Genomic DNA, 72089 nt, shown 5'->3' with positions numbered 1-72089 from the left:
ACCCTAAGAAACTATGAACCTCTATTGGAGTTATGGGTCTAGGACAGGTCTTCACAGCCTCAATCTTCTGTGTATCAACCATAATACCTGTATCTGATACAATATGACCTAAGAAATCCACAAAGCTTAACCAGTACTCGCACTTAGAGAACTTTGCGTAAAGTTCTTGTTCTTAAAGAACCTGAAGGACTGCTCGCAAATGATCTGCATTCTCGGCTTTTGAATGCGAATACACCAAAATATCATCAATAAATACAATCACAAACATGTCTAGATACATCCTAAATATACTATTCATCAGGTCTATAAACATTGTCGGGGCATTGTTCAATCCAAAAGACATCACCAAAAACTCAAAATGCCCATATCTAGTTCTAAAAGTTGTCTTTAGAATATCTTTCTCCCGAACTCGTACCTGATGGTACCCTAATCTCAAATCAATATTCAAAAAGTACTTATCACCTTGTAGTTGATCAAATAAGTCATCGATCATTGGAAGTGGATACCTATTCTTTATAGTAGCCTTGTTCAACTGTCGATAATCGATACACATCCTCAGTGAGCCATCCTTTTTCCTCACAAATAATACTGGTGCACCCTATGGTAAAGCATTGGGCTTGATAAAGCATTTATCCAGCAAATCTTTCCGCTGATCCTTCAACTCCTTTAGGTCAGCAGGAGCCATTCTATAAGGAGGGATAGATATGGGTTGTGTACCTGGTAGCATATCGATAGCAAAATCAATTTCCGATTCTGGTGGGATACCAGGAAGATCATCTGGAAATACATCTGGAAACTCATTAACCACTGGAATAGATGGGAGAACCAGTGGTTCTACATCCATATCCCGAACTTGAACAAAATGATAAATGCAACCCTTAGTAATCATCCTTCTTGCCTTAAGATACAAAATAAACCTACCTTTCGGCACTGCTGTAATACCTTTCCATTCTCGCACTGCCTCTCCTGGAAAATAAAATCTAACAATCTTTGTCCAACACTTAACATTCGCATAACAAGATATTAGCTAGTACATACCCATAATGTCATCGAAATCCACTATCTCTAACTCAACCAGTTCTACAGAGGTTTTACAGTAAAAAATTTCAACTGTGCAACCTTGGTAAACTTTATTGGCAATAATAGACTTACCAATTTGGGTAGACATAATGAAGGGTCGATGTAATAACTCTGCTTCTATACACAACTTTCCCGCAATAAATGGAGTAACATAGGACAGGGTAGAGCCTGGATCTATCAAAACACAAACACAATAAGAACAAACAATCAGTGTACCTGTCACAACGTCAGGTGATGACTCTCTGTCCTCTCGGTCAACTTGTGCATACACACAGTTCTGGCCACTACCAAAACTAAATGCTCCCCCTCTACCTTTACCTCTACTTACTGAAGTTTGAGGTCCATGCCCCACAAAATGTGCTGAGGAGAAAGAACCTACTACTGACCCAATCGACTGACCCATACCACCCTGACCTATGGTCGGGGAATTCCCCCACACATGCCCCTATCTCCCAAAATGCATCCTACCACATGTAGCACAACACGGGGGCCCCCACATATAGCACAACACGGGGACCCTGGCTTGGCCTGTCTTGAACTCATCTGCTGCTGAGAGCCTGCTGGTCGTGAACCCTCACCTGGACCTGACTGTCCCCGACGATCAAGTCTACTACCTTGGAGCTACGGTAGTGGAGGTCTGGTAGTCTACTAGGATATTGAGGTCTGGGACCACCGTGAAACTCTCCCTGTGAACTAGCAGGCCTATCCCTCTTCTGATGCTCTCTATCAACCCTCTCCCTCATATATTACAAATGTCGACACTCTTCTGTGCTCTGTGCAAAGGCCTGAATTTGTGAGATATCCATATTATCATTTAGGACAACGGTAGTTCAAGCATCGATATAGTCTGAATCAAACCCTCCCATAAATCTTCGCACCGTGTCATGCATCGTATCAACAAAAACTGGTGCATACCTAGCCAATGAATCAAATCTCAGGCAATACTCTCGGACACTCATTCTTCCCTGTCGAAGGTTTAAAAATTGATTTACCCGGGAATCCTAAATCTCTCGAGGCAGATAATGATCTATGAAAGCTTTAGTAAAGCGATCCCAAGAGGGTGGAGGTGCATCTTCCCCCTTGGATCTCTCCCAACTCTCGTACCACAATACTGCAACAACACGCAGTCGAAATGCTGCTAATTCAACAGACTTAGTCGCTGAGGCATGCATGACCCTGAAGATCCTGTGAAGTTGATCAACAAAATGCTAAGGGTCCTCCATATGATCTATCCCTGTAAACTCTGGAGGACTCAAAGCTATAAACTCTCGAACCTCTAGGACCTTCGAAATGTCTGACAACTCTTGGTGCAATTAGCTGGCGCTGTGCAACTACTAATTGTGCTAACGTACACACTGCATTCTTAAAATCATGATTAGAGGAACTAGGAGGAGCTGGAGGTGGTACTTTTGGTGGTGTCGGGGATCCTGTAGCCCTCAGAGGATCCTGAGTTGGTGGAGAATCTATAGCGGGCTGAGAAGATGTCTCCTTCTGGGTCTCACAATGGGCCATGTCTGTCGGTGATACCTTGCCAGTACCCTCACCTACAACTACGTCTAACCCCTTGCTACTTTCGGTTTTTTTGGTGTCACCCATCTCTCTTTGTATACAAACATCAATCATAAGCTCAAAAACTCAACCCATAAAACACAACTCTATAGAACAAGGTGAGAAAAATGAGGATAACCAGTCTAACATTCCATGTAGCTTCCTGCTTATAAAATGTGGTGCACAATACATTTATAAACAAGATTCTACTAGACACAGCTTGCATAGTCTCTAGGACATGACGTTGCTCTGATACCAACTGGCACCTAATACCAAAACAGGGGCCTAAGTCGACCCTACTTAGCCATTTATAATGGCACGCAGAAACGACACATATTTAAGAAAACAAACAAGTATATCTAGGCTAAAAAAATACCCCCTTGGCCGCAAGGCCCCTGCCAACAACCCTATAAAGAATATAACTACTCCCACAATTCAAACAAAAACCTAGCTAGGACATAAATCCTCTTTGGGCCGTCGAGGCCACCATGATATCTAGGAAAATGTAAATGGTATATCGGCTGTAAAAGCCGCCATTATCTCTATACATAAATGAAGAAAGACTGTGTATTAAGACAATAAAACAAATTATCACCAAACTTCGGGCAACAAACAAACAAGGCCAATGTGGATAATAGCGTGGCTATACAACCCAGCACACTAGTCTGCAAGCCTCTAAGAGTAGTAAAGCTTTGTCGGGACAGGTCCCCAACCTACCTAAAACTATATACAACAAAATCCAACAAACCTTTAAACTCTGGCAGTTCCAGAGGAAAGGGGCTAGCCAACCTACTGGAACTCAACTGTGATGCTGGGGAAGTCTATTGAGTCGTCTTTCGGGACCAATAGCCATGAATGTAGCACCCCCTAGGAAATTGGGCGTCAGTACGAAATAATGTACCGAGTATAAAAAATGATAGACTAATTAAGCAAGTATAATAATATACCAAAAACAATCAGGTAAGGAAATCAAAATTTAGATGAGCATGCCAACCCATTACTGAATCGAAGCATACAAAAATAATCAAACATCAACATAACCAAGCCCCCATAAGCTCGACAGGTACAAATAACATACCACATACCTAGGCCCCCATAAGCCCAGAAGGTGCCAAATAATCTACATACCCCTATCGGTAGCCCCTTGTGTTTGTAGGAAGTCACATAACCTTTTTAGGCAACAATATTGCCATGTAGGCAGCACATAGCCCTCTTAGGCAACAACATATCTTTGTAGGCTGTACATAGCCCTCTTTTGCATCCACATAGCCCCGTAGGTAACACATAGCCTTTTTTGGCATCAAAGTATCCCCGTAGGCAACACATAACACTCTTTGACATCAATATAACCCCGTAGGAAACACATAGCCCTTTTAGGCAATAACATAGTCCTTTTAGCCAACATCATAGCCCCCATAGGCAATTCATGGCTCAACAGCTAACCACAATAGCCCCAAGGGCGATAACCAACAATTCAATAGGCTGAAGACGAGCAATTTAGCTATAAACAATATATATGAATAGTGTCCTAGTCATTTCTAACGTAAGGCTGGTCTCAAAGGATTATGAGTCCCTAAAATGAGGGTTTATAACCACTCAATCAGCCAACCACTAACAATTGTATCTACGAGATCACCAACATTAACAACCCTATTATATCACTCTCAAGCTTTAAGGAAACATGCTGAACGAATGGAATAGCCTTAACATACCTTTTCTTTATAGTTTATGTTGAATAATACCCCTGTCCTCACCACTACAACACAAAAAAGGTAAACTCAATCAATAATTAAGGACAAGAATTACTACGACAATTTGACATTCGATAAGGATTCCTATCGTAACTTACTATCCGAGACCTAAGGTATCCATAAATTGATAAAAGATGGTTCCTAACTTTATTTACACGCCCAGAACACCTAAAGAAACTTAAACCACTGAAAAACCCTGCTGCCACAGCCTCCACGGAGCTATACCATACAATTCACCATGAAAACTATACCAAAATGATGAGCTCGCGACGTATGGAAATTTTTGATAAAGAGCCAAGAAGAGATCATGAACACACAAGGATGATTGGAGGAGAAATTCTCTGGTTTTTATGGGTTTCTTACGAGCTGGACTGAAGAAAAATAAAAAAGATCCTATCTTATAAGGTTCCACCGACCTAGGAGACCCACCAGCCGCCTCTGTTGCGCAGTCGGTACGAAAACATGAATATCTCTCTATTATGATGTTGTATGAATCAATCGTTTGATGCGTTGGAAACTAGACTCGTAGTCCTTAGATTTGATATATTGTGGGCCCTCTAACTCTTCTTATATTCGGAGAAAACCTCCGAGACATTTGCACTAAATTTTCAGAGAAATCCTTTAAAGGGAACTTGCCATAACTTTTGCCAACTTTTATTACTAAACTCGCTTAAATTTAAAAATTAAGATGTGATCCTCGAGAACATAAAATATGACCCACATCCTTACTTATATATTAATCACTCTTCGTCTTTCCAAGAAGATACGAGTTAAGTTAGAGTTCCAAAGAGTCGGGGTGTTGCGAATACCTTTCCCGTAATTATTGTGATATCAATTTCATCTTTATTCATTTTGTGTAATGCAAAGAACACAACGTAAAATACGTTGCAAAGAGAATAATATTTTCTATTCAAAACAAAAGAAGAGTTTTTGTTGAATGTGATATAATGGCCTTTAATGTCATTAATATTCACAATGCGTTATCAAAATTAAGTTTTGAATTTTCAATAACTCCTATTGAAATATCCTATATAAGTAGTGCCTTTTGTGAACACCGCAATCCCAACATAAAGAAAGAGAAAAACATTTTTCCTCTGTTCTTCTTAGCTTATTCTTAGAATATATATTGGGTAACCTCCAAACTTTCAATCACAAGTGCACGTGTTTGAGAGTAATTGTGGAACCTTGGGGAGCAACCGGCTACAACTATTTGCACCGGAGTCAGGTCAAAATCACTGTCAAGGCAGTGGCTTGCCACGCCACAGTGTTTGTAATAATTTATTTATTACTTTGTAATTCCAGACCAATATCAATATTGAAGTATTTTTTCCAACAATTTGAAAGTGATATCCTTACATACAATATTGATAAATGGTGATTTCCTTGAACAAAACTTTTTCTGATTTGTTAAAGTTTGAGCCTTTGAATGGAATAAACTTTAAACGTTAGTCACAATTTTTATTTAATTTTCTTTAAACAATTAGACGTTGATTATGTTTTATTTAACGAAATTTCTATGGGTGGTTCTAACACTACTACTGATTTTAGCAGTGTTGTGGTTTTTGATGATGTTGTTAAGAAAAAGTTTGAAAAGGATAATGTAACTGTGAGAGGAGATTTTTTAAGCCATATGACTAACCCTTTGTTTGATTTATTTGCTACTTATAAATCTGCTAAGAAAACATGGGATAGTTTAGAAAAGAAATATGATGTTGATGATGCAGGAAACAAAAAATATGTTGTCGATCAGTGGATTAAATTTCAAATGGCACTTAGTTATCATATTTGTTTGTTAATTTTATATTGCCTTTAACTTTGCTGGTAGATTTTTAATCGTGTTTTTCTTTTAGTTTTTGTTCTTGTTCAATATTGGATTATAAATTTGTGTTCATTCCCAAATATATGTTCATTGAAGTTTGATTTTATCATTTTGTCCAAATCCAATTTTTTAGTTATTAGATTACCACTATTTTGATTTTCCAACAAGTCATGATTATTTGATTTTTGCTTAGTTCCTTAGTATTTATTTAACCTTTTCTCTTTTTTGTTAAAGTAGCTTTTCATTTCTTTATGTCAATTATTGCAATTAATGTTAAATAAATTATTTATTAAAATTATCCAATGAAAAAATCTCTCCGTCGGTTTTGGAGGCCTCCACATTGTAAAAGACGGAAATTTAGTTTATGTTTATATTCTTAATTTGTTAAAATGGCCGATGAAGAAATTACTGTCGATTTCCAAGGCCTTCCATGTTAATAAGACAGATTTTTATTTTTAGTTGTTATTTATTTCATTTATTTTTATTCATATTCATTTATAACTAATACTTTTACTAAGTGTCTTTACAGGTACCCTAGAGTCCCTTCCCATTGAATCTATTCCAATGGAGTTCGAATATGTTTAATTGTGTATATCATTGATGTTAGGCAAACCTTAGGTTGTTTTGATATATTATTGTTGTTTTATTACTTGTGCATATCGTATGTTTGTTATACTTGTATACTATTTTATCTCCTCCTCAATTTGAAAAAAATGAATTCAGTCGGGAACCATATTTGTGGATTTCGAAGGACGCCTAACACCTTCCTTTCGAAATCACTTGAACCCCTTACCTAGAATCTAATGGTTTCGTAGATCATTTAATTAGTTTCCTAGTTTTTCCTAAAATTAGATGGTGACTCTATTAAAATTCGTTTATTCTTAAAATTCTTTTAAAATTGAATTAATTGATTATTTTTTGAGTCACCTCGACGTTTCTTCCTATTTGTATAAAGTAGGGGTGTAAACAGAATGTCGATTCTGCTGGGGATATAGAGGTTCTAACCATTATGAGTTCATTTTTTCAAATTGAGGAAATTTTTCTTTTATTGTATTATATCTTGTATCTTGTGTATTTTGTTGATTGTTTGTATATTGTACTTTTTGTTTATTCATTATTCATTTAATTGTATGTATATTGTCATTGCATTCATGACATTTTCCAACTTGTATGTATAGTATATTAAGAACGATTTCTGCGTAATCGCAATCGAACTTTTGATACTCGACCCTTTTTTCCAGAATGATCGACAATTTATTGGTTCGTCATGCGTCCATGGTTGTCGTGAGTTCCAGCCTATGTTGTCCGCTTGGGTTTCCGGTCTTTCAAAAGCCACTCTTAGTCAACTAGCGTGGAATGAAGTCCAAATCCTTAATTTAGCGCATTTTGAACTAAGTTGACCCAACACCAAGGCGTGTTGGGCCCATTAGAAGCCCACCTTGTGTCTATTTGGCCCATTGGTCAATAACAAACAATCATGCGTATGTGTTTGAATTTGAAGGATGTATACGTCATTTGGCAAAACAATGTCCCTTGGTGTAGTGAGCTTAATAGTTTGTTCTAGTCGAAGAATGATCAAGTTACCATTTTATCCAAAAGTGTGGACATCCGGAGATTACAAGAAATCAAACAAAAGGACCGTCCATGGAGGCATAGTTTATGATGGTACCCCTGCGTGAGACTGATTATTTGTATCCATTTTCCTTATTATGTATCCCCATTCAGTTTGATTCATAAAGTTTGTATAAATTTGGATTTTGAGACAATGTTGTCAAATGACGTAATACTTCCTTCAGATAGATAAGTCATCCTTGACACAAAATGGTCACATATTTGTATAGGACGCGTAATAACTGTCTGTATGTTATGTGATATAATTGAGTTTGTCTTCAATCAAAGCAGTGCTTATGTGTTTAATTAATTCTTTGTGTGATATTTTGCATTATCCATTATTAACACGAACTAACACTTAACTTTTTTAGTTTTTATTTTTTTTAAGCGAGAGTTTGATTTATGTCAGAATCTGGAAGTATTTGTTCGTCCGAAGTTGCAAGGGACAAGAGGACTCGTGAAATTCGAGTCTTTGTATTTCACAAGACATTAATCTCAAGTCAAAAAGATAAATCAGGGGAGTCTTTGACTATGAGGTCGCACTTATTTATTTTTTATTATTTTTACATGTTGGCCCTGCTTTCACACATTTCTCATATTTTTGCAGGAAAACCATGATCATAACAATGTCTGGTTCTCATGGTTAATTGGGAGAAGACACAGTCCAAACAGACATTCAAAAATAAAAATCAGAGACCACATTCAACAAACAATACAAAGATCGACAGTTAAGAGGAAACAATTAATCACTCCGAGTTTATCTAAATCTTGAAATTATTTTAAGTCATATCTACACGAACTACGCAAACCTGATTCTCATTTTGGTGAGATACGTAGGTAGTCCTTCTTGGGTTCGGTATTTATTCTTTCAATTTTTTTTTTTGAAAAAGTAAAATAGTTTGTGCATATTTTTAAAGACATATCTGAACGAACTACACAAACATGATTCTTATCTCGATGAGATACGTAGGCAGCCCTTCTTGGGTTCGGTATTTATTCTTTCGAGTTTCAAAAAAAATAAAAATAAAATAAAAAATTAAAAAAATAATATAGTTTGTGCATATTTTCAAAGTCATATCTGCACGAACTACACGAACCTGATTCTTATCTGAATGAGATACGTAGGCAACCCTTCTTGGGTTCGGTATTATATTTCCAAAAGTAAAAAAAATAGTTTGTGCATATTTTCGAAGACATATCTGCACGAACTACGCGAACCTGATTCTCAGCTCGATGAGATACGTAGGCAGCCCTTCTTGGGTTCAGTATTCATTCTTTTAAATTTTTAAAACAAATATTCAAATAGTTTGTGCATATTTTCAAAGAAATATCTGCATGAATTACGCACACCTGATTCTCATCTTGATTAGATACGTAGGCAACCCTTCTTGGGCTAGGTATTTATTCTTTCAAAAAAAAACATTGTGTACATATTGTAAGAGTCATGTCTTCAGCTCAGTTGGGACCAATGCAGTTAGGAGCATGTAAAAATATTCAATATGATGAAGATGACTGACTTTTTGGTAAACCATAGATTCTTTTGGTACCTCTCATTTGTACTTTTGTGATGCTCGAAAATTCTCTTGCAGGCATTCAAGATAAGAATAAAACCAACCTCATGGTTTCATGTGCATTGTGTGGTGAGCTTTTAGATCAAAATTCAATTGCATCGCACTGTTGATCTAGAACTTGGCTTGAGTGTTTATCGAGGTGAAATCCTGAGTTATGTTTAGTTTGGGAAATGATTGTAGGCCTTCTTTGACCCAATTGTGCCTTTCAAAACCTACAAAATGATATTAATCCCTAGTTTTCCCACTTCGAGCCTGAAGCCTTTTCTTTGGACGACCACATCTTAGCCATTACATTTTTGAGTGCTTACATGCACTACCCCTCTTTTGGCCCAACCTTCTTGAGCGCACCAACGATGTGCAAAATATAAGAGATGATCCAAATTTGAAGATGCCAAAGGCGAGAGAGACAAAGTCTCCCAATATCAAGGAAGCAAAAAAAATGACTTTTAGAAAAAGAAAAAAAAAGAAGGTGGAAAGAAATAAAGAAAGACAAAAACACCCCTACAAGGTCAATGAAAGATGGAAAGGAAAATATTCCAACAAAAGAGGAGAAAAATTCAATAGAAAGGGGTGAAATAAAAGAAAAGCTTCAAAAAATAAGGACTCAAAAGAAGTCGAAACGAATGGGTGAAAAAATGAAAAGCTCTAACAAATGAGAATTCAAAAGAAGTCGAAAAAATGGGGGACAATGAAAAGGATCAGACGCCAAAGGTGTATCAATCATCAAAAGCACAAATTCACTATGATGCTCAAGAAGGAATTAAGTCACTCTTATCCCAAATATATATATCCTACCCATCCCTAAGCCTTTTTTACAAGCCAATGGCAAGCCCTACATGATCTCAGTCCAAATGTTCTCACATTAGTGGAGATTGACATAAGGGCAAGAATATGGTATCAGAGTTGCATGTGTTGAACATTCTTGCGAGTGTGAGTGCACTTTGAAAAATGTCCTCAAATCAAACACTTCAAATATGTGTGAAATAGGACTTTTCTTTTTGTGAGGGCACTTGAAACAGGGAGATTGGTACAATTCAAAACCTTTGTTTGAAGCAAGATGAACAAATTTTTTTAATCCTTAAGTATGTTTGAGGTACCACTTGAAGCTGTAGGAATTACCTTGAATTCAATCTTAGTTAGAATAGGAAAAAAAAAGAAAAAAAGAGAGATTTACGTGCGATCCTAACTCTTGGTACCAATTGTAGTCAAGATTTGACTATCTCTTGACATTCTTTATTTTATAAAAAAAAAAAAAAAGAGGTGAGCAAGCACCCACCCTTTAATATATTTCAAAACATATTTTTTTAGATTCTTTCCTTAAAAAAAAGAATTTTCATTTTCTTTTTGATTTGTTCACAGTAAAATGTGACATTAGGCTAATCATGTTATTGTGAGACCCTTATTTTACTTCATTGGGTCATTCGTCCTAAAAACTGTGACATGTCAAGTCTTTAGACTTTGAATATCGCAAGAAATATCATTTTTTCGATTTCATCATATTCATATTGTACATTTTCTACTGATGATCATGTCTCATATTCTTTGCAGTATTCATCATTTACTGGATTGGATCTACATTTGACCTGATTCCTGGCTTAACAGGATATGTAGGCGCCACGATGACTCGATCATATACCTAGTGTGATTTTCTTTTCTCCTTATATTAAAAATTGGGACAGAATTTTTGAGAATATCTCAAAAATTCACAATAAAGGTGCTATCTCTAGCAAGTCAATATTAGAGATCATTTTGAGATTTGCCAAAAGTTCTAACTGGAACAAATTTTTTGAGGAAGCTCAACAAGTAATGTCAGAAGCTTGATAGTCAACTTCAAATGATCCATCATCACTTGAAGTTCAAAGTCAACTTGCAAATCTCCAGCATTGTCATGGCGAGTCAGCAACTCTTCTTACAAATCCCCAATAAGACATGAGTCAAAACCCAAAATGGTCAAAAGTAAAATGTTGATTGCTCACATGTGTTAAAGAACATGTGAAAGCATTGATGCGATGACACTTTCAAGAGAAATCATCGAACCATCCACTTCGTTACAGTGGACAATCATCGAGTCATCCACCTCGTTACAATGGACAATCATCAAGTTATCCACATCGTTACAGTTGGACAATCATTGGGCAATCCACCTCATTACAGTTGGACAATCATCGGGTTATCCACCTCGTTACAGTTGGACAATCATCAGGCCATCCACCTTGTTATAGTTGGACAATCATCGGGTCATCCACCTCGTTACAGTTGGACAATCAATCGGGCCATCCACCTTGTTACAGTGGACAATCATCGATTCATTCACCATTGCATTTTCATTCACAGAGAAGGCCATTGAATTAAGTCACATCTATTCGGAGGTGAAGGATGTGCACCCTATCTATTCCACGTTCAAGTCAAAGGAGACTTGCGTTGAAAGATATTTGCATTTAAGTCACATCTATTCAGAGGTGAAGGATGTGCACCCTATCTATTCTACGTTCAAGTCGGAGGAAACTTGCGTTGAAAGATATTTGCATTTAAGTCACATCTATTTAGAGGTGAAGGATGTGCACCCTATCTATTCCACGTTCAAGTCAGAGGAGACTTGCGTTAAAAGATATTTGCATTTAAGTCACATCTATTTAGAGGTGAATGATGTGCACCCTATCTATTCCACGTTCAAGTCGGAGGAAACTTGTGTTGAAAGATATTTGTATTTAAGTCGCATCTATTCGTAGGTGAAGGATGTGCACCCTATCTATTCCACGTTCAAGTCGGAGGAGACTTGCGTTGATAGATATTTGCATTTAAGTCGCATCTATTCGGAGGTGAATGATGTGCACCTTATCTATTCCACGTTCAAGTTGGAGGAAACTTGCGTTGAAAGATATTTGCATTTAAGTCGCATCTATTAGGAGGTGAAGGATGTGCACCCTATCTATTCCATTTTCAAGTCGGAGGAGACTTGCGTTGATATTTCATTTAAGTCGCATATCTTCGAAGGTGAAGGGTCTGCACCCTATCATTTTCATTGGTCCTACCGATAGACGTATATTCAGATCCTACCAATAGATCATCCTCATTCGTCCTACCGATGGACATGCATTCATATCCTATCGATGAATCATTTCCATTCGTCCTACCAATGGACATACATTCATATCCTATCGAGGGATCATTTTCATTCGTCCTACCGATGGACATACATACAGATCCTACCGATGGATCATTTTTATTCGTCCTACCGATGGACATATATTCAGATCCTACCAATGGATCATCATCATTCGTCATACCGATGGACATGTATTTATATCCTACCGATGGATCATCATCATTCGTCCTACCAATGGACATGCATTTATATCCTATCGATGAATCATCTTCATTCGCCTATCGATGGAAATGCATTTATATCCTACCGATGGATCATCTTCATTCGTCGTATCGTAAGAGATACTCCCTTTTTTTCTCTAATTTTGTCTCTACTAATGAGTTTTATCTTTCTCTTTTCGAGAATATCCAAGATGATGCATTCTCAATTAATCCATAGGTATGGACTATGTCAACAAGGACGCAACACAACGTGGAACCTTTTGGACATAAGATGAAGATCGATTTCCGCCACATTCCAACCACACTTTTATATGAAGGGCATGTGTTCGGCCAAAATGAATGCACACGACAAGACTCAACTTACTCATGCAAGGATCAATTGTGCACTCAAAGACTCAAGTTTTGACTCACCATTACCAAAGAATCTCAAGCTCACAATACTTGCTTCAAATGCAAGCTCAAGCTCAACAAAAGTACTCAAATGCCCTCATACAAAGAATGATTCCATATTCACACACAATGGTTCAACAATTTATAGTTCCGGAATCACATGCAACTCTCACACTTACAAAGATGAACACTTGTATGACTTCACCCATAGGTTTTCCCTTATTTTCCAATCAACACTTGTTTCGGCTCACTCAAGCTCAAAAAGGTCTTTTCAGGGCTTGTAACGGGGTTGAGTGTAAATGTATGGTCATTTAGGCTCAGTGGCTGCTATCCTCGTGAAATGCGGTATGAACAATACTTTCTTTCCTTTTCTTCATCAGTCTTATTCATGCTCAAAATTCACACCATTATTCACTTTCCATGGAATACCGGACACCCTATTTCTCTTGCACTTTAACAAATTTATTTCAAAACTTTTTCATTCTTTTTCTTTTTCATTTTTCTCTTTTTTTTTTGTATGGAGGGGTTCCATCTTTTTCACAACCATGGATCAAAGAGGACTTCTTTGCTCTTCTTGATTTACCTTCTCTTTTCACCACACCCCCAACTTAGGCTTTTGGCCTAAGTTGGCTATTCCAACAAACCACACCTCATGAGGATTATGGGTGAAGGGATAAAGAAAGGTCACAATTTCATCAAGTTTCAAACAAGAAAAATGGTAAGGCTCAAAGGGTGTTCAAGCAAAGTTCACACACTCACAAGGTATGCCACTAAAAGAGGTATAACGTCAAATTATTTCACTCTTTAAAATTGTTGCCTGAGATCATTTCAAGAGCTTGCATCACTTAGTCAACCGAACAAACGGGGCAAATTCTAGGTGTCATCACACAAGGTTCACGGTAAGCTCATCACACAAGGCATTGACACCAATGCCAAACAAGATTCCACACTTTCTCTAATGTGCAACGTTCATCACAAGAGACTCAATTTGATAATTGACTAGTCACAACGAGATGCAAGGAGTTCACATATTGCCTATGCAACTTCATTTGGCCTCATTGTAGCTGCATATTCATGTCTGTTCGATTGAGAGCACTATTCAAGTCATCAATATTGATCGCAACCGACAGTCAAATTTGCACAAGAACAACCACAATTAAATACACAAGAGGTAGCAAAAAAAGTTTCGGAAGGGTCCAAAAATAATTTACATTTAAATTAAAGAGCCACAAGCTCAAACATCCACAAAAATAGTGTCAAAACATAATATATAACACAAAACCCAATAAATATAGAAAATCTCATCAACACAAGAGGTAGGTATGGAAATACCTCACCCCACCACAAACAAAAAGCAATTTGTCCTCAAATGTAATAAAACATCCTAAAATCAATCAAAGAAGATAGAGAGGGAGATAAAGAAAAGTCCTATGTATATAGTCGCTCCATCTGTCGGGGCATCAATGCCCGGTGCATCACTCTAAACTTGGGCATCAGTTCCCTGAGTCACATCAACAGTACTAGCTCTACTAGGCTCAGCCATGGGTGTGTCTGCTAATGAGATCTATACAGCTGCATCTACCATGGCCTCCTCATTCTGTGCGAGACCCTCATAAGAAGCCTCTTCATCAGCAACAAGTATCTCTTCATCGGTCTCATCCTCAAACTCAGCAGCAGCTACCTCCTCAGTTTGAACCTCATCTCCGGTGGTGACCGGAGGCATAACTGGATCAATTGGCACCTCAGGGATCTCCACTGTCCCAAAAATCATCAACATGTCAGTGGACTTCAGTTTGTCCACATCTCTCTTCAACGCAACAATAACGGCCTTTAGGGCCATCACCTCCTCAGTGGCCCCTTGGCCTTGCTCACACACCGCTATACGTGTCGTAAGGGCATCAATAGTAGAACTCAATGGTGTCACAACATCAGCAACAACCCTCTTGATCATGCCAAGAATGGTATCCTTAAGTCTAGAGGCATGTCTATCAGCAAAATGGGCTAGCTGCCCCATCCGTAGCAATGCAGCCTGGGTGAGCGGGGGTCGGCCAGCAGCAACAGTACCAGATCTAGGAGGTAAAGGAGCAATATAGGAACTCGGAGTAGCAAAAAGGACAACATTAGATGTACCTGAAGGCCTAGGGGCCGGAGTAGGCAATACTGCCTGTGCAGGTAGTGTTTGAATGTCAACAACTGGGAAGGTATCCACCAAGGCTGCCTTCTTCTTCTCTGCCTCATCTTTCAAATATTCCGCCTCAATCCTCTAGATGTCAATAAAAGATGTGGGAATCATTCCACATCCTTCTTCTCATGTCTAGGCACCCGAGCTTGTCTGCACAGCTCGGTAATCAACACTGAGAATATAAGGGAAGTATGTTTCTGCTTGGCCCACATAAGCATCTCATGTGCAATAATCATCCCCAGGTTCAGCCATGTCCCATCAATGATGCAACCAATACAAGCTGCTTTGGCGTGGCAGAGAATCGACTCATTTTGGGATAGCATGATAGTATTGTTGATGAAGCCAAACCAGAATCGTGCTACAATGTTTAGATCTTTTTTCTCAATTGATGCTCCAACCTTGAGCCACTTGGGAGTACCGTCTGATATTAGAGGAGCCAACCACTTCTTTATAGTTTCCAATGTTTTTGTCATGATATTGTATTGACAGTCATCCTCAAGTCTGATTGAACATTCTAGGACTGCATTGAAGGCAGCATAATCACACTGAACCTTTTTACCCATAATGACCACATAGTCAACTGGCTTGAATTTTGCTGTCAACTTATTCCCTTGTGGCACTAGGGCACTATAGGCACTATAGAATTCTCTAACCCAATTTGGAATATACGGGCCACGGGGATTAGTGAATAGCTGGAATTTGGAATCAGGCAGCTCATGATCTCCAGGTACCTTTCTATGACGCCATCAGTAGACAAGATCTTCTCCTCTATGATGGCTCAATCTTCAATCTGTTCATACACCAGGGAGGAGGACCCTTTACTGGTGGTGCTAGGACCACAACCTGTGTGTGGGTAGGAGAAGTAGTGGTGGCCTAGGGAGTCCTGATCCTAGATGAATCATTCATCCTCTTGGATCGCAACTCAGCTTTCTAGGCTACTAATAACTCATCATCCTCAGGCTCAGAAGTGGTAGCCCGAGGATCCTAGTGCTCACCCTCACTCTCAGAAGTGGTGAGGTGAGTGACATAAATCTCGTCAGTATCGGAGCTGACCTCCGGTGACATAGGTGCAGGTGCCTTGCCCTTTCCTTTTACCTTCCTGTTGTGGGAAGTTTGGTAGCTTTAGCCTTAGATGCAGCTGCATCCTCGTTGATTTTTATTCCCTTTGACTTGTTGCGGGGCGGAATGTCTCTACCGACCACTTTTGGTCTAGCCATATCTGTAAAAACATCAAAAAAAGTTAGAAATAGTTCAAACAAAGATGCAGAAAATAGTTACAGACAGACTCGCCGAATCGATCGGTGAGTCTCTGAATCACTTTGGAACCAGATCAGGCTCGCCGAAAGGATTGGCTCAAAATTTCCCAAAAAAATTGGCATTTCGGCGATAGGAAAGGCCTTTCGACGAATCGCCGACAATATTCGTCGAGCAAGAACTAGCCCTCCATAAGTTACAGTGCATTTTAGGGGTTAGGGGCTCAGAAAGGGCGATCAAGAAAGACGACTGGCGAGTCGCTGAGTTCACTCGGTGAACTCAGGCTTCTCGCCAAAAGTTATAGAACCCAAACTCAATTTTGGCATGAGATTAAATGATATCTAGGGGAATTCGGCGAACCACCGAGTGGTTCGATGAGCTCCACCCAGCTCGCCAAACTGCCCAATGTGCCTACTTTCTACCTCGACTTCCAAGTTCAACCCCGCAGCCCCCTGAAAACAAAATCAAAACATGCACTCATTCAATTAGACTTAGAACCATTACACCCATTCCCCCAGAATACTCAGACTTCTCCCGGTTTGGCCAAATTTGATCTTTTGATGACTTTTGCCCTTAAGAATGACGTCAACCGCTCCATCATTGGGCAAAGTACGATATTTGGCACAAATGCGGGTTACTTAGACTTCACTCGGCAAGACCCAACATCAGCACAACACAACCCAACATGATTTTGATCAATTTTAAGCACGACATTTGGGAAATCAACAATATAGGCAATTTAGGCAAGATATTCAAATTAAAACGAGCACACAAACACACAATTACCATTCAGAGAGGCCTAACATACATCACTATTACAAGAATAATTGCAAATGAGTAAAAACTGCTTAATACGAGTTTGGGGTTTAGACAACCAACCTTATATGCCGAATACGAAATTTGAAAAGCTAGGCGACAAAGAATCCAACTCTGAACACACAATCAACGACTAAGAAATGGATATAATGAAAAAATACAACAAACTATAGTGCGGGTGTGAGTTTGGGAAGTTGAAAAGTGAGGGAATGTAAGAGATTTTGAACTTTTGAACTTTTGGACTTTAAAAACCGTCCAGTTCTCACCCATTCGGTGACATTAGTCTTGCTCGGCGACACGCCGAGTGGGCACTTACCTCCCTGAGTTTTACAGGACCTCTAGTTAATGTAGGGGTCCAAACGGCGGACAAAGTCGCGATCGCCGACCTATTCGATGATACGCCGATTTGCTCCTGGAGTCGCCGACCTCTTTGGCGAGTTATTGATGGAACATTTTTGGTGCCAATCTGCCATTTTCAAACACATTCTACACTTCAACCTGCAAAATCAACGCACAATTATTTTTAAAACAAAACAAAAGCAGTAAAACTTAGTTTGCCTCCCAAGAAACACCTTAGTTAACGTCGTGGCATGACACAATTCCTCACTCAAACTTCATTCTTGAGGTTGGCCATAGTGTCACTAAGCCACCCCCCTTGTTGTCTCGAGTTTAAATGAGACGAAATATGACCGATCTGGGTCTCCAACTGTTTGATAGAGACAGAATGACAGGTAACTGTCTGGCTAAGGGTCGACACATCTTCCTTCATTTCTTTCAAAATATTGTTCAACCCCTTAACCTCGTTGAGAATACGAGACAACATATCCTCAGACCAGTCACCCTCGAAATTCTTGGGCTTTTGGCACACGTGGGGAGGAACATATCTATGCTTCTCTCCGTCTCTCTCTTTCTAAGTGGGGTTACGATCCCTCCACTCTCTATCACGATCCTTCCAACCTTCAACCCTACTTCAACCTTGGTTACCACCCTGCCTCAGGTAGATTGAACGATAACCACCTCCTTGGTTGGCTAGGAAGTCCACCTCTTCGTTGTACAACGCTTCAAACTTGGCCTCATCAGGATTAACAAACTCGACATCTACAACATTGACACTTCGACCAGCAGATCCCATGACATTTTTGGACAAAATGTCCAGTTGTTTCATGATCTTTGCCATGTTCTGATCCCTCTCTTGGTCTTTCTAAAGCTGCTCCTTGGTCAATTCAAACTTGAGAGGGGAGACCTGATCTTCGCGGATGTACCAAGACCGATTAATTATGGTCATACCATCCAAAAGTTGGGCTGCTATAATGTAAGGTTGTCGCATCAAACCTCCCGAAGAAAGTGTCACGACCCGATTTCTTAAGTCATGATGACACCTACTATAACCTACTAGTAGGTAAGCCAACCCGTAACCCAGAACATTAAGTAATGAGCGTAAGGGCAGAAACTAGCGAAAACAATAGTCTAAACAAGGACAACAAGGCGAAAACAAACCAAAATAAATATATATACAGAAATCCCTCCCAGAACTTGGAAGTCACTAGTACAGAGCTATCTAATAAAGAGTACAAGTCCCAAAACTGGACTGCAGAAAGCGTGTCTCAAAAGCAACAAGACTAGCTAAGACAAAAGAAGAAGGCGGAACAAACCCAAAATGCCAAGTGCTCACTCTCGTCTTCGAGTCACACTGTAAAAAAAGGCTGGAACTAATCACCGCTGGTAACTGGTACTGGGACCTGCATCACAAAATAGATGCAGAGTGTAGCATGAGTACCAAAATAACAGGTACTCAGTAGGCATCATAGGCCGACTGAGAAAAAAGGGTAAAAACAGTAAGAAATGATAGAATCTAGACAAAAAGAGGTCAAAGCGGATAAGAAAATAAAGTACACGAGCATACAAAAAATAAACTAAGTACAACTAAACTAAACCTAACTGGACTTTCATATGCTCAGAAGGTACACTCGTGCGCAAGTTCAAATAAAACCTGAACGAACCCCCATATGCCCGACAGGTACACAAAATAGCTAAGTCTATTGAGAAAGAAGAAAATTGGGCTCCCAGCCCAAAGTAACTAAGATAATCCATCAGATTCCACCCGACTAGCAGTACACTCCCAGCCCAGCTAGAAAGAGTGACCCTATGGGGCACCCAACCAAACTGTCCACTCCCAGCCCAGCTAGAAAGAGGGACCCATGAGTGAGGTAGATATCACGAGTCATCTTACCATGCAGTCAGCTTCCAGCCCAACTAAAAAGAGCAACTCAAGGATACCCAGCCAGCAGCACACTCCCAGCCCAGCTAGAAAGAGAGGTCCGGGCGTGATCGCCAAAATCACCAAGTCTACCCAGCCAACGATACGATCCCAGCCAAGCTAGAAAGAACGACCTCGGGGGTGATGGTATCTCCAATAAGATCCAATCCAACAACAGCCACCGTGAAATGTCGTCCACTCTAAGAAATCACAGAAAAGGCTCCAAGCCTATAGTATCTCAATCCCACACCTTTAGTGATGCATTGAACTTTCAAGAACGCGTCGAAACTGCGGAACTAGAGGGAGAAGATACAGAAGTGCAGCAAGCAACGATAACGCCTAATATAAGGCTCAAACTATCAGACTCAAGTCTACTACTCCAGTCTACAAGGAGCTAAGTCATCAGAACGACGTCGGCAGAAAGTCAAGGCTATCCAGCCCACACGGGTTATAAGCCTAAGGCAATGCTAGTCTAACCTAGACTAAGGACATCATGCTTACGATTAAGGATGAACAAGGCATGCAACACATAGAATACAAACATACAATAGCATTTAGTACATAAGCATGCAACTCTACTAAACTGGTTAACATGATACTATACCCGAAATATGGCTAATCGATCCTAACATGCGGTATCTAATCAAAGTAAGGTAGGAAACTGGTACCCACCCACAATTCACTCAAATCGACATGCTTTTACACAATTAAGCTCAATCTAAAAGAAAGGAAGTCGTAGCCTACCTGTAGATCGATCACGCGCGCTCCAAAATCACTCATTTGGAGCTTTCACTTTTCGAACGGCCTCAAAACGCTGACACACTATCAAAAATAGAGTTATAACGTTATTACGATCGTTTAGACACTAAAATCGCAAGAAACGGAGACGGACCAATTTTTGGGTCAAAACGGAGAAATTCGGATTGGTGCTAAAAATTCTGAAACTAACCCCAAGAATAAGTTCTTAACAGCTCCCTGAACTTGTGTTCCATGATGGGACACAATTCAGGGCTCGGAAACAACAAATAACCAACATGCAACCAAAACCCAAATTTCCTCAAGAACTAAAGAAATGGGACAACAGTTAATTCAACATATTTACCAGAAATGGGCGGTCTACAGTAAATTCCGACAACACCACAATGCTCTCCTCGAAAACCCCCTCAAAAATGACTCAGGAATCGCTGAAATCAGACCTAAAATGGATGAGAAAACAAGTCTCAAAAATCCCAAAATCAAGCTCACAAAAAGGGGGTTGTGGCAGCAGGTATTTTATAAAATTTACCACGAACGGGGACCCCAAATCAGATTCCGAGCTCACCAACGAGTTGTCCTCGAAAAATCTCACAACTTTGCCTTTTGAATCGCCCAGATTGGAGTTCCAAAGCTCAAGTTATCGCACTTTAAAGAAATGAGGAATAAGGCTAAAGCGGGGTTTTATAAAAGGCGAAACTGGTCGCTAAAAACCTAAAAGCTGGTCGTTAAAGGTCAAAACTCTGGTCGGTAAAGAGCTGCACCTGATCTTAGCTTTGGCTAAATTCTTCAAAGTCTCCGACAGGGTGCTCGAAATTCGTTCGGTACCCGATAAAAATGAAATAGATATGCTACCCTACTAAATTCGACATTCCGGACTCAACGGCGCAGTCGAAATTTCCATCAGAGGTCATCTTGATAAAAAGTGGGTCCCACTTTCAAAAGCCATTTTAAGTTAAAAACCACAAAAGGGATCGAAAAAATATCGAAAATCTCGGGACACAAAAGAAGGGTCAATCTAGACCAAACTAAACATTTCGGAGCTAACCATGCTGACAAAATTCTCATTCGAGCGCATTTACTCAGTATGTTGACTAAAGTCAAACCTAGGCTTAAACTTAAAGTTAAAACGCCTAATCGCACCGACTCACACTGAAAACCTCGGGAGTCATGCTGACCATGCTACTAGCCTAAAATGACCCTTCCGGAGCTGATAGAATCCTCAGAATTGGATTACGATGTCATCTTCTTGAACTTTTGATCAAAAATGATCGTTCAAGGTTCATAAGCTCCAAAAACACTAAAATTCGCACAATAACCAAACGAACGACCAGGTGACCGAACTGTCAGTCCCAGCAAGTCATAAATGACTTGGGGTCGCTATAGGAACGCTCTAAACGACACACAGAAGGCAAGACACAGAAATGACCAAGAGGGTCATTACAATATCCACTACTAAAAAGGACTTTCGTCCGCAAAAGTAAGGGTCAAGAAGTACATGAAAGCTCAAACAAGCCGGGAAACTGCTCTCACATCTCGTGCTCGGTCTCCCAGGTAGCCTCCTCGACTAGATGATGCCTCCAACAGACCTTAACAACCGAAATGGCTCTCGAGCGTAATCTCCTCACATCTCTGGCTAGAATGGCAATTGGCTCCTCTACAAATGTCAAACGGTCATCCAACTGAACTGCATCATACTGGAGCACATGGGACTCATCAGGAACATACCGACGCAACATCGAGACATGGAAGACTAGGTGGATGGCTGAAAATGCTGGAGGTAGGGTTAACTCATAAGCAACCTCCCCAATTGTCCGGAGTATCTCAAAAGGCCCAATGTAACTGGGGCTAAGCTTGCCCCGCCTCCCAAACCTCATCACACCTTTCATGGGCGACACACGGAAGAAAACCCGATCACCAACAGAGAATCTCAAAGGTCGACGCCTCCGATCCGCATAACTTTGGTGCCTACTCTGAGCCGTCCTGAGTCTGTCCTGAATCACTCTCACCTGGTCCAAAGCCTCCTGAATCAAATCTGTACGCCACAGCCTAGGCTTTGTAGACTCATACAAGCCCACCGGAGAGCGACAATGCCTACCATACAAGGCCTCGAATGGGGCCATCTGAATACTAGAATGGTAGCTGTTGTTATAAGCAAACTCCGCCAAAGGCAAGAACTGGTCCCAATGACCACAAACTCCAAAACACAAGCTCGCAGCATGTCCTCAAGGACCTGAATAGTACGCTCCGACTGACCATCAGTCCGCGGGTGGAAAGTTGTGCTAAGGTCAACCCGGGTGCCCAACTCATCCTGAAAGGTCCTTCAAAGGCTAGACGTTAACTGAGAACCCCAATATGATATAATAGAAACTGGCACCCCATGAAGTTGAACCACCTCCCGAATGTAGATACGAGCCAACCTCTCGGCGCTAAATGAAGACTGAACATGAAGGAAATGTGCTGACTTGGTCAATCGATCAACGATGACCCAAATGTTATCAACACCTCTAGAAGTCCGCAGTAAACCAGCCACAAAATCCATAGTAATGCGATCCCACTTCCACTCCGGAATGGGTAGTCTCTGAAACTCACCACCAAGCCTCAAATGCTCGGCCTTTACCTGCTGGCAGCACAAGCAACGGGAAACAAAGTTAGCAATATCTCTCCTCATGCCACTCCACCAGTAATGCTGCCTCAAATCACGATGCATCTTCGTTGTGCCCAAATGGATAGAGTATCTAGACTCATGGCCCTCAGAAAGTATCAACTGTATCAAATCCCCAACTCTCGGAACACATATGTGGCCGGTGAATCTCAACACTCCATTTGGATCTAAGGTAGCCTGACCACCATCACCCGCTAACACTCGATCTCTAAAGGACACTAAGGCCTCATCCTCAAACTGATAACCACGGATCCTATCAAGCAAGGAAGACTGAACTCCCATATGGGCCAAGACACGTCTAGAATCTGAGATATCCAACCGAACCATTCTATTGGCTAAGAACTGAATGTCCAAAACCAAGGGTCGCTCCTCAACAGATAAGAAGGCAAGACTACCCATACTCACCATTTTCCAGCTCAAGGCGTCCGCTACTACATTCGCCTTACCCGAATGATAGAGAATAGAGAGGTCGTAGTCCTTCAGGAGCTCAATCCAACGACGCTGCCTCGAATTAAGGTCCCTCTAGCTCATGATGTACTGAAGACTCCTATTATCGGTATAGAACTCACATCGAACTCCATACAAGTAGTGCCTCCAAATCTTAAGCGCGAAAACTACCGCCGCCAACTCCAAGTCATGAGTGGGGCAGTTGCGCTCATGAATCTTAAGTTTCCTCGACGCATAAGCAATAACCCGACACTGTTGCATCAATACACAACCCAGACCAATGTCGGATGCGTCACAATAAATCATGAAGCGCTCGCCCTCAACTGGAAGAGTCAATATAGGAGCGGTGGTCAATAACTCCAGCCATAAAAAGCTCGCCTCACACTCCTCTGACCAAACAAAGGGAATATTAACACGAGTCAACCGGGTCAGAGGTGCTGCCAAGGTAGAGAAAACCTCCACAAATCGTCTGTAGTAGCCTGCTAGTCTGATGAAGCTCCGAATCACAGTAACTGAGGTGGGCCTAGCCCAATCACGAATAACCTCAATCTTCACCGGATCTACCATAATTCCCTCATTGGACACAACGTGCCCCAAGAACGCTACAGAGTCTAACCAAAACTGGCACTTTGAGAACTTGGCATAAAGTCGCTGATCTCTTAGAGTCTGGAGCACAACTCTCAAATGATGCTCATGATCACCCCTACTTCGCGAGTATATCAAAAAGTCATCAATGAAGACTATGACGAAGGAATCAAGATAAGGCCTGAACACGCGCGTCATCAAGTCCATAAAGGCAGCAGGGGCATTAGTCAACCCAAATGACATCACCAAGAACTCATAATGGTCATAACGGGTCTTAAATGCAGTCTTAGGGATGTCCGCTGCCCTAATCCTTAACTGGTGGCAACTGGACTTCAAATCAATCTTAGAGGAACCTCCCTGTAGCTGGTCAAATAGGTCATCAATCCTAGGCAGAGGATATCGATTATTCACTGTCATCTTATTCAACTGCCTATAGTCAATGCACATGCGCATCGTACCGTCCTTCTTCTTAACAAAAAAAATGGGAGCACCCCAAGGTGAGACATTAGGTCTAATAAATCCCTTACCCAAGATATCCTGAAGTTGAACACTGAGCTCCTTGAGCTCTGCAGGAGCCATCCGATATGGCGGAATAGAAATAGGCCGAGTACCTGGTTGAAGCTCAATCGGAAAATCAATATCACGCTCTGGGGGTAGGCCAGGTAGGTTGGTAGGAAATATATCTAAGAAGTCATGAACAACAGGAACTGACTCAACCGGAGGAACCTCCCTACTCACATCACACACATAGGCCAAATATGATAAGCATCTGCTAGCCACTAGCCTCCTAGCCCGAATAAAAAAGATAACCCCAACTGGTGTGCTACCACGAGATCCCTGCCACACCACTGGAGGAATACCAGGAATGGCTAAGGTAACGGTCTTAGAAAAGCAATCTAAAATAGCGCGATAAGGGGATAACCAGTCCATGCTCAGAATCACATCGAAATCAACCATGTCAAGCAATATAAGGTCAGCTTGGGTGTCACGCCCCTGGATACTAACTAAGCAAGATCAAAATACATGATCAACTACTAAAGACTTACCCACGGGGGTCGACACACGCAACGTCGCTACCAGAGGATCATAAATCATACTCAAGCGAGAGACATAGTAACCAGAAACATACGAAAAAATAGAGCCCATATAAAATAAAGCCAAGGCGGGTTGCTGGCATAAAAGAATCATACATGTGATCACATCGTCTAATGCCTCAGCTTTCGCCCTCGCTGGAGCTGTATATAAATGGCTATGTCAGCCTCTGCCCTGACCATCAAACCTACCATCTGACCTGCCTCTTTGGGGACCATCCTACATACCCTGATGACCACCTCTACGATCCTGAACCTGATCACGACCTCTAGCTGGAGGTGCTGGTAAAGTTAGGGGAGGTGCATGAGGAGCGGGAACAATCTGACTATACTGAGGGCAGTCCCTGGCCCAATGACCCATCTCACCACACTCATAGCAACCCTATTGAGGGCGACTCCTAGAAGAATGACCACCATGGCCTGAAGAACTCGACTGAAACACCTTGCATCCCTGACTCGAACTAGCCTTACTCTGACCACCATCTGATGCCTGAAGAGAGACCTGTGTAGGTCTGCTAGATTGACCCTATCGAAACCGTCTTTCGGCCATGTCATGATAATCCCTAGACCTAGGGCGGGATTCACTGTAGCTGCCCTCATGCCTAGCCCTCTTCTTGCTACCCCCTTGGGCCTCGCAACGAAGATGCTCCATAGTACTAGCATGGTCAACTACGTCTAAAAAAGATTGACTCGCAGAAACTGAGGACTGGGTCTCAAGCCGAAGGTGCAATCTCAACCCACGAACAAAGCACCTAACTCGCTCCTCCTCTGTAGGTAATATCATCTCTGCATGATGAGAGAGCTCGTGGAACCTAGTCTCGTACTCGATCACTAACATAGAACCCTGCTTCAACCTGTAGAACTGATCCCTGAGGCAGTCTCTGATGCTACGAGGGATAAACTTGGCCAAGAATGCCTCAGAAAACTAATCCCATGATACTGGTGGAGATCTAACTAGCCTAGTCTGAATGAATGTGCGCCACCACTGCTTGGCTGGCCCATCTAGTTGGTAAGCAATGAAGTCGGCCCCTCTAGACTCCACTAGACCCAAAGTGCAAAGCCTCTCACAACAAGTAGTAAGAAACTCGTGGGCATCCTCACCCACAACCCCAAAAAACCTCGGTGGTGTCAACCTGAGAAACACAACAAGCATCTTTTGGTCCTCGAGCGGCATAGGTCTATCCGTTTCCAAGGGTTGTACTCCCTCAAGCGGAACCTGGACTTGAGGTGCCCTCACTGTAGGCTGATCCTGCTGTATTGGTGTTGATGTAGCTGGGGAGGGTGGCTACTGCATACCCCCAAGCACACCCAAGAGCTGAGCAACAACGGCCTGGAGATCTGGAGTCAAAACAAGTCAGGGTGGCGACTGGGCTGGAGGGTCCACTACTAGCTCTAGATCCCCCTCTCTCTCTTGGGTTGGTGTTGCGGCCTTCTCTGGACCTCGGGGTCGGTGTCTACCCCAAGATGGGGATCTGTCTGCAGGCCCGGGTGCATCACCCCCAGCCGCGCTACCTCGCGAGCGAGCCATCCTACAAAAGAGTGAAACAAGTGAGATTTCAAAGAACCAATAAGACACACAATGCACGGTAGTGAAACAAAAGAGGAAATCTTCCTAAAGACATCCTGTAGCCTCCCGAAGATAAGTTAGGGACGACTCCCCACCGATCCGCAGGACTCTATTAGACGTTAGCTCTGTACAACTGAGACCGATGAACCTAGGGCTCTGATACCAACTTGTCACGACCAGATTTCTCAAGTCATGATGGCAGCTACTATACCCTACCAGTATGTAAGTCAACCCATAACCCAAAACATCAAGTAATGAGCGTAAGAGCAGAAACTAGCGAAAACAATAGTCTAAACAAGGACAACAAGGCGAAAACAAACCAAAATAAATATATATACAGAAATCCCTCCCAGAACCTGGAAGTCACTAGTACAGAGCTATCTAATAAAGAGTACAAGTCCCAAAAGTGGACCACAGAAAGTGTGTCTCAAAAGCAACAAGACTAGCTAAGACAAAATAAGGAGGCGGAACAAACCCAAAACTCCAAGTGTTCACCCTCGTCTCCGAGTCACAGCGGCAAAAGAAGGCTGGAGCTAATCACCGCTGGTAACTGGTACTGGGACCTGCATCATAAAATAGATGCAGAGTGTAGCATGAGTACCAAAATAACAGGTACTCAGTAGACATCATAGGCCGACTGAGAAAAAAGGGTAAAAACAATAAGAAAGGATAAAATCTAGACAAAAAGAGGTCAAAGCGGATAAGAAAATAAAGCACACGAGCATACCAGAAATAAACTAAGTACAACTAAACTAAACCTAATTGGACCTTTATATGCCCAGAAGGTACACTCGTGCGCAAGTTCAAATAAAACCTGAACGAACCCCCATAACAGAATAGCTAAGTCTATTGAGAAAGAAGAAAACCAGGCTCCCAGCCCAAAGTAGCCAAGATAATCCATCAGACTCCACCCAGCCAACAGTGCACAACCAGCCCAGCTAGAAAGAGTGACCCTAGGGGGCACCCAACCAAATTGTCCACTCCCAACCCAGCTAGAAAGAGGGACCCATGAGTGAGGTAGATATCACGAGTCGTTCTACCATGTAGTCAGCTCCCAGCCCAACAAGAAAGAGCGACCCAGGGACACCCAGCCAGCAGCACACTCCAGCCCAGCTAGAAAGAGAGGCCCGAGGGTGATCGCCGAAATCACCAAGTCTACTTAGCCAGCGATACGTTCCCAGCCCAGCTAGAAAGAACGACCCCGGGGGTGATGGTATCTCCAATAGGATCCAATCCAACAACAGCCACCGTGAAACGCTGTCCACTCTAAGAAATCACAGAAAAGGCTCCAAGCTTATAGTATCTCAATCCCATACCTTTAGTGATGCACTGAGCCTTCGAGAACGCGTCGGAACCGCGGAACTAGAGGGAGAAGATACAGAAGTGCAGCAAGCAGCGATAACGCCTAATATAAGGCTCAAACTATCAGACTCAAGTCTTCTACTCCAGTCTATAAGGAGCTAAGTCATCAGAATGACGTCAGCAGAAAGTCAAGGCTATCCAGCCCACGCGGGTTATAAGCCTAAGGCAATGCAAGCCTAACCTAGACTAAGGACATCATACTTACGATTAAGGATGAACAAGGCATACAACACATAGCATACAACCATAAAATAGCATTTAGCACATAAGCATGCAACTCTACTAAACCGGTTAACATGATACTATACCCGAAATATGGTCAATCGTCCTAACATGAGGTATCTAATCAAAGTAAGGTAAGAAACTGGTACCCACCCCCAATTCACTCAAATCGACATGCTTTTACACAATTAAGCTCAATCTAAAAGAAAGGAAGTGGTATCCTATCTGTAGGCCGATCACGCGCGCTCCAAAATCATTCATCTTGAGGTTTCCCTTTTCGAACTACCTCAAAAAGCTGACACACTATCAAAAAAATGGTCACAACGTTATTACGGTCATTTAGACACTAAAATTGCAAGAAACATAGACAAACAAATTTTGGGGTCAAATTCGGACTAGTGCTGAAAATTCTGGAATTAACCCCAAGAATAAGTTCTTAACAGCTCCCCGAACTTGTGTTCCATGATAGGACACAATTCAGGGCTCGAAAAAAACACATAACCAACATGCAACCAAAACCCAAATTTTCTCAAGAACTAAATAAATGGGATAGCAGTTAATTCAGCATATTTACCAGAAACGGGCGATCTACAGTAAATTTCAAAAACACCACAACGCTCTCCTCGAAAAACCCCTCAAAAATGACTCATGAAACGCTGAAATCGAATCTAAAATAGATGAGAAAACAAATCTTAAAAATCCCAAAATCAAGCTCACAAAAAGGGGGTTGTGGCAGTAGGTTTTTTGTGAAATTTACCTCGAACGGAGACCCCAAATCAGATTCCAAGCTCACCAACTAGTTGTCCTAAAAAAATCTCATAACTTTGCCTTTTGAATTGCCCGGATTAGAGCTCCAGAGCTCAAGTTATCGCACTTTAAAGAAATGAGGAATAAGGCTAAGTTGGGGTTTTATAAAGGGCGAAACTAGTCGCTAAAAACTCAAAAGCTGGTCGTTAAAGGCCAAACCTCTGGTCGGTAAAGAGCTGCACCAGATCTCAGCTTTGGCTAAATTCTTCAAAGTCTCCGATGGGGTGCTCGAAATTCGTTCGGTACCCGATAAAAATAAAAAAGATATGCTACCCTATTAGATTCAACATTCCGAACTCAATAGCGCAGTCGAAATTTCCATCAGAGGTCATCTCGATAAAAAGTGGGTCCCACTTTCAAAAGTCATTTTAAGTCAAAAACCACAAAAGAGATCAGAAAATATCGAAAACCTCGGGATACAAAAGATGGGTCAATCTAGACCAAACTCAACATTCCGGAGCTAACCATGCTGACGAAATTCTCATCCGAGCGCATTTACTTGAAATATTGACTAAAGTAAAGCTTAGGCTTAAACTTAAAGTTAAAACGCCCAATCGCACCTACTCACACTGAAAACCTCGGGAGTCATGCCGACCATGTTACTAGCCTAAATTGACCCTTACCAAGCTGATGGAATCGTTAGAATTGGATTACGATGTCATTTTCTTGAACTTTTGATCAAAAATGATCGTTCAAGGTTCATAAGCTCCAAAAATACTAAAACACGCACAATAACCAAACGAACGACAAGGTGACCGAACTGTCAATCCCAGCAAGTCATAAATGACTTGGGGTCGCTATAGGAATGCTCTAAACGACACACAGAAGGCAAAACACAGAAATGACCAGGAGGGTCATTACATAAAGTTGATCAGCTACACCCTTATTCACTGAATCAAGGCTTCGGTAAAAATATTGCCGCAAAATATTGTCGGGCAAACCATGAGTTGGGCATTGCAACACCAGCTTCTTGAATCATAGCCAAGTCTCATGAATTGGCTCATCCTCCAAACGCTTGAAGCTTTTGATGTTATCCCGAAGGGTGGTCATCATCTTTAAAGGAGGGAAAAATCGCACTTGAAATGCGGTGACAAGCTCTTCCCATGAAGTGATTGATTTTCGTGGCAATTCAGCCAGCCACTTACATGCTTCTCCCATTAAAGGAAACGGGAACAACCTCAACCGGACCGACTCTTGGGATATGTTCTTGAAGGAGAACGGCCCGCAAACATCAACAAAGTTTCTAATATGCTCATGGGGATCCTCACGAGCCAGCCCACCAAATAACCCTTTCAATTGCAAGAGCTACAACATAGTACTTGTAATATGGAACACAACGTTCCCTTCAGCCAGAGGCAAGTGAATGGAACCAATTCCACCCATTAGATGAGGGTCATTAACATTAGGCTCATTGACATCATTGAGGTTGTCGATGTCATCTTGATGTCCCAGTTGGCTACCATTACTTCCGTTCACACTCATTTCCTCTGTTCAAAACAGCAACACATAAACCAAAACTAAAATTAAGTAGATTCAACTATAACTAACAAGAACAAAATTTAACTTAACTAAAAAATGTTAACCAACACGACTCTACGACAGTGGTGCCATTTTGATTAAGGTTTCAAGGACACTTAATCCAGTTCTAAGAATCAACGATCGTTAGTCAGTATAATAACCCAACTAAATGAGTTAGGGTCGAATCCCACAGGGAGTGGTACGTGTTTAAGATTCAAGAGTAAAGTGTGAATATGCTCAAATCAACCATAGGAATAGACATTTACGAATAAAAACATAATTCAAATTAAGGGGTGACACAAATGTCAAATAACAGGGGGTTTTGGTTTTAGTTATCAACTACAACAGCAACAATTAGCACAAAATTAACAGTAATGAGATAGGTTCTTGGGATACGATTCGATTATAGCCTAATGTAGACAAATGAGTAATTGCAATTATTAGGAAATAGCTATAAATTAATGAATAAGCTAGACTATAGAAGAGGTAAATTTTCTCTCAAATAATTTACCCCGAATCAAGTTGATTTCTCTTGAACATCGACAAGCATGCAAAATAAGAACATCCTACGCCTTTGCCCATTCACTCTCTAGAGTTGAATGTGTGGAAAAAGGGTTTAGGATTCACTCTCTCGAGCTGAACCCATGACAACCCAATACCCATAGACCATCAATCAATAATCTTGGTTTCAAAACCTCTCTCTCGAGCAAGCCAAAAACACGAAGGTAGAACTGCATTTACAACTACAATTCTTTAAATTAAACCACAATTACTGATTGAAATCACTTCTAAACAGTATTTAGACAAAAAATTAGCAATACCCATAAACTAAATCAGCCTATAATAACATAATCACACCCTAAGAATTGGGGTTTTAGCTAGACATCATAAAAGATAAAAATCATTACCAAATTGTGTTTGCATCAACTGGTATAATTAATTTCGTCTTTACAAAGGTCCAAATTGAAGAATCTCAAAGACCCACTTCCAATTTCTAAAAAATGGAAAACTTCAATTCTTCAAAGCTAAGGAAAACTTGTCTCAATACTCAGAGTTCAAATTGAAAAATTACTCTAATGAATAATATGATGTCCCAAAAACTCTTAAACTAAATGGTCAAAGACGTATTTATAATAGCCAAAAAGCAAAAGACCATTCAGTGCAGTAAATCAGGCTCGCTGATCAACTCGCCGATCCACCCTTTGGTCAATGTCCTCGCCTGTTTTCCTTGGCCTTCAGCTTCCTCAAGTTCTGTAACTTTGGGCGATCCAAAACTGCATCGCGGAACCACTCGGCGATCCACCAACAGCTTATTTCTCTCGCCAACTTGATTTTCTCCTTCAGGGTTTGGCACACTGGAACGTTAGGCGGTCTAATGGCCACTCGACGACTCACCAAATGGACTTGGCGATCACTAGGCTTTTTTTTGTTCCTTCTTTCAGCTCGCTTCGTTCCTTTTGCAAATTAGTGTCATGCTTTGTTCCTCAATCAATATACCTGAAAATTAAGGGTTTTTCATCAGTTATTGGCATAAAATAAGCATTTGAGGACTGTAAATCTATCCAAATAAATCCCTAAATGAGTCCAAATTTTGGACTCATCAAGTAGTACATTTTCTCCTGGAGTGAAAGTGTGAGGAACTATGTGCTTGTCATGCCACCTTTTTGACTTTTCTTTGTAGAGCTTGGCACTATCAGACACATGGAGCCTAAACTCCTCAAGTTCATATAATTGACCTACTAGCGTCCTACCTGCCACGTCAAGGTGCAGATTTAACTTCTTAATTGCCCAATACGCTTGGTTCTCTAATTTCGCCGAAAGATGACATGATTTTCTGAACACTATGTGATAGAGGGAAGTCCCTATAGGTGTTTTATATGCAGTTCTATATGCCCATAGTGCATCATCAAGCTACACAGAGCAATTTATTCTTTGTGCATTCACTGTCTTCTGTAAAATCTATTTCACCTCTAAATTCGATACCTCCACTTGACCACTTGTTTAAGTTTGGTAAGTTGTAGCAACTTTATGCTGAATACCATACTTATCAAGAAGATTATTCACTAAATGGTTAATAAAGCTCTTACCTCCATCACTTATGATTGCCCTCGGAGGGCCAAAACGAGTGAATATGTGCTTCTTGATGAATTTAATCACCACTCTTAAGTCATTCATGGGAAGAGCTACCGCCTCCACCCATTTGGATACATAATCAACTGCCACCAGAATATATTGGTTTCCACTGGATGGTGGGAATGGACCCATGAAGTCAATACCCCACACATCAAAGATTTCCACCTCAAGAATGTTATTTAGTGGCATCATGTATTCTGAATATAGTACCCAACCTTTGGCTTTGATCACATCCCTTCACATAAGCAATATAAGCTTTAAACAATGAGGGCCAAAAGAAACCAAATTGTAGTACCTTGTGCGTTGTGTGCTCTCCTCCATGGTGTCCTCCACATGGGCTTGCATGACAACTTTTGAGTACTTTCTTTACCTCATATTCTGGAATGCATCTTCTTACCACCCATTTCACTCATTACTTGAAAAAAGAATGGTTCATCCCAAATGTAGAACTTAGCATCATGAGTTAGCTTCTTCTTTTGGTGGGTGGTTCCATCTGGAGGGTACTCTCCGCTTATTAACAGATTCACTATATCAGCATACAAAGGCACTTGAGAGATATCTAGTGCCATCAATTGTTCATCCGGAAACTGTTCCCAGATTTGTTCCCCTTCATGTACATGAGAAAAGTCTTTTAACCTAGATATATGATCGGCTATTTGATTCTCAATACCTTTTCGATCTTTGATCTCAAGGTCAAATTCTTGGAGAAGCAACATCCACCGAATCAGCCTTGGTTTATCATCCTTCTTATTGAATAGGTACTCAATAGATGCATGGTCAATATAAACAATTACCTTGGTACCTGCCAAATACGATCTGAACTTGTCGAAGGCGAACACTAGAACCAGCATCTCCTTCTCAGTCACTGTGTAATTATCTTGAGCAGAATCAAGGGTCTTGCTCGCATAGTAGATTGAATGGAACACTTTGTCTTTTCTTTGTCCCAATACTGCACCCACTACTATATCGCTTGCATCACACATGAGTTCAAATGGTAACTCCAAGTTAGGATCAATCAAGATTAGAGATTCAATACCTCAAAAGCCTTCAAACACGTCTCATCAAACTCAAATTTCACCTCCTTCTCCAAGAAACTGCACATCGATCTTGCAATCTTGGAAAAATCCTTAATGAATCTCTGGTAGAAACCTGTGTGTCCAAGGAAACTTCACACCCCTTATACAAAGACAAGAGGGGGCAATTTTTCAATAACTTCCACCTTGGCTTTATCTACTTCTAGTCCAGACTTTGACACCTTATGACCCAATATTATGCCCTCTCAAACTAAGAAGTGACACTTCTCCCAGGTGAGAACTAAATTTCTATCTTCACATTTAGCAATTACTTTATAAAGATTCCAGAGACATACCTCAAAAGACTTCCCAAATACTGAGAAATCATCCATGAACACCTCTACAAAGTCCTCAACCATATCATGAAAAATGTCCATCATGCACCTTTGAAAAGTCATCGGCGCATTGCAAAGTCCAAATGACATGCGTTAGAAAGCATATGTACCATAAGGACAAGTGAATGTGGTCTTCTCCATATCTTCAGGCGCAATAAAAATATGATTATATCCGAAATACCCATATAAGAAGCAATAGTACTCCTGCCCTGCTAAATGGTCCATCATATGATCAATGAACGGGACATGATAGTGATCTTTTCGTATAACCTCATTAAGATTTTGGTAATCCATGCAAATTATCCATCTGGTGACAGTTCTAGTGGGAATCAACTCATTTTTGTCGTTCTTCACAACTGTCATACCTCCCTTCTTTGGGACATGATGAGTCCAAGATTTGGACTCATCCAGGTCTATGTTTTGATAGTTTTAGTGTCCTTAATTGCCTAATTTATGTTATAAACTGATGTTAAAGCCTTGATTTACAAGTATGTGGACTAAGGAGCAAAGTAAGGACACTAACAGGCAAAAAGGAACAAAACAAGCTAAAGAGGTTAAGAAGAGCACTCTTATTAATCGCGAAGACCACTCAGTAAACCGCCGAGTGGATCTTCAGACCGCCTAAAGTTCCAGCATGCCAGCCCTGAAGGAAGAAACCAAGTGAAACGGCGATGGAAGAGAGCAAAAGGCGGATCGCTGAACCACTCGACGATCCCGACTTACCTCGCCTAATGGCTTTTCAGGCCAAATTTTGTGAAACTATAAATTAGATTTTAAATGTAATTTTGAGGAGTTCTCTCCTAGATATTACATTTCCCATTCTAGACTTTGAGTTTTCTTTGAATTTTTGAGTTCGAATTGTACAATTTTGGAGGATTTGCAAGTGGTTTTTTGAATTTCATTCTTAGAAATCATTGTAAAGGCTTGAAGACTCTTATCCAGATCATGGCTAATGCATTTGGTAATCGTTTCTCCATTTTTATGTTGTATGGCCAAAACCCCAATTCTTGGGGTATGATTATGTGATTATGGTTTGAATTAGCTTATGGGTATTGTTTATTACTAATTTAAATGCTATATTGAAGTGGATTTAATCATTATCTATGTTTTTATTTATGAATTGTAGTTGCAAATGCAGTTCTAATTTTGAGTACTTAGCTTGCTTGAGAAAGAGGTTTTTGAACCAAAGCTTTTGATTAATCATTTGTAGGTATTGGGTTGATGTGGGTTCAGCTCGAAAGAGTGAATCGCAAACCCAAATACTATCCAACTTTCTCTAGAGAGAGGATGTATTAAGGTTGTAGTATGTTCTTATATGTTAAGCTTGTTGAGGTTCGAGAGAAATCACTTGAATCGAAGTAGTTGTTCGAGAGAAAGTTTTTTCACTCATAGCCCAACCTACCCAGTTACCTATTTATTAGTAGTTTCAATTACCCATATAGCGAAATTTACCTATAATCGATCACATCCCAAAAATTCCTCTTTATATTGTTATTTCATCATTGTTTGACTATGTTATAGCTGATAATTGCAAGCCAAAACCCCCATCTGACATTTGTTGTCAACCTTTTTTTTATTTTTTTACTTGTATTTTTTGATAATTTCTATTCCTATAGCTATTTCGATCACATTTGTACTTCATAACTGAATTTGAACATGTACCGCTTCCTGTGGGTTTGACCCCAACTCTTCGTTGGGTTTTATTTTATTTAACGATCGTTTGCACCTATAATTGGATGAGGTGTGCTTGAAACGTTAATCTAAATGGCACCACTGCCGGGGAGTGGTGTTGTTTAGAAATTCTTTTATTGAAGTTGAATTGTGATCTTTTTTGCTGTAGTTAAATCGACTTACTTTAGTTTTTGTTTTGTGTTGCTTGTGTTAAACAGAGGAAGAAATTAGCATAAACGGGAGTAGTGGTAGCCAAGTGGGCCACCAAGACGATATTGGGAACCTCAATGATGTAAATGACCCAATCCAATCGGGTGGTGTTGGTGTCATTCGTCTACCTCCGGCTGAAGGAAACATTGTGTTTCACATCACCAGCACAATGCTTCAGCTCCTACAATTGAAAGGACTATTTGGGGGGATGGCTCATGAGGATCCCCATGAGCATATTCGAAACTTTATGGACATTTGTGGTCCGTTCTCATTTAAGAGCATATCACAAGAATCAGTTTGTCTCAAGTTGTTCCCATTCTCTTTGATGGGTGAAGCCACCAAATGGTTATCTGAGTTACCAAGGAACTCCATCACCTCTTGGGATGAACTGATCACAACATTCCAAGTAAGATTCTTCCCCCCATCGAAGATGATAACACTCAGATATTTCATCCAACGTTTTAAACGCTTGGAAGGTGAGCCAATCCATGAGATGCTGCTGAGATTTAAGATGTTAGTGTTGTAATGCCCAACTCATGGACTTCCAAATTATGTGCAGCTGCAATACTTCTATAGGAGCCTCGACTCGATGAACAAAGGAGTTGTTGATCAACTTGTTCCTAGTGGTATAATGCAACAACCCTATGAAGTAGCGTCTCAACTCATTGATTGCACGACCAAGATCAATAGGGCATTGTACACTCGTGAAGACCAAGTCTCTCCTCTCACTTTTAGAATGACAAAAGAGCAGATAAAAAATGATCAAGAGAGAGACCAAAACATGGCCAAAATGATGACCCAACTGGATATCTTAGTTAAAAATGTCATGGGTGTTGGTACAAAGAGTGTTAATATTGTAGGTGTTGGTGGAGTAAACCCCGATGAAACATAATTTGAAGTGTTGTACAATGAGGAAGTGAACTTCCTAGACAATCAAGGAGGAGGTTATCGTGCAAACTACCTAAGATCGGGTGGAAATCAAGGTTGGAATAGAGATGAGGGTTGGAGAGACCGAGACAGAGATTGGTATGATCATAATGCTACTTGGAAGGAAAGAGAGGGGGACAAGGATAGGTACATCCCTCCCCATGAGCATCAAAAGCCTAAGGAATCTAAAGGTGGCCGTACAGAAAATATGCTCTCACGCATTCTCAACAAAGTTGAAGGGTCAGACAAAGTGTTGAAAGAGATGATAGAGGATATCTCAACTCACAATCAGTCGGTGACCTCTCACTCAGTCTCTATTAAGCAGTTGGAGACCCAAATGGGTCAAATTTCTTCTCATTTGAATCAAGACAACAAGGGGGGTTGCCTAGTGACACAATGTCAAACCCCAAAAAAAAAGCTTGATTTGGTATCCCCGTCGTGCCACAACGTTAACTAAGGCACTTCTTGGGAGGCAACCCAAGTTTTTAATGCTTTAATATTTGATTTTGAATAATGGGTGTTGAGTGTGCAAGTTGAAAAGTGAAGAGTGTTGGAAAATAGGTAGTTTGGCGAGTCAAAGTCCAATCGGCGTGCCTCGACTTGGACCGCCGTTGGAACCACCAAGCCTTAAAGGGAACTCTGTAAAACTCAATGGGCTAAATGCTTAATCGGTGACTCGCCAAACAGGTCGGCGAGCCCAACTTTGTCCATCGTTTGAACCCCCAAAATTGCTGAGAATCCTGTAAAACTTGGCGAGGAAAAATACCACTCGGCGATGGTGAGCACGACTTACGTCGCCGAAGGTGCCACAAACTGAACAATTTTAAAGGCCAAATGGTTTAAAATTTCAAAATCCTTCATCTTCTCTCATTTCTTACTCTCGTACTTTCTCACCCAAACTTTAAATTTTGCATATTTTATTGTTGTAACTATTTTTTGTGTGAAATCAACCTTCGGAATTGTGGAACTCTTCCACCTAGCTATTCAAATTCAAAATTCGGCATTCAGGTTGGTTTTTCGAAACCCATACTTTAATTTTGTGGTTGAAATCAAATGCAATAGATAAATTTGTTGTTGTTTCGTGTTGGGTAATTGGTATAATTGTCTTTAATGTGTAAGATTGCCCAAAATTTGTTTAAATATGCGCCTAAATTCTTTAAATTGATCGATTCCCGTGTTCTTGCTTGTTAAATCGAGTCTAATTGTTGTGTTGCGGTGTAATTGTAATGGATCTAGTGGGGTGAAGTCTAAATAACCCCAAATTATGCCAATTGACGTAGTTTGCCCAATGATGGAGCGTTTGACATCATTCTTAAGGGCAAAAGTCGTCAAACGGCCAATTTTGGCCAGATCGAGGGAAGTTTGAGTACCCCGAGGGCATGGATAGTATGGGTCTAGTGTTAATTAACTGGTGTATGCGTTTGATTTTGAATTCGGGGGCTGTGGGATTGATTTTGGGACATAGGGTTGAAAACTGGCACGTTTGACCGTTTGGCGAGCTACGTCGAGCTCGCTGAGTGGTTCGGTGGTTCGACGAAGTCCCCCTTAGATCACCCTTAATTTCAATTTTTGGTTGAGTTTGTTCTGTAACATTTGGCGGGAAGCCTGAGCTCATCGAGTTCACTTAGTGACTCGCCGAAATGTTTTCTTGATCGCCCTTTCTGTGCCCTTAACCACTAAAATACACTGTAACTATTGGCGAGCTACTTCTAGCTCGCTGAATGTCCCTGAACATCGCCGGCCTTTCTTGATTTCTGAAATTTTTTGCATTGGTACTTCGGCGAGCCCGATCTGGCTCGCCTAAGTGTCTCGGCGACTCACCGAATGGTTCGGCAAGTCTTTTTGCAACTGAATTTCTGCATTTTTTGTGAACTATTTCTAACATTTTTCTATGTGTTTTGAAGAAATGGCTAGAACAAACTTAAATGATAGTGGCATGCCGCCCTGAAAGCAGGCACGAGGGATCGTGATAAATGAACAAGAAGTTACTCCAAAGGGACGAAAGGGAAAGGGAAAAGCGCCCATAGCTGAGACACTAGAGTATAACTTCGACAGTGAGGGAGAGTTATTTGATTCTCAGGCTTCATTCTATGAGCCTGCGGATAATTAGTTACTACAGGTCCGGCGAGCAGAGCTTCGTTCCAAAGCTCATTATGATCCATCTAGAATTCCTGAGCCGACCCCTCCTGCTTTAGATTCAGTGTCAGCTCGAGCACAGATGGTGGTTCCAGCACCACCTGTTCAGGGTCCTCCTCCCCGGCTACTTAACCAACTAAAGGCCGAGAGATTAAGGACCATCTTAGAGGAGAAAAGATTGTCCACAAATGGTGTAGGGGACAGGCATCCAACAATGTGGGACACTCTCCGGTTCCACAGGTTCGAGGTCTTCACCAGGCCTCGTGTCCCATACATTTCTACATGGGTCTGGGAGTTTTATGCTGCTTACAGTGATCTGGTACCTCAGGGAAAGAAGAAGGCCAGTTCCTTCAGACCAGTGGAGTTTGTGATGGTCAGAGGGAGGAAAGTGAGATGCAGCAGCAATGATATAAACATTGTGTTTGAGAGGGCTACAGACTTTGAGCACGAGTACCAGAGTATGATTACTACAAACACTCAAGATGACCTGAAGGGTTGGCTAGCCCCCATGATTTCTGACACCACCCCAAGGTGGATTGAGGCCGGAGCGCCAATAAAGAAGAAGGATCTAAACATAGCAGGTTGTTACTGGTTTGGCTTCATTAGCAAAACAGTCATGCCATCACAAAATGATTCCATTCTCCGCCATCCAAATGCGGCCTACCTTGGGTCTATCATAACCAGGAAGAGAATAAATTTAGGGTTGATTATTGAGCAAGAGATGACCATGAGGTCCAAACAGAGACAGACATCACTGCCATTTCTGGTGTTAATCACCGAGCTATGTCGTCGGGTCGGTGTTCCTCGAGATGAGAATAAGGATGTTGAGATCACACCCACATCTTCTACAGACATTCGGCATATTGAAGCCGAGTACACACGGGATGAGGCCGACAGAAGGAGTGCAACTCCGGTAGACACATCTCCGGAGATTAATGTTGATGCGATACCTGCAGAGGCAGCCTTGCCTATTCCGACCTCTAGAACTTCATGTACCTCTAGCACCGTTTCTTCTAGCACTTCGAGTACTTCCTTTGCTCCCCCTTCCGCTAGGTCTGCTACTGGCACTTCCACTTATAGGCCTCCGATCACTCAGGCCATGCTTCTCAAGATGGGGCACCTAGCCCATTTTGCCGATGTACGTGCTTTCCGGCTAGAGGCCAAGGTCCCCTAGATGATTGAAAGAGCTATTAATGATGCATTGACACCTCTCAGGGCTTCTATTAATTCCCTCACAATGAGAGTAGAGGTTTGTGAGAGAGGGTTGGGTGTTACTGATGCAGTTACGGCTTTGAAATCTGATGTTTCTAAGTTGAGGAAGGGTGTGGACCATCTGAAGTCCACATACTTCACTTTGTTATTTGGGACGGTGGAGATCCCAGATGATTCGAGTGTTGATGTTCCAGCCTGTGCTGAGGTACCTCCGGCTACTACCAGAGATGATACTAGGGCTGATGTTGTTATTGTTAAGTCCGAGGCCGAGACTGATGAGGAGCAGCTTGAGGTGAGAGATGAAGTTGTTTATGAGGACCTTGCCGATCTAGAGGGTGCCATGTTCGAGACAGCTAGATAGGCCTTCTTCAGAGATATTTCTGTGGCAGGCTCCAGTGGAGACAAGGCTGACGAGACACCAGGCACTGATTGCCAACCTCAGAGTGTGACCCTAGGCTCTGATGCCCAGAAAAACGGAGTGACTGAGATGCAGACTTCACCCAGGCTTAGCCTAGCAGAATGATTCTTCCCCTCCCTCTCTATTATCTTGTTATACTTTGTTTTGTTTTAGCTGCATTGGAGGACAACTGCTTATTTTGTTGGGTGGGGTGAGGTATTTCCATACCTACCTCTTGTCTTGGGACTGTTTTGTGAATATTGGTTTATTGATATGTATTTCTTAGTTGTTGAATTTTGATATTGCGGATGTTTGAGCTTGTGGCCCATTGTTTTAAATGAAAATGGTTTTAAGCCTAACTTAATTTTGTCACCTCTTTTGTGTGTAATTGTGGTTGTTCTTGTGCGAATTTGAGTGTCGATTGTGGTCAATATCGATGACTTAAACAGTGCTCCTAATTGAACAAAATGAATGTACGGCTACGATAAGGCAAACAAAGTTACATAGGCAATATATGAACTTTTAGCATCTCATTGTGACTAGCCGGTTGTTGAATGAGTCTCTCGTGATGAACATTGCACGCTAGCTAGAAAATGTGGAGTCTTGTTTGATATTGGTACCAATGGCTTGTGTGATGAGTTTACTTGGAACATTGTGTGTGATGATACCTAGAATTTGTCTTGTTGGTCCAGTTGATTGAGTGATGCAAGCGCTTGAAATGATCTTAGGCAAGGATTTTGAAGAGTGAACCAATTTGACAATATACTTCTTTTGTGGCCAACCTTATGAGATGTGTGAACCTTGTTTGGCACCTTTTGAGCCTTACCCTTTTCCTGGGACCCCTTCATGTAAAAAGAGAAAAATAAAAGGAAATGAAAAACAAGAAAGAAAAGAAAAAAGACCAAAAAAGTTGTGAAATAAAGTAGTGATTATTGCTAAAGAAATGGGGTATAATGTGGTTCATATGAATTTGAATGATGGGGTGGATTTTGAACATGTTTGAAATGATAAATAAAAGGAAGAAAGTGATGTTCATGCCATACTTCATGAAGGTAGAAGCCACTACGCCTAAATGACCATACATTTACACTTAGCCATGTTACATGCCTTGAAAATACCTTTGTAATATTTAGTGAGCTGAAACGAATGTTGATTGGAAAATAAGGGCAAACCCATTGGTGAAGTCATGCATACGTTCATCTTTGAGAGTGTGAGAGTTGTATGTGATTCCGGGACTTTAAATTGTTAAGAAATTTTGTGTGAATGTGGAATCATCTTTGTTGTGAGGGCATTTGAGCACCTTTGTTGAGCTTAAACTTGCATTTGAAGCAAGTATTGTGAACTTGAGCATCTTTGATAATGGTGAGTCACAATTTGAATCTTTGAGTGCACAATTGATCATTGTATGAGTAATTTGAACCTTGTTTTGTGCATTTATGTTGAGTCTTATGCAACACTATTTGTAGACATCCTTATTGAACTGTTGATCTTGAATTTTACTTGAGGACAAACAAAAGTTTAAGTTGGGGGTGTTGATGAGTATGAGATTTGAACTAATTTAGGGCTTTGTTTTGATAGTTTGTGTCCTCAAATGCCTAATTTATGCTATAAACGGATGTTACAGCCTTGATTTTTAGTATGTGGACTAAGGAGCAAATTAAGGACACTAACAGTAAAAAAAAGAAACAAACAAGCTGAAGAAGTGAAGAAGAGCACTCCTGGTAATCGATAAGACCACTCGGCGAACTGCTGAGTGGCTCTTCAGACTGCCTAAAGTTCCAGTGTCTCAACCCTTAAGGAAGAAACCAAGTCGGCGATAGAAATGGGAAGTCAGTGAATTGCCGATCGGTTCCGCGATATAAAAATGGATCGCCCAAAGTTACAGGACTTGAGGATGCTGAGAACCAATGTGAAAAGGCGATGGAAGAGAGAAAAGGGAAGATCACTTAACCACTCGGCGATCCCGACTTACCTCACCTAATGGATTTTCAGGCCAAATTTTGTGAAACTATAAATTGGATTTTAAATGTAATTTTGAGGAGTTCTCTCCCAGATATTACAGTTCCCATTCTAGACTTAGAGTTTTCTCTGAATTTTTGAGTTCGAATGGTACAATTTTGGAGGATTTGCAAGTGAGTTTTTGAATTTCATTCTTAGAAATCATTGTAAAGGCTTGGAGAATCTTACCCAATTCATGGCTAATGCATTTGGTAATCGTTTCTCCATTTTTATGTTGTGTGGCTAAAACCACAATTCTTGGGGTGTGATTATGTGATTATGGTTTAAATTAGCTTATGGGTATTGTTTATTACTAATTTAAATATTATATTGAAGTGGATTTAATCATTAGCTGTGTTTTTATTTATGAATTGTAGTTGCAAATGCAGTTCTAACTTTGAGTTCTTAGCTTGCTTGAGAAAGAGGTTTTTGAACCAAAGCTTTTGATTAATAATTTATAGGTATTGGGTTGATGTGGGTTCAGCTCGAAAGAGTGAATCCCAGACCCAAATACTATCCATCTTGCGAGAGAGAGAAGATGTATTAAGGTTGTGGGTTGTTCTTATCTGTTAAGGTTGTTGATGTTCGAGAGAAATCACTTGAATCGAAGTAGTTGTTCGAGAGAAAGCTATTTCACTCATAGCACAGCCTACCCACTGATAGTTAGCTATTTATTAGTAGTTTAAATTACCCATATAGCGAAATTTGCCTATAATCGATCACATCCCGAGAATTCCTCACTATATTGTTATTTCATCATTCTTTGACAGCGTTATAACTGAAAATTGCAAGCCAAAACCCCCATCTGACATTTGTTTTCACCCCCTTTTTACTTTGTAATTTTTTATAATTTCTATTCCAATAGCTATTTAGATCACATTTGTACTTCATAACTGAATGTGAACACATGCCTCTCCATGTGGGTTTGACCCCAACTCTTTGTTGGGTTTTATACCACTTAACGATTGTTTGCACCTAGAATTGGATGAGGTGTGCTTGAAACGTTAGTCAGGACACACTGCACAAGACATACCCATTTGCTACTAGAAATTGGGTACACAATTCCAACATCTAACCACGTTATTACTTCCTTTCTCGCCACTTCTTTCATCAAGGGATTTAGTCTACATTTATGTTGTGCACTTGGTTTGTGATCCTCATCCATATATATGTTGTGCATACATAACGCCGGACTAATCCCATGGATATCTGCCATCTTCCACCCAATAGCCCTCTTCCTTCGCTTTAAGACTCTCAATGTCGCATCAACCTGTGTTTCAGACAATTCTGCAGAAAGTATTATGGGTAAGGTTTCATTAATACCCAAATACGCATACCTTAGGTGAGTAGGCAAAGATTTCAACTCTAATTTAGGTGTTTCTTCAATTGAGGGTTTGGGCAGAGGCCCCAATTCACGATCCAATGATTCTACTCTACCTATGTGTGTTCCAATATTGAGCTTCAGTATCTTTCTCTATGTCATGTCTTATCAGGACTCTTTCCAAGGGATCCACAGAAGCAATGAATTGTGATTCTACTACAAGGTCTATAACAGTAATGGCAGACAACTATTCATAGACAGAAGGCAATTTCAAGGAACGATAGACATCAAATACTTCAACCTTATCGTGTTCCCTCATAGTCAACTGCCCAGCTACTACATCAATCAATGCTCGCCCAGTGGCCAAGAAAGGATGCCCCAAAATAAATGGGACCTCTGGATCAGTCTCAAAGTTCAAAACCACAAAGTCCACAGGAAAGATCAATGATCCCACTTACAAACCAACACATCTTCTACTACACCTTCTGGCCTAGAATGGATCTATCAGCTAGTTGGATAATAACAGTGGTTGGTTTCGGACTCCCCAACCCAAGTTTCTTGTGTAAGGATGTCGGCATAAGATTAATGCTCGCACCCAAATCACATAAAACCCGCGCATGGACACTTTGCCCAATTTTTATTTGAACTATGAAGTTACCCGAATCCTTCAACTTCTTGGGTAGTCTTTTCTGAATTCGAGAGTTGCACTCCTCAGTAAGTGCTACCGTTTCATACTCCGTGAGCCTCCTCTTGTTTGCCACTATCTCATTTACATACTTGGCATGCTTAGGAATTCTCTGCAAAATATCAACCAAAGGCAGGTTAATCTTAACCTGTTTAAGGAGAGACAGAAACTTACCGAAGCATTCATCTTCATTCTTCTTTCTGAACTTTTATGGAAACGGAGGGGTGGTTTCATTAGAGGAACATTCTTCTCAACATTGGAGTTCTTTACCACCTCTTCTTGTTTATTTTCTTTATTGACCACTTCAACATCTCTCTTTTTTAGAGCTAGTTCCTCTTGTTGTAGCCCACTTCTGGTACTCACAACATTCAATTGCTTAGGGTTGGGTTCAGTGTCACCAGGCAAATCTCCTTGAGGACGCAAGTTTAGTGAATTAGCCACTTGCGCAATTTATTTTCCCAGACTCATTTGGGAAATTTAGATGTTCCTTATGTTTTCATCCTGCTTATCTATCCTTGCGTTTATCTTCGTACCGATTTCTGTCATTAGCTTTTGGAGTAACTCTTCATTAGTCATCCCCCTTTTTGGTGCACTCGAATTTCCACCTTGGCTAGTATTTTGATATTGCTGCCCCATTCCTTGTGATCGTTATTGGTTAGACCCTTGCGCTTGGTTTTGGTTTCCACCTATGAGAAGTTAGGATGGTTTCTCCAACTAGAGTTATAAGTATTGCCAAAACTTTGACCTCCACCTCTTTGTGCATTGCCTACATAATTAACTGAATCTGAATTTGCTTCACATGATTCTGTGTCATGTCATGTGCTCCACTACCACATACTCTGCACCAAATTGTTGATTGTTGTACATCATTCACTGGGGCTTGATTTAGGGAAATTTATTTGAACTGCATGGTTATGTTGTGGTTCATTGCATCTAGTTTTGTGTTTATTGCGGTAGCTTGATCCATATCTAAAATTCCTGCAGCCCTTTGTGTTGTGGTCCTTGGCACTTCCCCATCCCAAACGGGGTTTCCTTCTGAGAGTCTATCTAGGAGTTCAAATAGCTCCTCATGGTTTTTAGCTAAAACTTATCCACTTATTGCACTATTACTAAGTACTCGTGCATTATAATCCAGACCCTCAAAGAAAGTGTGAGCAAGTCTCATTAGCCTGGTAGTGATGGGGACAAGCATTCACCAATTGTTTGAAATGAGCACATGCTTGATACATATCCTCCCAATTTTTCCGCTTGAAGCTCAATATTTCACTCCTCAACCGTGCAGTTATGCCTGATGGAAAGAATCGACTCAAAAACTTCTTTGATAGAAAATCCCATGTAGTGATGGAATTTGGTGGCTCTAAATCTAACCACTACCTGGTGGCTCCCAATAATGAGTGTGTAAAAAGAGTCAACCTCACATTGTCCAATGAAATGCCATTTGGGATATATGTGTCGCTTATCTCCAAAAAGTTCCGAATGTGGATTTGAGGATCCTTGTGAGGGAGACCGGTGAATTGTCCCATTTCATGGATAAGTTGTACCATATTCTATTTCAGCTCAAATCTGCCAGTAGGTGGTGGTTTCCATATACTAGACACCATATTGGCTGTGAGTGGGACTACCACATCACGAACTGGTCTTGCCGATATAATCGGGGGTACTTCTTGAACTTCGTTGTTCATGTTTCCTCCGTGGTCACCCTCAATATCTTTCGGGAGACCTAGTCCAATTCTTGCTGATGTTCTTGATTCGCCAACTTTCTTCGTAGTCGAAAGGCTCTTTCAGGTTCGTCGTCTGGTTCGACAAGATCCCCTTTTCGAGCCAGACTTGAGAATATAGTGCCTGCAATATACAAGAGCTAAGATCAAGTTATTAAAACTTGAACAATCTCATTGTAGACGTAAGAAAATCAAATATAAATCAATTCCTAAGTCCCCGACAGCGACGCCAAAAACTTGTTGCTCCCAATTGCACAAACAAGTGTACGCGGTCGTGCAAGTAATATAGTTTCTTTAGAAATGAGTTTTCATTTTGAAGGGACTTATGATCAACTTATATTCACTATCTTAATTCCACAATTAGATAAAAGTAACTTCTAAAAGAGTTTGAACGTTGTTGATTACTATTACAACTTATGCAATAAATAAAACAACTAATGTGAACGACTTCAAGGTGATGTTTTAAGTAAGTAAAAGACAATTCCAGGGTTGCAGCAAGCATTGGATTTCGTGCATCATATCACAGACAATGAACTAATTTACGTTATCAAGTTACTGATTCATAGGGTTAATTATATGATTATGGTCTCCCGACCTCTAATCGCCTACTCCAATTAGCTATCTAACTACATTGTTGAGCGGGGATAGGTAGTTCTAATTGGCGAGCATTTACTTTTCATCTTGTTTTATAACCAAGCTAGGTGTTCGTCCGGGTGTCACTCCTAAACACAAATCAACTCAACTTAATGGAGGATCAAGATTTCTATATTCTTTGGTCTATCTACCTTAGCCTCTCCCGATTTTAAGAGTAGACAAGATATTTATCTCTATGATGGCCAATCAAGAAATACTAAAACAAGAAGATAAAAGTAACTTAAAAATGATAACCATGAATTAATTCAAAAACCATTAATACTCAACAATCAATTCGTAGCTACAGCCCCATAACAAGGGTGTTTAGCCACTCATAATATTCGAAAACCGCAAAATAATATTGTTCAAGCGATTTCCAAAATAAAGAAGAGTTGGAGAATCGAAACCTATTACAAAACTTTAATCCTTGCTTTTGCAAACCAAAAAGAAGTCGAACCCTAACAAAAATAGCCTTAGAGTCCTATTTATAGAGTTTAGTAAAATTATTTTCTAAATCTGCTCTAACTAGGAGTCCTAATTCAGTCAACTTTCGTTAGACACGTCGGACACATGTTGGGGTGTCGTGCCAGACAGTGCGCCAACAAAAGCCTTCAGTAGTTTAGGCAATGGCACACTGCGCCAAGCAGTGTGTCTGAGCATTGCTTCAGTAATCGAGGCCTTGGCGCCTCACGACAGGCAGTGCGCTTGAGAAGGTTGACTGTAATTCTGGCCTTGGCGCCTCGCGCCACTCAATGTTGCTTTTCTCCCTAGTTTATTTTCGTGCTTAATTGCTTCTCCTTTCCTCAAATCGACTCCATTCACCTTGAAAGTTCCTGCAACACCTAATCACATGTTTTAGTACACAATCATAGCAAATTAAACAAAATCAAGTCAATAGTCTCAAGATTATTCTTAAATTCAATCCCAATATGAGCATTTATTGGAAACTTTGGCATATAAATACGTCTAAGATCACTATGTGTTTACTTTGGGTGCATGTCCTAGCATACACTTGAGAAAGAATAAAGAATCTAGTGTCTCTCAAGATGAATATACAAAAATAATTGAGAATGTAAAGTCTACACTCGTCCTGATATAGCTTATGTAGTTAGTAGATTGAGTAGATGTACTCATAATCTCAGTAGTGAACATTGTAATGCTCTTTATCGCTTGCTAAGGTATTTGAGAGGTACTATGGTTTGGTGTTAGCATTTTAATAAATTTATTGTTGTTTTAAAAGGTTTTTGTGATGTAAACATGGTAACTGACAATGATGAAGTTAGCTCTACTAGTGGTTATGTGTTTACTTTGGATGCATGTGCTATTTCTTGAAAGTCTTTCAAACAGATTTATATAGCACGTTTTACCATGAAATCAGAACATATTACTCTCGAGTTGGCAGGGCAAGAAGATGAGTGGCTAAGAAATCTTTTGGTGGATGTGTTTGTCACGCCCCAAGGCTATCCCTTGACGTAAACACGGGACCTAGAATCACGAGTGACCCCAAGCTAACCCTGAAGCTAGCATATCATAAGCATACTAAAAACTAAATAAAGAGATACTATGCGGAAGCTAAAACATGAGATAACTAAAAGATGGGAAATACCCAATATTGATCTGAATATATATAAAACATACTAAGAGTTTAGAGATACTGAACAATCACTCAAATGTTAAAGTTGAATCTAATACTATGTTTGAAAAGCCTCTACTGACTAGAGTTGTTAGGACATCCCCCCAGCTAACTCTAGCAAAACTGAAACTGAAATAAAAGACTGAACATGAAAAACATATCTATTGTCCTCGAAGTATGAGGACTCATCATTGAAGCTGCTGAGTACGGATCGGGAACCGATCTATGCGTAATCTGGATGCTGAGGACCTGAACCTACATCATGAAAGGATGTAGCACAGAGTATGTGTCAGTACTTGGAATGTACTGAGCATGCATGATATAGATAATAGCTGAACAAACATACAAGATGAACAAAGCATAATTGAGCGATGATATAATTTGAACAAAATATAAATATTGAATTATAACCAAAAAGAACTGAACTGAATGCAATGACCAAGTACTAATTATTAACATAACATATTGAGACTGACTACCTAAGTATAACTGAAAACCTGGTCAAATGCACTAGAGTCTGGCTGTGGGAGCTACTATTAACTGACATAAAACCACGTGAGCTAAATGCGAAGTCTGATGTATACGCCCATTGAGAGGACCCAATATACCTTGCCATGGGTATAAAGGCATGACTAGCGTGATCACTAAATCTGATGCCCACAGAGGGAACTTACAAACCTACAGGGGCGCGTAGTTCTGGGACTATGAGGGTACGTTGAACCCTAGTCTAACTCGATGCTAAGCCTACTTCCAACTGGAAATGTATATGACACAACATAACTGAAATACTGGATAGATCAATGTTCTGACATGCAAATCTAAGAATGCAATATTTAGGAACTGACAATGTAATATTCGAAAACAGGAGCATGTTTATCTGTTTAACTGAGCTAGCAAGTGTAATTCATGAACTAAGAGAATCTACACTACTAGGGTTCTGAGTTTCATGCCAAGAACTAAGTAAACTTTCCAATAAAACATGATAATTCGATTACGAATACTACAACAGATAAATCACAACAAATGTCTAAGGTTTTAGAAACCCTAGGTCTAAACAAGATATAAAGAATCAAGAATCTGACTGAATTCTAGAGACCTAGTGGATGAAAGGAACCCACTAGTGAAATCTCACATACCTGGTGACGAATTTCACGGATAAATCTTTCAATTTTGGGGCAGGAACTGAAGAAACTATTATGTTAGTTCTTGAGAGGTTGTCACTTCTTTCTTCTCCTTTTTGCTCTAAGTTTGTTGATTTTTGGGAGAATAATCGTTCTGGGTAAGTTCTGACTAAGTTACTAGGCTTGAACTGGTTAAAACGACGTATTTTTGGGTTTAAATGACGTAGTTTAAGTGTCCTACACATAGAGGAAAAGACCAAATCCCAACTTAAAATCTGATGGAGGCCTTCCACGGACCCTATGACGGACCGTCAAACGGACCACAGCCCGTTAAGTGGGTCATGGTCTGCGGGCCAGTGACTACTGGTTCAGGACCCTTCCCTCTACGGTCCACTTCACGAACCGTGAAGGCCACCGTGTTCCTTCACTTGGGATAGGGGCCTGCTGGCTCAAGACAACACACGCCACCATGACCCTTCATCAAGACCACGCCCTGTAGAGGGCTCCGTGGTCTGATGCCTAGGCCTGGCTGGTTCTTCCTGGCTTACACAAGCCTCCCCACGGCTCGTGGGGTGGTCCACGACCCGTGAAGGGTCATGTGGTCCACCTCTTCTAGATGGGCATGAGCCATGGGCAGGTCGATGGACCCTGGTTCCTTTCACGATCCGTGAACCATGTCGTGGTTCACCAAATTTTGTTGTTTTTTGCTGCAAAGTCCAAGTTTGATTTTTGAGGTGTTACAGTGTCATTGTAGGGAAGACAAGCTTCATCAATCTTTCTTCTTTGTGACTCAAAGGAAACAATTGAAATTACCAAAAAATAGTGTGTACAATAAAAAAAAAACATATTCACATCAGACATGATGTAGTTAAATAATTATTAAAACTGGTGTTATTTTCTTGGAGTATGTAAGGTCTGAGAGAAATTTGATGGATCCTATGACCAAGGGCTTGTCAAGAAAAATAATCCTTGAAACGTTGAGGGGAAATGGGAAGCCCATTGATTGACGTAGTGTGGTGGACCCGTTAGGCCTCAATATGCACCATATTTTTTATCCATATGGCGTGAGGCAGTGTCTTATAAAGTTGATCTTATTTTTATTTTAATAATTCTATAGTCTTAAGGTGGTCTATTTGAGATAGACTTGATGGAATCACCTACGTGAGTGTAAAGGTGTGGTCGCTTTTTCTGAAAGACTTGGATCGTCTTTCTAGAGCACTCATAAGACCCAAGGTGTGTGTGCATACCATAAAAACACTTTGTTTGTACTGTGGAGGTTGATTAAATTTTAAAAATACAGTATGTGCTATGGGTTTCAATATATAACCATTCAGTTTAAGAGTACTTAACTGTGTGGATACTAAGTTATTGCCTCATTTCACTGTTCAAATCGAAAGATATTAACACTTAAGTACATGTTCCTTCCTTTTGTCCAAATTCTATTCTTACTCTTTATCTTTGCATTTATGGGGGATTGTGATATTAATTTCACAATTATTCATTTTGTGCAATGCAAAGAACACAACGTAAAATACACTACAAAGAGAACAATATTTTAATTTCAAAACAAAAGAAGAGTTCTTGTAGAATGTGATGCAGTGACTTTTAACGCCATTAAGATTCACAATGCGTTGTCAAGATTAACTCTTGAATTTTCAATACCTCCTACTGAAATATCATATATAATAATGTCTTTTGTGCACACCACAAGCCCAACAAAAAGAAGAGAAAAAAAATCCTTTCTTCTTAGCTTATTCTTAGAATATTTTTTGGGCAATTGATTTTGTGCAACCTCCAAACTTTCACTCACGAGTGCATGTGTTTGAGAGTAACTGTGGAACCTTAGGGAGCGACCGGATACAACGATTTGCACCGGAGTCGGATCGAAATCGCTTTCAAGGCAGTGACTTGCCACGACACAGTGTTTACCTAGTGTTTATAATAAGTTATTACTACTTTGTAATTCCAGTCCAATATCAATATAGTAGTATTTTTTTTCCAACAATTATTGCTTCCGACTTGCTTGATTGGCAAGTAGAGGCATTTGTGTCAATTTTGAGAAAAATTATAGAATTCATTGGTTGGACAATTACCTATAAATCTATGGCATATTGAACCACAAGTTCTAAAAAGTCTACCTTTTATTCTTAAACTATGTGTACAATCAAACACTTTTATATAAATTGAGATGAATACAGGATAAGATTTTTCTTTTATTTCCATTACTTCTTTTTGTAGATGTTTTATCTTAAGTTGGGGTCTATCAAAAACAATTACTCTACCTCTGAGATAAAAGACAGATTTGCGTATACTCTATCCTTCTCAAATCTCACTTTATGGGACTATGGTAAAACCTCACCAAATTAATATATGTGGGACCATGAAATATTATTATTTTGTAGAGGTATTATTTAATAATTTAAAGAGCCTTTTGAGATTCAATAAAGGTTAATTTTGATTATATCATTGCATCTTACTAATTTATATATCATATTTATTGAATTCATATAAAAAGTAAACTTATTATATATAAGTACAATAAATACATCAAATCATTGTATCTTACTAAACTATGTATCATATGTATTGAATTCACATAAAAATAAATTCATTATACATAAAGTACAATTATGTGTATGAATCATTGTAATATATTTTTTTTGTTAAATGATTCATGGTAAAATAAATTCAATGTTAATGATGAAGTTGAAGATGATACAATACCTTTGAAATCAGTTACACGTAAGGAAATACTTATCTCATCTAGAACTCTTCACAATTTTATGGTGCAGTTCAAAAAGATAACACCGAAACTTTTGGATGCAATAAGAAAAGTAAGAGATGAACTTCAACTAGATTTAAATTTTAACAAAAACCAAAACACAATAAAATCATATGTCATTAAATTGTTTTAGATATATTTGTACTTTTAAAGAATTATTAATTTATAATATTAATGGGACAACATATTTATATAAGGGTCTTCTGAAAATATATTATCTTATTATTTTATCAAAATAAGTTATTTTTTTCCATTGAACCAACCAGGACCAAAGAAATATATTATCTTAGAGAGATTATTAATTACCGAATATTAATTTAGTGAGATTTTACTGTACACTAAATATGTTGTTATGTTGTAGACATAGTATAAGATTTTAAACATGAACCAATGTAGAAAATAGCTTCACACAAAATCAAAGAGAAGTATTTCACAATTTTAAAAGAGAATATTTGTTCGGCACGTTTTCTTGTTTTTATCATTCTGCTTAAGGCAAGAGTGAACTATTCTGCTTGTGTTTGCTGTTTGATACGAAGAACATTTTTAATTAAAAATGTGGAAAATATTCACTTAAGAAATGAGTTGATTTCTTACTTATTTTCTAATGTTTGATAAATAGGCAAGAAAATGTTAATTCAAAAACATTTAAATGTAATCTAATAAAAAAAAGTATAAAGCCGGGAAGGAGTGGCAGTGGGATGATCAAGGCATTGAATGAGTGGGTGAATAGAATAAACATAGAATACCATTTCTGAAACTTATTTCTTCCACTTTCATTAAAGAAATTATTTTCCTCATTTTTAAGTTCATTTTCCCAAAGAAAATATTTTCCAAAAATTTTGTTTAACCAAACATAGAAAAATAAGAAAACATTTTCCAAAAATTGTTTTCCTCCATCCCAAACACTACGCAAAGTCGCCGGTAGTACTTCAAATATGAAGTTAAAATCTCATCAAGATTGACAATTCCAAGTTTGCAACAGTTACTATATCCTAACCCATGAAATACGGATAAAAATGAACGGATGCAGGTAAAATTCTTTATAATGTAGAATTTAAATTCCAAAGACATTGAGGGGTCGTTTGGTAGAGTGTAAAAGAATAATGCAAAATAAGATGCATTAGTAATGCTTGCATTAGTAGTGCTTGCATTAGTAATACTTGCATTAGTTATGCAAGCATTATTTTTTATACAGTGTTTGGTTTGATGTATTAGAAATAACAAATCTTGCATAATTTCTATTAAAAAATATATGTTTACAAATATACCCTTCACACTTTATTTATTTGTACACTTCCTTTGCAACAAAGTTCTTTGCTAAAACATCAAAAAAAATTCTCTGCTAAATCATCATTAACTCTTCTTCTTCTTCTTCTTTTTTAAATAATATTAAATAGTTGTACTATTGCATCAAAATATTTTTGTGAAAAGTTGGCAAATATTTTTTTTTAATCAAATTTATCGTCACAATAGTAAATTTTTTGATTAAATTATATTGAAATTGAATTTTTTTTTAAAAAAAAAGATACTCCTACTTAAGAGGTCATAAAGCCTATTAAGACACCAAAAAATTAAAAGACACCAAAAAACAAATCAAAATAAAAACAAAAACTTACGACAACAAAAAAAATGAAAAGGCTTTAAGGGTAGTTTTGTAATTATTTAATTTAATGCAAGTTTTAAAATGTTATGTATTACTAATATCTAGAATTCCTTGGTATTAGTAATACACAAGTTAATACACAATAGAGTGTATAAATAATGCTTACATTAGTTATACATGGCATGAAAAAGTGTACCAAACAAGGTACTACTAATACACATACCTAATGCATGCATTATATTTTCTAATACACTCTATCAAACGACCCCTGAGTGTAAAGAGATTTATCTCGTCTGTCTATATCTTCATAGACAGAGTTACCTCATACCTACCTGATACCGTGTGAAATGGATAGTCAATATGGATACAAACCGATAAAAAACACATTTTTTTTAAGAAAAAAAAAATACAAAAAGGCAACTGTATCTGCAAATAATAACCAGCTCTCTCCAGCCACTCAAACCAAACTAACCCCAATAGAAGAAAAATGGCATAAATAGTAAAAGGCTCATATCAATATACAGTATTTCAATCATACGCAATATCACAGGCCAATACACAACATAGCATTTCAATGGTTTAAGATTATATCAATTTCCACATTAGTAATTTGGAGACCATTTAGCTACACCTACTCTCCCCTGTCATCTTCCTCGGACATGCCATCCCCTCCATGCCTGCGAACAAATTTAGTATAAAGTTGAGGCACAACCATACGTTCAAGATAATATGATCAAATTTAGCAGAAAGCATGATACTACATTTTTTACCACGATACTTCAACAAAGAGACAACACATCATGAATAACTAGATGTACATAAGTTTTTCAGAATAACACAACAGCTCATCAGCTGTCCTAGGTCATTACTACTTGCTGCATTCTTGAATAGTTTTACCTAGTCTTTGTGTAATACAAACTTAAACTTGATCTAATAGAGTGGAAGCACTTCCTAAAGTGGGGTGATGTCAGTTATATCAAATCACAATCTATTATTACCCTCAAAGTAATAGTAAGAAAAGGAAGGTGTTGGAAATATGTCTCACGATATTGCAAAAATAAATCAGCTAGTTGTATTATCTCTAAAAGATTTCTTTTGCAGAAATTCAGTTCATCAATAGCTAAGTTTTAAGGATATTAATTTATTTTTATAAGAGTCCTATGTGGCTTGAATTTAGGAGTTAGTTTCCTCTTTCTTTGTTATTTGAATTTGCGGATAAGTTAGTAGCATAATTTTGTATTTTAGTTAGAAACTAAAGCTATAAATGTATGTCTCTGAGTTATGAATAAAATAATTCCCTTTGACAGCATTGCAGTATTTTATTTTATTTTCTAAGCCTTCCTATGTTGTTTCCCTAATTTTTGCTAACAACAAACAATTGGTATCTAGAGACATCAAATGGTGTATGCCGAGAGACACCTTAAAACTTCTACTTGCATGAAAAAGGGAGCCATTGCTAAATCACTTCTCAGAACAGGTGTTTCGGGTTGTTTGGAAAGAAAGAAATGAGAATTTCTTTGGATAAGATAGATATTGTTCTCAAACACAATTGAAATGTTTTGCTTAGGTTTTGGTGCAACACTGCTATGGGAATTGAATAGAGCCTGAAGCCATGTTAGATTTACTCTATTCATTACATGACTTGTAATGCACGTACTCTTTTGAATGTTCATCTAACCAACATTTTGCTGGCTCACATCAATAAATTTTACTTTATCAAAAAGATATCACAGTAGACTGCTGGAAACATAAAAGGTACATAATCTATTGTTTTGTCAAAAAGGATTGATAATTTTTGTTATTCATAATGCATTTTTAACAATTTGTTTTTGATAAGGTATCCAAAAAAATTAATGTATTTTAACAATTAAATAACTTCAAAATTTAAAACTTAATAAACGTGTATTAATGATCATTTCAATTAAAACTTTACAAAGTAGCTTTCTCTACCTAAACGGATCTTAAAGTACACTAGATTAAACCTATTTTAGTCATCACACAAACTTTTCATGCATACCATTACACTATATTCCCCAGATTTTGTCAAACATCAGAGAGAGTCTCTATTCCTTATTCATAGTTAAGTTTTTATCACATTCAGTACTACAAAATAAATGTAGCACCTGCCTTGGCACAATCTGAAACGTTGCTCTTATGCAGAGAATTCAATACATTTAAAAAAAGAATTCACTAGCAGTAAGTAGCACAAAATCCATATACTTGGATTGAAAGCATGGGTAATATTTCTCAGCAAGCCAGCCCAAAAGTACTATCTGGTCTAGTTATGCTGCATAATGGCATCTATGGACATAACAGCTGCATAGCAGAACAAATAAGGTTGTCATCTTTAACCTTACTGACCAGCCACAAGTGATGTATGTTATAACAGCCACAGCCAAAATCAAACAAATCATCCATGACTAACATTCACCAAATCTCTAACTCCCATACCCATCCAACAGAAGTAACATAAAAATCAAACTTGAATAAGCAATCCAGTTTTCAAACACTTACCGCCAGGAAGTGGTAAGATTCCGAGCTTTTCTGTCCAGCTGAAGGTTTTCTAAGGCAGATGAAGCACGACTTACATCTTCTGCAAGTTCATCATTGTCATAACTCCAGTTGTATTCATCCTTCCTGTATCCAGATACCGACGAACCTCCTCTTCTATCTAAAATTGCAACCATATGAACAAGATTAAACATTTATCCAGGAATTAATACAAATAAAGCAAGTACACTACCTACCAGATGACTGGGCTGCAGGACCTGGCCTGTGGAATGAAGATGGTCTCAAGTCAAAATCTCAAATCCAAAAAGAAAAATAAATAAATACAAAAAAAAAAAGATGACATAATAGTGTCTTATGTGAAAACCTTCCCAATGGAGGTAAGCCCCCGGCAACTGAAGATGAAGAAGGCCTCCTCATGTTCCTTGTTTCTAAAGTGGGAAGAGAGTCAGCATCTGGTGTTGTCAATCTCCTCCCAGCACCCCTTCCTTGAGATAAGTTCTGTGACACAGATTTTTTTTTGAAACTGGTAACTTCTGTGACAGAGATTTTAAAAGCTTGCCATAATGCTAATTCCTACTAGATAGACTTGTATATTCACCATAGTCAATTCGAATGCAGGAAAAAGTGAACTGCAAATGATATAACTATCATTCAATGAAACTACTTAAACATTTTAAAGACTCTAACCACACCTGGAACAGGAGACTGTCAAACCATCACAAAATGCAAGTTTCATATACTAACATACTTGTGTACACTTAAAAAAATTTAAACCAGCATCTGCAGAATAGGGATGCTCTTTAGTCTTTACTAAGTCAATCACATCTGAGCAAGGTTAATGGTTCAAACACAAACCATTGATTGCACGAAGCAGATATACCTCACAGAACAAAGAAAAGAAAGAAGTGTTTGAAGTAGAACCAAGAAACAAATTTTGTTGAATAAAATTAAGCTTAATGGTCTTTTTTCTCTTTTGATAAAACAAGCTTAGTGATATTTATTGTCCTATTGGCCAGTATCACTAGTAAATCAAGAGAGCTGCTCCTAATTATGCCTTGATGCTTTCAACTTATTTACTTTCATCTTCCTCTGTGATTTGTTTCTTGGGACCTCTAGCAACATGTTTTCCCCCCTAGGACCACATTTGGTCATAGCATTTGTAAGCAATTTATCGATCTATAGAAGAAAAAAAAAAACGAGGAGAATTTGGATACCATATGGAGAGAGGGACACAACTGCATGAGGATGTCGAGACAACCACTCTTAACAAACTGAACTATTTATATATTTAACATATTTCCTACATTATTGAATTCATCCTTCTCAACTTTTATTCTTTTCAAGGATGATAAAATTGTATCCCCAACAAACAAGTTCCATACGATTATCAATGATAATCTCCCCGCCTTTCTTCTTTTAATTTTCTTCTTGTAATACTAATAGAAACATAAACAATACCATAAGCAACTGACAGATAGATGTCTAGAAGTTATCTAATATAAGAAGTTTATCGAACCTCATACTTCAAGAATCCTTCGAGAACATCCAAAAGCAATGGGCCACTATCCCCATTCCTGTTAAGATCGTATCCATTTTTGCTGCTAAATTCTTTTAGCTCTGATTTCCAAGAATCCTTTTGCTGCAAACAAGAAATCTCTTGTAAATTGAAATAATAATTGACAATTTATGCAAATTGGTTTGATTTCATTAATTATAGCTGTACAATATTACCAAATTACACTCTGGTAAATAAACTTTAAGTGAGTGGTTTAACTGAGCCCAGTCAAAATATTCACATATCAGTGCCGTTAGCAGCCTTCCTGCATTCAGCAAGGGAAAAAAAAAAAGTTACAAGGAATCAATATGGGAGGATATATGAAATGTTAAACTCTTCTTTAACTACTAAAACACCTATCTTTATGCATTGATTATAAAATTAAAGGGCCATGGTAAGAGATATTTTACCATAAAAGTAATATTTGGTGTTCAATGTGTAAACATCAGTGTGTTTTGTAAGAATCCTAAAGCAACTATATGTGTTATTCACTGTAAGATGATTATGCAAGGAAAACAGAAAGCACATGTGCACAATCTACAACGCTTCAATAATCAAAACAAATAAAAAATAAGCATGACCGTAAAACATAAAGGGGTAAAAGCCCAAAATAAACCTGAAGGGGAATTATGGAGTTGCTTCGCACGCTCATTGCAGCTACCCAATAGTGCAGGAGGCAAGCCTTCGTCCTTTTCAATGGTCCTATCCTCCTCTTCTATCGCCTCAAAAACGCTTGCTCTAAGCTCAGCCTAAGAAATGTAGCCAAGAAAAATGTGTAAATATCTTGTGGATCAACCAGAGTTCCAATTATATCAACAAGGGAGAATTCTGAAGAAGATCTGCATGTGACAGAAATCTTGTTTCAATAAACAAGATCATCAGGTTTCTTTTACCAATAAATAATTTCTTAATCAAAAAGCTACAAAAATTTCACTATTATTACAAATCCAACATAGAATAGGAAACATTTGTTTTCAGCTTTTTCTAATTGCACTTCCTCTGTAAAGGTAGTAACAAGCAGCTCTCATGAGTGAAAAAAAAGTCAAAACTTTTTTATGGGCCAAGTTAATCAGACATACATTGACACCACTGGCTTCAGTTTAATATTTCTATAATCTGCTCATATGACTGTTTGAAGATTCTACTTCAGATCCAGTAAACTCTAACTAGCCATTTCGCAATTTACTTTTTCCGTGACCAATAAATGAGTCACAAATTAGATTGTTAACCTCTTTTGATTATTACTTTTGTTTCATTCATCTACCAGTCGCACTGTAGAAATTTCTTTATTTATTTTGTAATTAGTATTAGAAAAGCAAGCTGCATACAAGTAGATTGTTAACCTCTTTTGATTATTACTTTTGTGTCATTCATCTACCAGTCACACTGTAGAAATTTCTTTATTTATTTGTAATTAGTATTAGAAAAGCAAGCTGCATACAAGTACCTATATGGCTTTCTAATTAATAGAGAAACACATTTATACATTCAGTTTCCTGGAAGCCTATACAATTTCTTGGTGCTTCACACAATCTTATCTTATGGTTTTTATTGATAGAATCCTAGACGGGATTCCCAAATTTTATCATCCATTGGTATTTCTTTTTTATGCTCTCTGTATATATCTTGATTTTTTACAATTCACCACCATAAGTTTCTCATTTCATGGCCCAAAATGTTTCAAAGTTTTAACCCCATAAGTCACCCTCAAATCTTTGTTTTCATATTAATTTTCAAAGCATGGAACAATTCTAAGTTCCCAACTTTTCTCTACTATTCTTGTTTTTTTCTTGGATTACGGATTGGAGGTCCATAGTGTGGGTACCACAAAGGGGAATGCATGAAGGGAATGAATCTTATACTTCCAGGATACAAGGTAGCAATTCAACTGGCAGGTTACAACTTAATCCTCCTTATTCTGTATATGACAATCTTTTCTCTAAGGAGTCATTTAGTATAGATACAAGTTATGCAGGAATAATCATGTAGGGATTATAAACTTAGGAATTGTTATGTAGGGATTAGTAATTCAAAGATTGTAATTTGATGATTATTTGTTGTTGGATGCTTAGTTTGGTTCTATTACAAATTAGTGTGTGTGTGTGTATATACACACATATTAAAAAAAAAAAATTGACAACCGTGGTGTCCGGGCCAGCTTGCACAAATTATGAGGGCAAAATATTACAAATTAGTATATTTTTTGAGATAGGGGCAACTGAAATAGTACCAATTAGTATATAGTGTAAAATTAAAAATATTTGTGTACTTTTTAGCCCAAAAAAAAAAAGTTTGTTGACTATTATGAGGCCAAGCTTTGTCATTTTAATGTTTTAATTCAAGTATTATTTTAATACATGTATTCTTATTCCACACTCTAACCCACATAACATAGAACACAAATTTCCACATTAACTTATGTAGGTACTATGTAAGAACAAAAGAAAAAATAAAAACATTATATCAACTATGCTGGATTTTATACCAATACTACTATATGCTGATTTTTATACATTGATTAACTCTATTAAAAGACCAACTAAATGGCACCTAAAGGTTGAACCCTTCAAAGTCACTAACTCACACTTTCTCAAGCAAAGGTCAATTTAATTGAGCCCAATAGAATATTATTCTTCTGTGCCAACTGTGGGCTTAAGATCCCTCAGTGACTCCTTGTCTCCTGACTATCCCCAAATAGTTAAGGTTCATGATTCTTAAACCTTAACTACGTTAATTGTGAGGCTAATGATGTGATTAAGGCATTCTAAAGGTATTACCGACATCAATAAAGGTGGTATGCTTGGGACATGAATATGAATGTTGAAAGTGGGTAGATGTTTGGCATGTGCATGAGGCCAGGACAACTGCAGAAGTTTGGAATAAGTTGGCATGCTGTCAAAGAGGCCATAGGACGGAGGCCAAGACAACTACAAAAGTTTGGTGTGAGGTTAGTGTGTTGTTGAAGAGGCCACGTCAGTGTTGCCAAAGGTTCGCTTAAGCCCTGAAAGCAAGGTTCAAAACGTGTTGCGCGCTTCGCATTGCTTAATGTGCGATTTTGTGTCGTCATCAAGGTTCTAAGGCATATTTTTCCTTGCCATTGAGCCTCTTTTGAAGAGGTGACACTCAACAATTGATATTTCACATTATTGTATATTTTTTTTTTGAGAATGGTAACTTTTTCTTCTATTTATCCACAGATATACTACATCAAAGTAGCCCCCCTCCAAAAGTATTACAAACTAGACCGACTCCATCTGTGCTTTTTGTTACAAATAGTCTAAAACATCAAAAAAATCTTCTGTCTGTACTAAGACTTTCCGTTTACACCAAAAATAATAAAGAGCTATACAATTCATCTTGAAATTCTGCAAATCGTTCTTCTTGCCCTCAAAACATCTTTGATCCCTTTCTTTCCACACTGTCCACCATGTACAAGCTGGGACAATCCTCCATCTCTCCTCCTTAATTGTAGTGGTGCCAATATTGATCCAACAATTTAGGAGTTGTACTATGTTTCTTGGTTTCACCCAAGTGATCTTTCTAAGGCTGCTGAAAATTCTCCATAATTGATCTGTCCATTTGCAATGCAAGAAGAGATGGTTGACTGTCTCTGCCTGTTCCTCACACAAATAGCATCTTGAGCATAGTTGGAACTTCCTCTTCTTTATATTCTCTTGTGTCAGCACTGCTTACTTTGCTAGTAACCATGTGAAACAGTTTACCTTGTATGGGATTTAAGGTCTCCATATCATCTGCCATGGCCAGAGCTCCATCCTATCATTTGAATTTGATTGATTAAGATCTTTGTAAGCTGACTTGACACTGAAAACCCCTTTGCTACCAATCTTCCACACAACCTTGTCTTCTTCCCTAGTCAGATTGCTCAATTGTACCATTGTATCATGGAAGGCCACTATGTTCCCCATCTCCCAATCATTTAGACTCCTCCTAAGATGTAAGTTCCACCCCTGTCCTGTCCACATTTCAGCCGCAGTTGCATTTTGTTGAAGGCTTAGTGTATATAAGTCTGGGAATAATTGTTTCAGGGTTCTTTGGGCTATTCATTTGTCCTCCCAAAATGACACCTTCATTCCATTACCCACTTGGAATCTGATTCAAGAAAGAAACAGAGGCCAAAGATTTCTTATTGATCTCCAGATACCACATCCATATGGTGTAGTTACCATCTTTGTCATCCACTTATTCTCCATTTCATATTTTTCCCTGATCACCTCTCTCCATAGCATATTCTCTCCTGTCATAAACTTCCAAAGCCATTTTAACATTAGGCTTTTGTTTTGTTTCTTCATGTTCCTGATCCCCAGTCCACCCTCCTTCTTATTTTTTATGACCTCTTCCCACTTGACCAGATGAAACTTCTTTTTATCTTCATTTCCCTACCAAAAAAAATTTCTTCTCAAAGCATCTATCCTCTGTATGACATTGTCTGGTGCTGGGAACATAGACATCATATAAGCAGGTATTGCATCTAGCACACTATTAACAATGGTTAATCTACCTCCCCTAGACAGATATTGGCTCTTCCAGTTGGTAAGCTTCTTTTCGCATTTTTCTATCACTCTATTCCATATCCCTATTGATTTGCTCTTTCCCCCCAATGGCATACCTAGGTATATGGTTGGTAGTTCCCCTACCCTACCACCCAAAACCCCTGCCAGACTCTCCACCTGAGCCACTTCATTTATGGGATAAATGAAACTCTTCCCCCAATTGATATGTAATCTAGAGACTACTTCAAAGATGATGAATATTACTCTGAGGATCAACATTTGCTCTGTCATTGCTTCACAAAAAATAAGGGTATCATCTGCATATTGCAGATGTGTAATCTCCAAGCCATTTTGTGCACTGCTGTCCACCCTAAAGCCCCTTACCCAACCCTTCATCTGTGATGTGTGAATTAGGTTACTCAAACCTTCCATGGCTAAGATGAATAAAAAGGGTGACAGGGGGTCACCTTGTCTCAGTCCCCTTTGGGATGAAAAGAAACCACTAGGAGTTCTATTAACTAAAATAGAAAACTTGTCTGTGCTTATGCAGAATTTCACCCATCTAATCCATTTGGCTCCAAAACCCATCCTTTGCATCATAAGTAGTAAGAAATTTCAGTTTAAATGATCATAGGCCTTCTGTATATCAAGCTTGCATATTGTATATTTTTTTTCAATTTCTTTGTTCATATATTTGACATTCATGCTTATAATTATTAGTCATAGACTAGACATATATGTTTGTTTGTTTTTTCTCCCTTTGTGCATTTTTTCATTAAAGTCCACGCTTTATTTGCGCTTAGTGCTTAAAGCCCTAATGAACCTTAGAGCATTTTTGCATTTTTTGCTCTTGATAACACTGGCCATGCTAGCTGCAAAACTATTTAGTTCCCAAAACGTAGATTTTGATTCTCACAAAATAGGTGGGACCTAGGGCACAACTTCAAGAGTATTTTCTTGTCATTTCTCCCTTTGCGCATTTTTTCATTAAAGTCCACGCTTTATTTGCGCTTGGTGCTTAAAGCCCTAATGAACCTTAGATCATTTTTGCATTTTTTGCTCTTGATAACACTGGCCATGCTAGCTGCAAAACTATTTAGTTCCCAAAACGTAGATTTTGATTCTCACAAAATAGGTGGGACCTAGGGCACAACTTCAAGAGTATTTTCTTGTCATTCTACTTCATCCAACTACCAATATAAGATTTTTATGAATTATTTATGTTAGATAACACTCCATACCATGAATTTTAACATCAAAATCTTTTGATTTTGGTTAGTCAAGAAAACCCATCAAGAACCCAAAAGGCAAGAGCTTTCAGCTACGAAGGGCTTTGCAAGATGCTAGAAAAAGCCCGACAATGCAACTGGATTCAGGGGTTCAGTGTTGGTTCAATCACTTGTAATCCAGTCATAACCTTCCACCTATTGTATGCTGGTGATACTTAGATTTTTTGTGAGGCAGATAGATCTCAAACTCTATACCTAAATCTCACTCTCTTTCTTTCTGAAGCCCTAAATGGTTTGCATATCAACAAGCAGAAGAGCATTGTGTACCCAGTGAATGCTGGTTCGCAATATTGATAAGTTGGCTGGAATCCTGAGGTGCAACATTGGAACACTGCCTTGTTCTTATTTGGTTCTTCCTTTGGGAGCCAAATCCAGAAGTTGTGATATTTAGAATGGAGTAGTGGGGAAATTGAACAAAAGACTTGCTTCATGGCAGCTGCAATATTTATCAATTGGGGGTAGACTCACTCTCATTAACAATGTGCTCGACAGCATACCCACCTATTTCATGTCATTATTCCCTATCCCCCAAAGTGTGCTTGATATACTGGAGAGAATTAGGAGAGACTTCATGTGGGAAGGTAATAGAAGCTCACACAAATTTCATCCCGTTGAATGGGGCAAGGTTATAATGCATAAATCCAAAGGAGGACCGGGGATCAGAGACCTACCCTTGCATAACAAAGCTTTGCTTATGAAGTAGCTCTAGCGATACGGAACAGGGGAACACAGTTTATGGAAGGATGTAATCAAGGCTAAACAATGAAGCAAACTGAATTTCTTCCGAATGTTCAATTCAAGCCAGGTAATGCAGCACACATCAAGTTTTGGAAGGACTATTGGCTGAGTAACACACATCTGATGGTAGACTTTCCTAACCTTTTCAACATCGCCCTGGACAAGAACTCATCTATTGCTCAAAACAGAACTAAAAGTTATTGGGATGTGCACCTACGAAGAGCCGTTCAAGACTGGGAGATGGGAAGTTTGATGGAGTTGCTAGCAACAATTGAGTCTTTTAACAGTAATGAAGATGCCCCTGACAGTATGAATTAGGGTAAAGAGGGCACTTCCACTGTTAAAGAATGCTACATGCTACTAAGCTCTCAAAACCAAGTCATTGACACTTGACCGTGGAAGTTGATTTGGAGGATCAAACTCCCTGTTAAGGTTATATGTTTCAACTGATCTGTGGTCTGCTCTCTGGTATGCATGCCTCATTCTGGACAACCTTAATGGAGAGGATTTGAGCTGGTCAACAGGTGTTACTTCTGTAGGTGCTCCCATGAATCTGTCAATCACCTATTTCTGCATTGTCCTGTAGCCAGAGACCTTTGGAGTGTGCTTTTTTCAGTTTCTTTGGTTTAAGCTGGTTGCCTCTGGGATTGAGAGAGGCACAACTGTGCTGGAGCTTGCGGAATGTGGATACAGCCATCAAGAAAATCTGGCTTATGATTTCTTCAGCTATTTTGTGGTGTCTACGGATGAGAGAAATAGAAGATGCTCTGATGGCATATCAACTCTAGTTCCTCTCTCAAAGCCATTTGTTCAATTAATCTTTTCAGCTGGACAAGATGTCCACAGTAAATAGCACTGGACAGTTTAAAGAATTTGTTAGTTCTCTTGTGCTCTCTAGCTGGCAGACTGAGATATTATTGAGGCAAGCAATACTCTCTCATACTTATGTCTTTTAAAATTCTCTCACTGTAAATTAACATCTACTTGATGCTTTCTAATGAATCCTTTACTTCATCAGAAAAATAAAAAAGATTTAAACCTCTTAAGGTAAACCCACCTACTCTACTTTAACTTTTATGTTTATTTATGGAGATTAAGGATGCTTATTGTATTGTTAGGTGGTTGGAAAGTTAAATTTAATGGTACTTACTACTTAGTTTCCACCATTAATGGAGATCGTTGGGTGGATGTGGAAAATGATGAAATATATTTTGAGAAAGAAAAGCTGATGGAATATTTAATGTGTGTTCGATATTGTGATTTAGGATGATGTTATTGATGATTTTAACCAGTTACATTGTAGAATAGGGATGGTGAGCTTAGTTCTCATGGAAAGAGGTAGAATTAACTAGGTTAGCATGAGCTAATTGTTACTTGATAATTGGATTATATAAAATCTTGTGAGCTTGTAACAATGGAGTTGAACTCAATTATTTGTAGATTGAGAATTTAGATGGCTTGAAAGACGGGAGAAGCCAAATGATCTTCGAAGGTGTTTGGTGAGAGGTTTCAAAGGTTTTGTGGATTAAAACTGGTGAGGACGAGCTAGTATCCAATTCACCATGTTCAAAAGTTTGATCTGAAAAATTAATTTTGCCTAATTATGGATTTTTTTATGGAAGCCAAGCAATGCTTACTATCTTGTTTATTGTTCGACTTAAAAATCATTCTTAGTCATGAACATATCTTGATTCATGCTATGCTTCTATGAACAAGCTTGTGATATACATGTTGGAGTGAGAATGACACTCTTAAGTAGATCATGTCTATTTCAAATAGCCACGGTCAACTTGGTTAGTATGGGATGAGGGAAACATCCCATAGTAGAACAAGTCTACTTGAAATAGCCACAGTTACCCCAGTTTTTTGGAGTGAGGGTGACACTACCATATAGAGCAAGTCTACATGAAATAGCCACAGTTGTACACAACTTTCTGGAGTGAGGGTGACCCTGCCAAGTAGAACAAGTCTACTTGCAACAAGCCACAATTATGATTGACTTCAGTGTCATTAAGTGCTTGCCTGTATTGCAGATTATACAGTTTTCAGTTATCAATTTCTCTCAGCTTTCAGTTAACAATTTTCGGTTCGAGATGTATCTATGCTATTTGTGCATTTCTGTTGTATTTATCTTGTCCCACCACTTAGTAGGTCATCTATTAGACTTAATGTGTATTATAATGGTGTACTAAGCGCTCACGGGCCTCTTTCTCTCAAAAATGGGTAACACCGAGCCTAGTAACTCCAATTAAATGTTGCATTGTCCTCAACATCCTTCACTTTTCTTTCCGTGGGAGTTTCACCCTTCATTCAATTATTCTGCTGTATGCCCCAAGAACATATGTAGTTCCTCTTCTGACTCTAGATGGATAATAACTAGTTTCAGACCAAGCGAGTATCAGTTATGATTGGGAGATTTTCATTTTTTTTATACAGTATGGCTGGGGGATTTTTGATAGCTGCTTTAAGCTTATTCAGTTGAGACTAAGTTGCTCGGACTCTCCAAAAATGTTGCCGCACCCGTGTCGGATCCTTCAAAAATACACTATTTTTGGAGGATCTAACACGCACCCGTCGACATTTTTGAAGAGTCCGAGGAACATAGGTTGAGACATATGTTTAACTATTTCAGTGCAGTTTATTTGACTGTAGTTGCTAGATCTTAAGATATTTCATTGGTATATAAAGTTACTCAATTTCAATCCAATGGTTCGCTCAACGGGGTAGTTAGTTGGGTGTTGATTACACGTACATATTTTTGGATCGTGACACAAATAAGCTAAAAGATAGGTTGAGCATCAAAGGACATGCACTTTCAAGGTAAGTAATGCATAAATATCGGAATTTCATGTTTGTTTGATGAGAATGAAGCAGATGAAGATAAAAGGCATACATGTAGCAACCCCCGCAAGTCTAATATTTAGCTCCTTAGAGATAACTAAAACAGTTGAAGCACTCATGTCTAACACAAGATATTCATTTCAATATATTAATCTCTAATCACTTAAACTATGTTTTGCATTGCCCAGAGCTTTCTAGTATACGTTGGTGACACCTCCTCATCAAAATTATTTTTATTACTCTCCTACTAACTTATTCTATCTTATTCTTTAATTTTATTGTCTCCTTGGCTTCGATTATCATATTATTTGTTGTTGCTATTGTTCTCTTCTCCATTGTTTTCAGTATGGATTCTTCACTATTGTATTTGCTTTACATACTTAATTTTTTAAATATTTTACTTGACCCGAGGGCCTATAGGAAACAGCCTATTACCTTCTCAAGATAGGGGTAAGGCTGTGTACGCACCACCCCGCAAACTCCACTTGTGGGATTACACTAGGTATGTTGTTGTAAAAGAAGCTCAAAGTCAGCCAAGGCAAATACCCAACAAAATCTTAATTTAGGTACAATCTAATCATTAGAAGTGCTAAAGGAATATCCATGATACATAGGCCTTTAAACCCATCGGCTAACCATTGTAGCGTATGGAATTTTCAATGTCTGTGCTTAGAGTAAAACCTCACCGGTGGAGCTGAAAACGACAAAGAAACAGGAGCTCCAAAAGACCCTATTTTTCCAGTTTTCTAACCAAGAAACTTAGGAAATTAGCTATTCATGACACCAATTTCCACTCCAACAAAATAAAAACCAAAAATTATCAAATTACAGCTTTATCGGTTATTCTAAGCCATACCCAGAAAAGAAAAAACGTATAAACTTGCAAGCAGATACCTAATCGGTGAACATTTGACGTCAAATTGAGAAGAGAATTCAGAAAAGAATGAAAATGCATATAAGAGAAGAAAGGAGAAGGGGATTGATTCATACTCTGATCTTGGCGAGGACGCCTTTCTTCTCTAGGGTTCGAGTGACGAGGGTTTTGAGGTCCATCATTTCTCTTGTATAATCATCCATTTCTATTTCCTGGGGGTTCTTCTGCTGCTGCTCTCTGCCGAAGCTAGAAATGTCTGATTTTTTTTTTCAGGGCTCTCTTCTTCGTTGTGATATTTTTTGTATCCTTGCATTGTTGTCGAAATCTTAAAAAGTTCAACAAAGTGATGGGGGTGGGGCCTTAGGAAAGTAAAGATAACAACGGTTGGTATAGTATTGCAATTTGACACTTGAATTTTATTGAATGATTCAATTTAGAGAAAAACTACCCAACAAGCAAATATGTGTTATATGATACACAATTATAGTGTGGATCTAACCCATCAATGGTCCCCTAAAGTTGGTATAAATTTTCACTTAGACATTTTAACTAAATTTTGTTTATTTTAGATACCTCATGTTGCGTCTTGTTGGATCATTTTGACACTTTTCGTTGACTAAGCATGGTACTGCTACACGAATTTTAAGCACGTTAGAGACTTTTTTTGTAAATATTTTCTTCTCTTTCTTCTTCCTTGCTTTCTCCCTTCCATCTTCTCCACCTTCTACCATCCTTCATCACCACACAACTTTTTAAAAAAAATTCTACAATACTTTATCGGTTACACTCTTTGATTCTTCCATCTTCTTTGAAAATCAAATTTATATCTTGATTCATATTAAAAAACAAACCTCCAATGAAAAAAAGAAGAAATATATTTTACATATTCTTCATTGTAAATCCCAATCGTAGTAGCACAAGAAATCATCTTCTTTTAAATGTCATACAAAAAATTTTCGATTTGATATGATTTTTCTTATTCTCCCAACGTATTTTACTTTGTGAACTAACCTTTGCTCTTGCCTTTTTTATGGAGAAGAACAGATGAAAAGGGAAAGGAGGCACAAGAAGAAGAAGAAAAGAGGTGGGGGCATGGGGTTTGGGATCTGGAAGAAAGAAAAAAAGAAAGTAAAACTAAGTTTTTAAAAAATAAAATAAAATTTCCACGTGTCACATACCGATTTGTTTATTTTTCTACATAAGAGGCGTCTGGATGTACCCACTTAAAAGGTGGTTTTGAAAATATAAAAAGTGTCAAGATGACAAAATGAGGTTTGACATGAGGTGCTTAAAATAAACAAAGTCTAGTTAAGGTGTCCAAGTGAAATTTGATGCCAACTTTCAGGGGCCACTGATGGGTTTGGCCTTATAGTGTGTGTGGGTGTGTGAGAGAGATCTTTCTAAGCTCGGTCAGCCTATGATTTCTACTGAGTAACCCATGTTTTGGTACTCATGCTACACTTCTGCATCATTTTCTGATAGAGCTCTTAGTGCAAGCTATTCTCATTGAGTTTGGATCTCCTGTGGCCGTCACAGATTTAGATCGGGGTGATCTCTTATCGTCTAGAGATTTGTTCGTTTTACTTTATCTATTTTGTATTTTGATAATATATATATATATATATATATATATATATATATATCATTTCCGTACTTAGGCACTCTTGTACCGCTGACACCAAGTCTAGGATTTGGTTCTTTTATGTAGTTTTGTCTTTCTTGGACAGTTATGTGCCTGTTTTGTATATTTTGTATCGTGTATACATATCAATGCCATGGGCCCTATTCTATGTCTCTATTTTTCTTCCGTATTTTTATTTTTCTAGTACTTTATTGCCTTCCATTTTAGATTTTGACTTGCCTATTGGGGGTTATGATAGGCGTCATCATGGTTCAATTTTGAAGTCGTGACATGGTGAAAATGTAAACCCCCTACCAATCTCAAAAGTAAAGGAGTAAAAGATTTTTGTGAGCCTACAATGAGATTTACCATTCTATGTTTGTGCTATCTCAAATAAGGGTCGAGATGATATGAGTACCCTTTAGCATTGCATATGAGTTGTATCAGTTGGTGTTCAAGTAGGAGAGATTGATTGAAGCCCCAAATTTGAAATGATGAGCTCGAGCCTCTCGTTGGGTTCACAAATCTCAATGATCTGGTATGATATTGATTCTTTCTTGAATCATAACGAATATAGAGAGTTGACAACGCACATCTTGCACATCATTCTGGAGTGCTTTAAATTTTGGTGATGAAGCCATTGAAGGTAGTCGAAGAGTGATCATAGGCTCTAATATCATTTGTAACAAGAGTATTGCTCTTGTTATTATTGTGTAGCATACGAAAATGAAATAGAAAAAACAAACTACAAAAATAGAGAATTTTTTTGTGATATTCAATAATAATTTCTGTTGTAGTATGATGAGTATATAATACTTTGTCGTAAGAACATTCCTTTAGAGTTTAGATAGGTGTCCCAATCACTAACAAAATTAAGGAGTAGACAATAATTAAACTTAACGAACTTTAGAGAACAAAAAAAATATTAAAAGAGCAACTAATAAACATAAGGGAATAAGGTTGACATATTTAAAAACTTAAAATAAAAGTCACAATAGACATTTGTGACATATTTTTCGCCTTCTTCATCAGCAATAAATTATATTATCACATCAGAGTTGTATAGTTCAGAAAATGGATGTTATATTTTTTCTCTTTCATTTTGATCTTCATATGATTCGTTTGTTTCTCCCTCCTCTTCTTCCTTTGTTTCTCCATTTTCATCTCCTTCTTCATTGGTGTTTCCTTGATTTCCACCCTCTTTTTCTTCTTCATTTAGTTTAGATTCTTGATTTTCATTTTGTTCTTTGTGGCCTTCTTGCCTTTCTTTTTCATGAATTCTACTTAATTTATTTATATTACAAATAGTCTTTATTGCATTTCCACCTTCTTCTTCATCATCATCATCAGAACGTGTTCTCTTACGCTTATTCAACGCGGCGACGATGTAATTGGTAGAAAAAGCATCAAAAATAGCAATTTCTTTAGAAGAAGCATCACAAATAAATTCTTCTTCTTTCATAATTTGACTAAACGATTCATCACATAGTAGATCTATTTTAAGAATATCAATGGCGACTTGATTTTCTAGTTGATTATTATTTATGTCAACTGTGAACGAGGATCAGAAATTGGTGATGAGGAAGATGAAGATGAAAATACTTCATTCACAGAAATTGATTCTTGTGTAGGTAACATTTTTTGTGGGGAGGGCCAAAAGAGAAAGAAAAAAAGGAATAAAGATTTATACTTGATTTCAATATGATGTGACTACAGAGATTGTTAGTCGCAGTTATATAATAACTGCACACCTTGATAACATGATTACAATAATCTGATTTGACTGAAAATACTGTACATAAAAAATCAGTTTTTAGTATAAAATTAATTAGAGTTTTATTTTTTTACCTTTTTTCAATTTCTTTGGATTATTCCTAGGAAAAATTAATGACATAAGATTATTTTTAGAAAGAACATTGAAAAGCATTAAAGAATATT

General features: G+C 38.8%; 1 protein-coding gene and 1 pseudogene across 1 annotated transcript; both read right to left on the bottom strand.

Moving 5' to 3' along the window:
• Positions 1–21846: 21846 nt before the first annotated feature.
• LOC125855845 (uncharacterized) lies at positions 21847–32948 on the bottom strand (annotated as a pseudogene).
• Positions 32949–54725: 21777 nt separating this feature from the next.
• On the bottom strand, positions 54726–68889 carry LOC125856667 (protein TONNEAU 1a-like). The gene is made up of 8 exons (XM_049536256.1): positions 68647–68889; positions 58894–59026; positions 58454–58542; positions 58239–58361; positions 57087–57220; positions 56959–56984; positions 56726–56882; positions 54726–54888 (listed from the first exon to the last, which is right to left on the bottom strand). Exons 1-8 carry the CDS (start codon positions 68731–68733, stop codon positions 54843–54845), a joined length of 795 nt encoding a protein of 264 aa, XP_049392213.1. The 5' UTR covers positions 68734–68889; the 3' UTR covers positions 54726–54842.
• Positions 68890–72089: the final 3200 nt, after the last annotated feature.

Source organism: Solanum stenotomum, chromosome 2 (genome assembly GCF_019186545.1).
Source record: "Solanum stenotomum isolate F172 chromosome 2, ASM1918654v1, whole genome shotgun sequence".
In the NCBI taxonomy this organism is placed as follows: Eukaryota; Viridiplantae; Streptophyta; class Magnoliopsida; order Solanales; family Solanaceae; genus Solanum; species Solanum stenotomum.
This window is presented reverse-complemented; position numbering and strand designations above follow the sequence as displayed.

Coding starts and splice junctions, on each gene's coding strand:
- LOC125856667 (XM_049536256.1), bottom strand. CDS start 68,733: ATGGATGATTATACAAGAGAAATGATGGACCTCAAAACCCTCGTCACT. Junction 56,985..57,086: donor GGCTTACCTCCATTGGGAAG/GTTTTCACATAA, acceptor TTCATTCCACAG/GCCAGGTCCTGCAGCCCAGT. Junction 54,889..56,725: donor AATCTTACCACTTCCTGGCG/GTAAGTGTTTGA, acceptor ATTTGTTCGCAG/GCATGGAGGGGATGGCATGT.